We start from the raw sequence: 72,089 nt of genomic DNA, 5'->3' as shown, positions 1-72,089 counted from the left end.
AAAATGAGCAATCTTAAGTGACCAAACTAAAAATGACTAACATAAATGACTAATTTAGTCCTGGGTTAAAATATACAACTAGATAATAAGTAATGCAACTAAAATGACTAAGGTGAATAACTAATTTAGTTTAGTAACAAAAATACAACTACTTAAAAAGTACTACAATAATACAAATTAGTAATTTATGTTAGTCATTTTAATTATGTCACTTCAATAATATGAACTTACAAGTGATAGGGGATTCAAAGGATATTATAAATTCACTAAAAGGTTATACTTCCTTGAAAATTTCTTTATTGGATCAATAGATGATTAGAGTTATGGAGTTGATTAGAACCTTCATATTTATATCCTTTGATTACATTCACAAGTAATTAAATTCAAAGGCTTACAACTAAGTCAAATACATTATGAATAATACCTACAAAGAGAAGAATACATTATGGAGAATAGTAAAACAAACCATCTTCCTCAATATTAGATTAACACCTAATTTAACATTGCAAAAAAAAACAACAACAGAAACATCACTTATACATATATTTATACCTTCTTTACTTTTTAATAATTATGAAGAATTTAAAATAAATATATAAATTTACCTATAATTGTTTCCATACATTAACTGTGATGACCAATTTTGACTCCTAAAGCCCAAAAAAAACCTTTTCTAAAAAGTCCTTTACTCCAACTAACCATAAAATTGTATCAGTAAAGTTGCTAATCAACTATTAATTCAAGAGATATACCTTAGTTTTCAAGGGTAATACCTTATTTGTGTGGAAAATGTAAAAATTACTCTTTATCTTCTTTAAAAACCAAACCTATGAAGAGCCCTCAACTATTAATTCAAGAGATATACCTTAGTTTTCAAGGGTAATACCTTATTTGTGTGGAAAATATAAAAATTACTCTTTATCTTCTTTAAGAACCAAACCTATGAAGAGCCCTTTACCTCAACTACCCATAAAAGTGAACCGATAAAGCTAGTAATCAACTATCAATTCAAGAGTACTACATCCTTAATTGTGTGGAAAATTTGAAAATTACTCTTTATCTTCTTCAAGCACAAAAACAAAGTGCAATGCCCTACTTTGAAGATATAGTAATTTACTTTGCCGCCAAGCAAAATATATGCCTAAACTACATTCAAGATTGTGTGGTGTTCCTATTCATATTTTATCGCATTGGTTCTTTTCACTAGTTCGCCAACATGGCACACAAGTAGGCTTCATTTGCAAAGGAATTGATATTATACACCAACAATGTTGCCATAAGTTTTCTAGTTCTAGTTGTAGGGCTCAAGCATCTCGATCCTAATAAGAATGCCTCAAAAAAGGTGGCAAAACAAAACAAGGACACAGACACTCTATGATCGTTTTCATAGATGCCCAACCTATAACAATGAGTTGCATTCTATTTCCAAAGCCTGTAAGAAATGAAAGGATTATATTCAATCCTATTATGACATGTTGTACTCACATGCTTATTTGAGTGTTGAGAATCATACGTTCTTCACAATTTGTTTGGTCCTCTCCTTAAATCATCACCTCAAAGGAAGGCTTTAATTATGTGTGTGAGGTGTGAGATTGATATCCTTCTGCAAAATACCAAAGACATATTTTATATACTAGTTAGATTTATATTTTGCCTCATTTTTCTCATTTCCTTTTGTTGTATGTATGTGTGGATATGTGAATACTTTTATTATATTTTATAGGAGGATCATGACATTGTAGGTGAGTAAGGAGGCCTAAATTGTTTATTTGTTTCCATATTATTTGATCTCTTTTGGAATATTCTAGTGACATGGCTCATCATTAATGTCACATAATCATGGTCTCTTGTGCTCCTAGGAGGTTAATCATTCTTCATTCTATCATTTTAACTTGAACAGTAAACACAATTAACAATATTATTCAAATGCATGAACATTAAACAATATTGACAATATACTCCATCCAAGGGCCACTTTCATTTTCTTGATAAATATTAAAAATATTTTTAATTTAAAAACATAATCTAAAATGATTTTTAATTGATTCAATATTTTTAATATAAAAAAATAAATTAAAATTAAATTCCTTATAACAGCGAAGCAACTTTTAACCAAACCCAACCCAGAACAAATAAAAAAAAATAGGGTTTGGGCTAAACAGTTAAAGCAACTTTTAACCCAAAACAAATAAAAATGGAAAATTAAAATTAAATTCCTTATAACTGCCAAGAAACTTTTAAGGAAGCCCAACCCAAAACAAATAAAAAAAATTAGGGTTTCAGCTAAAAAGTTAAAAAAGCATTTTTAATTTAAAAAACATAATCTAAAATGACTTTTAATTGAATCAATATTTTTAATATAAAAATTTAAATTCCTTATACCCCAAGCAACTTTTAACCAAACCTGACCCAAAACAAATTAAAAAAAAATAGGATTTGGGCTAAAACATTAAAGCAACTTTTAACCAAATCCAACCCAAAACAAATAAAAATAGAAAATTAAAATTAAATTCCTTATAACTACAAAACAACTTTTAACCCATCCCAACCCAAAGCAAATAAAAAAAACTAGCAAATAAAAAAAACTAGGGTTTGGGCTCAAAAGTAAAAGCCCAACTTAACTAGATTCAAGCCTAGAGGGGTTTACAAAAACCCCTTTTTTATGTTTGCTTATTTTGATGTTTAGCTCTGATAATACACCTCATTAGTTCCAAGAATGAGAAAGAGGTGTTATTGCCAGGAGAAGCACCTAGATGCTCTGGCCGTGAAGCTCATTCACTTCCTACAGTGACATGTGTAGGTGGAAATCCCATCCATGGCTGTGATTCTCATGAGGAAGAAGATCACATAGGACAATACATTTTTATGGCCACGATTGGCACAACCTACACAGACCGTCATCAAGGCCAACGTACACTTCCGGATTTCTTCAGCAGTTTGTCTCGATTTCAGCGTATAATTTCAAAGATTTTGAAAAGGATGTGAAGCAAACCCTCACCGCAAACAACTATATTTAAAAACCAACGCCCAACAAATGATTAACCCAAATATCTCTGATAAGAAGAGGTGGTGTTAATAAAACATCGTTTCTTTTTAATTAATTCGAAGAGCTAAGGGTGACGAACTTTTCACTCTTGGGGTACTTTGGCGCAGAATCCTTCTCTGATTTCTCAGTGGTCTTCTTGGAGAGGAGAACATGATGAATTCTTGGTAGAACTCTGCCACTGGGGATGGTCACTTTGCCCAAAATCTTCACCAAATCGTCGTCGTTTCTCACCGCCAGCTGAATGTGGCGGGGGATGATTCTATTCTTCTTATTGTCACAGGCAACATTGCCGGCCAATTCCAACACTTCGGCGGCCAGATATTTGAGGACAGCGGAAACGTAGATTTCTGTTCCGCCTCAACCCACTTGGCATTACGTCCCTTCTTGAGATATATCTTCTCCGCTGAAAACTGCAGTCCGACCTTCACAGTTTTTCTGGCCGACTTTTTCCTAGAGCCTGCTCCTTTCCTCGCTCCCTTTCCACTGCCCTTTCCTAAACTCTCCATTTTCTAAATACCGCTCTTTACTCTAGTTTAATTATACCAGATAGACGAAAACATGACCACGCAGATGAGAATACTATGTATTGGATTGAATGGTGAGACTTTTCGTTAAACAGTTTCATCTCGCGTGTATCATGATATTCATGCATGTTACCTTAGAGAATGTGTTAGAATTCAATGCTTACAGATTTAGTTGGTGGAAGACTGAAACTTCAGTCCATTAACGTGAGGCCTGTCTTGGAGGCCTTTTAACTGGTTATTTTTAATTGTGAAGTTAAGAGATTGATGTTGTTTATGAATCTTTTGTTCCAGGATGACAACATGGAAGAGGTCAGTGATTATTATCGGAAGAGGGGCTACTTTTATGAACTAAATTATCTTATGGAAGAAGGCTTGAGATTGGAGCGTTGGCATATGAGTCTTCTTAAAGAGCTGTGTATCCTATATGTTGAATATCGTCCAGACAAGTTAAGGAGCATATTGCGTTGTTCTAGGTACGAAGAGTATGCCTATTAAATTTCTTGGCTCCCTTCTAACATAATATTTGATAGGCTATACATATTAAAAGAGGTTGCAGGATTGAAACGATCTTAGAAGAAGAAAAAAAATTGAATATTTCCCACCTCAGTAAAATTCAGCTTTGTTATTTTTCCCACTTTTATAAGTGGATAATTGAATATTTTCCACCTCAATAACAATCACCTTTATATTTTCCACTTTTATAAGTCAATATTGAGTCTTGATCGTTCCTCTAGATTGGCCAAATACAACTCACACGCCACTACCGCTTCATTTTACATGCGCAGAATTCTATCCTGATAACCCTCTCCATCCCTAAAAAAATGTTCTTAAAAATTGGAAAATAATATATTAAAGAAAAATGGCTAAATTTAATTGCTTTAAGGTTTTGTTACCCTAGAAAAATTCTTTGGACACACTGTTTACAAATTTACAATTCAAATCTTCCATTCTAATATTTTTTAACGATATTGTAACAAAACTTAAAATATAGAAAATGAAAATAAAAAGCAAGACTTCGCTAGAAAAAACAAAGTAACCGTATGTTGGGATCCATGTTCACTGTTTGCATATCTGTGGAATTTTACCTCAAGGATTTTCACATATATCAGAATTTGCATATGTGATTATGATCTCTATTATAGTAATCAATATGCACTCTATAACAATCTATTTAATGAGGTTGGAATATAGAGAATAAGTATGAAATTACTTTAAATCTTATAATTTAAATATAGATCCTAACAAGGACAACATTTCATGCTAGATGCATAATGTTTTTCCAAATTGTCTCATGAGCTAATGTTATGTTCTTGTTTTCACACACATGAAATATCAATAATTTTAATTTTTGGAGACACTTGTCATCTATTTTATATTGATTTTTGAAGGAGATCTAATCTGTTCCCCTCATCTTCATTGGTTTCGATTCTCTATCCTAAAACTACAGACTACATTCGCCTCTTCCATTTGCCTTGCATCTCTTATTAATTTCAGAATCTAAAAAAATTCTAAACTTAACCACTCTATTCAATACTCATTCCATTTATTTACTCTTAGCAAGTTTATTTATTATTGCCTAGCTTCCATCCATACTAATCGATAATGGATATGAATACTGCAAAGAAACCATTAATATTTGAGTCTCCAAAAATGATAAAGTTAGCTAATATGCTAAATATTTGTTCCATTTCCTCAATCTTCCGCAATTTTATATATTATGGGCTCGCTACCATCCATAGTAATCTATAATGTATAATGGATATGATTAACAATTGCTCCAAAAGTTGCAAAGAGATGCCAATAGCATTTTTAAATTGAATAAGTTGTACTTTGTTTTCCATGTAATTTAAGTTTTTTATAATATATTCCTGTGATATTTTTAAAATTATATATTTGAGAATTTTTGTTTTAGCTAATGCCAAAGGGTTTGATTATAAAATTAATTTTAATTCATTAAGTCTATGAAAAAATTGACAAAGGACGTTCATTTTACATTACAATTTTGAATGTTGTATATAACATATGAGTTCTTTTAAACTATATATAATAGACCCAAGCTTAGATATTAACCCACATAGATCACAGTACCATATTTTGAAATAAATGTAACCTATATAGCATATGACTAATTTCAAGTATTTCTAGGGTCACTTTGTTAAGGTAAAATTTGATCAAGTTTTTCACTTTGGTCAAGTTTTCCACATATTAAAGCATTTGGTAAACTCAATTAGTTATTTGTCTATATATAAATACTTACATTATTCTGCTACATCAACTTGTAATAGTAAAAAAACTCTTAATGTAATTCCCTTATGATCCATGTAACAATAAAAAAACTCTTAATTTAATTCCCTTCTAATCTATCAAAAATGAGGTGCTTTGGAAAATCCTATTTCAAAAAATAAAAATGTTACAGAAATAATATGTTGTCCTAAACTCTTGCCTTTATGTCCTATGTTATCACAACAATTAAAATGACAAAACAAACGGCGTATAGCATACAACATGATAGTTTTCCAAAATCTTGAATTACATCATGGAAATGCTCCATGGAAGTTGTTAAAAGAGAAAATAGAAGAGTCTAGTGTGCAAGAAAATGGTACTTGGATTGATTTCTAGATTGATGCCAGAGTTCTCATTTATTATTAAAAAAGGGTTGGGTTTGCTCGAGGAATTTTGAAACAAATTCGTGAGTATTTAAAGAATCCTTTGTATTCAAAGTCTTTAATTCTAACAAAGGGATCCAGGGACCACAAAAGGAATCCAAGACAAAACTTTCTTTTGAAAGGAAAAATATTACATACATGTACTCTGTTAATAATGGTGTTGAGTAATGCTTGACATTTGGAAATCAATCAACACACTTGTTGAATCTAATGATCCATACGTTATATGGCAGTATGTTTCTTCTATGACCAAATCAAATTTCCAAAACCTGTTTTTTGTACAAATATCTCTGCACTATGCGTCTTGTGGCCCAGATCTATCATCTTAAATTCAAATTTCCTAAACCTAAGTTTTGTAGGAATATCTCTCCATTATGGGTCTTGTGGCCTAGATCTATCATTTTAAACATAATTTAAGGGTGAGGATTCAGATCAAGGAGATCAGATCTGTGATTCTCACTGCATATCGATGATTGGTTAATGGTTCTTGGTTCTCGGACAGTTTATTTGATCTAGAAAATCTGTGACTGATTTCTTCTAGTACAACCACACGGTTGCTCCAACTCTTTAGCCATGTCATTACTATCATAAGAATTGAGTCCGTCAAATTTGGCCACGAATCTGAGATGCAACACTAGACTTGGACACCAATCGAAAGCTCAACCTTTTTATATTTGAAGACTCACAACTCTTACTGCAGGTGGATCTACTACATGATTGTGTGTCAATAATCTATAGAGAAAATTCACCTTGGATATCCTAGAATTTGTTATTTGAAACTATGATCAATTTTCAGATCCTTGTTTCGCTATGAACACGTTTTGTTGCATGAGGTATTCTCATGGCTTATGACTTTGTTGCAGGTGACAAGTGCATTTGAAGGTGAGGTAGAGGTGGCCTAAGCATAGTAACATCAAAATAATTGTATTGAATTTATGTTGATCGCAGATTCCAAAAATATCTAGAAATTTTAGTATCATGAGATCAAGTAGTTGACCCCTCTCTTATTCTTCTGATTTAAGGATATTCTTGGAATTTGTAATAAGCATAAGGATGCCCAAAATTTTACATGTAGTTCAACCATATATTAATTATTAATTTAAAATATTCTTGTACAAAGTTTGGATTAATGAAATTGTTATATTTTATTCCCAGTTTTATGATTTCAATGTCTTTGCGTTAATGTGCCAACCTATGGTGTCAATTGCATAATACATATTATCCATTCAACCTGTCAATCATAAGAAAAATAGGGTTGAATTGCATCGAAATGGAAGTGCAACATTAAAGTATTGTGCTTTATGGAATATGGAAAAGGAAGTATGTTGGAGGTTGAGTTTGGGGGAACTTTTCTCTGTATAGCGAGCTATTCATCTAAATTGATGATATAAATTCTAGCTAGTTCATTTTTTATATGGAACCATTGGTGAAGGATCTATCCAACACATCAGTCATTTAAAATTAAGTTCAACATTGATGCATATCGAATTGATTAATCGAAACAAAAGTAGAAATTAGTATCCATTGAGTATATACAATTGTAATTTAGGATGAAGTCTATATAGTAATTTGTGTTGATTGGAATTGATCGTAAAATCATCTTAGTAGGTTATAGACACAAAACCATGGTTGTAGCATGTGTGCATCAAATCTTGATCGTATAGCTATAGAAAGTGGTTGCAGAGACAAATGATTACTGATTTGAAGGTTATAAAAAAATTGCAAGCCAAACACCGAATATCTCTGTCACAAAGACAATTTGGCTCTCAATTCTTGTGGTCATGGGCTTGAAATTTTATTCCTCATGGAATGAGATATAAAACCCTCTTGCCATAGGTTATAAATAATACATAACCTATCAAATTTGGAATTGGCCTTCTATCCTTTATCCAGAAATAACGAATCAAAGATTGATCTTTACAATGTAGATGGTTTTGAGAAGTAGAGTGTAATCAATTACCTTAAGACTAATCTAGTGTGGTTTTGGAACCTGAACTCAATCTTCAAAGAAGACAAAATTTTGGGTGACTTCTAGAATTTATTGAAACTATTACTAATGTGTAATGGTTTTCATTGAATGAACTCATCAGAGCATTTTTAAGGCTCCACATTCTTGCATTGAAATAAATCTGATCGCACTCTCTAAACCAAATTCTCAACGACTGGATCTATATCTCTGTTCATTACTTCATTGTGCAATCATATGGGTTGGGGTGCGTTGAAATCTCATGGATATGTCTAGATATCGATGGCATATTGACTTCCTAATATGAAAGAGCTCAATATAGATGCAAATCAATGTGATACTAATTGGCCCAACACCAAACATTTGCATAGTGTTTGAATTATTTTAATGCTTGGTTGTAATTGGGAAAGTATATAATGCATTCAAGAAATTGTGCTACCACAAATGTTTGAACTCTGGCATATAACATCTATAGCCATCCAATCTGTCTAGTAAGATAAATCCACCCTCATGGTTTGAAGTCGTTTTGATTTTCATGGCTCAAAAGTAACTCCAGGTTTCTTAGGCATCCAAGTTCTGGTTGGCACTTGGGAGGGTACCTACTATTGATAATGTTTTATCCGTGTGGTTTATTCATTGTGCATAATGGGTGATTTTGTAATCACTTATTAATCCCTAAATGTCCACTTGGCTTTGAATATTCACTAATAAATAATGGGTTGACAGTGAATTAATTTGGCGTTTGACCAAAAATTAAGATGCATTTACATTAAAAAAAAATATATATTTACTTTTTGAAATTACTTTAATTTTATTGTTCGAAATGGCTTGAATATTATTTTATAATCACCGAAATCCTAATAAAGTCACAAATTGCAGTTACCACACTTTCCATGGATCATTTGAATCCTATTGATTTATATATTTTATTTATTTGTATATTTATTATGAAGTTTGATTTTATTAAGTGTGGGGGTGTTTTAATTGACGTTGTGAAAACCCTGTATGAAAGTTGGTCAAATTATAGATATTTTTGTTGAAATTCATGGGACTTATGATTTATTGCTCATAAGGGGGATTGCTCTCAAAAGCTACGGGCCCCACCAATCATTGTCATTTGCGGTTACCATGGAAGGAATAGTCAAATAAAATAAGAATTAATTACGAAGCCTACACAAAAGACATGTTTATTGAACTTGAGGGATAAAATGAACCCATAGAGTTCACATAAGAAATTCTAGAGAATTACTCTCTTGAGATTGGTTTCAAGAATTATACATCAAAAGAATCAAATACAAAGTTTGAACTCTTTCATTGCATTTGTACTGAAGATGAAAATTGTATGATAGTGGATATAGATAGTGCTAGAAATTCTAACCTATATTTAGAAATTGAAGATGAAAATTGTATGATAGTGGATATAGATAGTGTTAGATCTTCTAGCCTAATTAGAAACTAACTTCTAGACATTGTTTTATGATGGTTCTATGTTACATGAGGGGTGCAGGGGAAGACTTTACATTGATTGATCCCTAAAAAAAGTATACTCTTATTTCCTATTGGCCTTGAAAAAGTTCTTCATTGTAAGGAGAAAAATTTAAAAGTTTTGGTTTGAAAATAATATTATCAAAAGTAAAGAACTCCATCCATTTTCTTTTTCTTCATTTGAAGAATTTCCAATGTGAGGTATGAAGCTTGATTACTGAATTTTATTCCTTTAGTATTGTGTCCATTCCTCAATGTAAGACTGTAGTTGTGAACACTCTAGATAAAGTTTCTTCTAGGGTAGTCCCATTAGATGATATTCTACCAGCAGATTTCTATTGAAATCCTTTTTAAGCATTTAATCCCAAACAATGTCACTAACTTGTGGGTGTTCAATGACGATCAATATATTATCCAATTCTTTGATTAGTGAGGGAATGTTTAAGCATGTAGTAATAGATGATGAAGAGAATTCAAAAGATATGGAGATTTGTCAAGATGGTATGGGAAATTTAAGGCATAATTCAATTCCCAAAGGAGTAAATCTAGAAAATCTGTAAATGTCAAAATAAATAATTCTACTATGAATTATGAGCTGATTAATTTGGGCATAGAAAAAAAGATATTTAGAACATCAACCTTGGAACTTGTTGTTAAGAAGCAGAAAAACAAGCTTAGATGCAATTGTTCAAACAATATAGGGGTGTCTTCACTTGGATCTATGAAGCTTTAAGAGAATATGATACAAGGATAATCTGGAATGTCATTCCCCTCCAAGAAGATGTCAAAGGTACATCCCTCATCAGAGCCATCAATTTAGAAAGAATTGAAAAAACTTTGGGTGTGAATATCATCTTAAAGTTTTTCATTCTTCCGAGATTTCCAATTTAGTGCCAGTCAAGAAGAAACCAAGAGAAATCAAACTATGTTGATTTTCATAATTTAGAAAAATATTCGCAATGTTAATGTTGTTGATGCATGAAGGGAGTTTAGGTTGTTGGAGTAGAGTTGGCTATTTCAAAGGAGGATATTAAGCCCTAGATAGCACGCGGTTGCTTGGTTTCTTGCATGGAGGTTTACACTTGATATGTGGGCTCTTGGGTTGAGGGGGTGGATATGTAGTTGTGGGAGTCCTTAAGGTGACACATGACTTTGGATATGCATTGCCCTTAAAAAGACACATGACCATGGAGATGCATTGGAGCTTTGGACCTTTGGAGGATTTTTGGACCTTGCGGAGTAGCGCTCATGCCATGGAGGCGTTGCTTGTTAATCATTGTCACCTTTGAGCCTCACACATGTCACCTAGAGTAGAGTGCTTCACATGGGTGGACCTACTTCTGTCTTGCAATTTTTCTTGTAGTGGACTAGGTCCACTTGTTATTGTAAAGTCCCTTTACCTCTCATATAGATAGATGAAGGAGTGAGTCATTATTACAGTCGGTCATGCACTTGTTCATATTCATTTTCATACTTGGGTTAGAGATGTAAGAGTAGTGCTACTTTCTCTCTCTTTCGTTCAATCTTCTTTGTAATTTATTTGTTTTGGTCTTAAAGTGTTAGTGTTTCTTGGAGCATTCACTTGAAAACTTCATATATATAAAGAAGAAATGAAACCCGTGACCATGATCACAACCTATCATATAGTTCTCCATGCTTTCAAAATCCCTAGATAGGGAAAACTAAGGGAAACCCTAGATCCTCCAAAGATACTCCAACAATCAATCTTTTTGAATATATTTTTGAAATATATTTGGTGGAGCTAAGGTTTCTATTGGTTTTCTCTATCTAGGGTTTTCGAGAACTTAGAGCATTATATGATGAGTTGTGATTGTGTTCATGGATATCAGTTCTTACACACACATATGAAGTTCTCAACTGTCCAAACTTGTGTTATTTTATATTTTACTTCCAGCTTACCATTTCCTATCATACCTTGTCACTCCTATAAATTGTGTTATTTCAAATATTTGACTTCCATATTTTCATAAATACAATGTCCTCAAAAATATAGTTGAACACGTCCATATTCATAGTTAGATCATATTCCAATAATATATGCATTTGTTGTACGAATTAGAAATTGTCTCGAACATCAATCACATCACAAGTGGCAATTGAACTTGCTTGTGGAGGATATTAATTTATCCTCTCAAGTTCCTGAGTTCTTTCTGTTGTCAAATTGAATCAGAATGAGATAAAAACCGGATAAAAAAACTCGCTGACCAAGAAATACATAAATTATTCAAATTTAGGGAAAAAAACATATATATTAATGTGCACCCATATGAATCACAACCATTATACAAAAATATTTCCATTTAACTTGATTTTTCCTGGAAACAGATTTTAAGGTTTTCCAACATGAAATCCCTAAAGAATATGTTGTCTTGAAGCCAAGTGTGGACCATATCATAGTTAAAATTTAAAGTCTTTGGTACCCTTAAACCTAGCACTAGTCTGAGAAGCATATACCATACTAAGAGCATATTTGTGATAAGAGAGTTCACCATGCATTTACAGCCACATTTTTTCTTAAGGTTGAAAGTGGTCTTGTGCCACATAACTCTGTTTCAAGGAAAAATATCCATACCTTAAAATAGAGGAAAGCTTGTAATGCTTGTTCTATAGCTAGAAGTATTGCTATGACATTGTTCACAACTTTTAAGTACTTTATTAAAGGACTTCAAAATGATGTAAAAGTGATTTAGTGGGTCAAAATGTTCAATGATGGGTATTATTGTGAGATTATTTTCCTAGCATGCTCCTCCTAAATTGAAAATCAACTTTTCTATTTATTGTTTGGGCCAAATATTGTAACAACGACACTATTGCATTAAATATGCTAAAAGGTCACTTTCTTGTTAATTTGACCATGAATATATCTTTTACAAAGCAATATTTCTTAGCTTTGTTTATTTTAGTGGTTTGATAAGAACATTTCTAGAGTCTCTTCGTTGAATTTCTTAAATTTTTTACATTTATGTTTTTTGACAAAAAAGGGCTAACATTTTACTCTGGCTAAGTAAGGATTCTTTAAATAACCTTCTAGATTGGTTCCTTTTTGTTCCGTATAATCTTGGAAAAGTGTCATGAATTTACATTAAACAATGTAAGAATCTAGTATTCTCCAGAAACAATCAAGCCAACCGTTTCATTTTCCAAATTACCTACCAATTCTGGACATATTCTTTGAAATTTCTATGCTAAAGATGTTGGATTTAGGTAAGTGATGCAGAATGCACACCTACAGTTCTATTATTCACCTATTAAACCAGTGCAAATTATAGGCAATCTTGGAATGGTTGGACGTGATTTTTCCAACTATACTCTTATTGGACCACAATACATATATTCATAACGCATACCTAGAATACTATTGTTCACCTATTTGGCTAGTGCATATTGTAGGCAAACTATTAAGTGTTGGACTTCATTGTCTCAAGTTCACACACCAGCACTAAAGATGCAATGTATTGTGTGCATTCTTAGATATGTTTGAGATTGCAACGTAACAATTAAAATAAATGCATGTATAAAACTTCTATATTAGCAAAATAACCATCAATATTTTTTTCTAGCATTTTGGGTTCAATTCACAATAGTATGTTAAAAAGTGTCATTTCAATGTCTGGAAATTAGGATATATAAATGTGATATATATACTCTACATCTTTGGGTTATCTCCTTTTCAAATCTGAGGTTTTTTAGGCTACATGTTGATTGTTTAAACTTTGAACTTTGAAGAAAATCTTGAATGGACTTCCTAAATACTAGAATGAATGGACTTCGTAAGGCAGTGGTACCATAAATTGCATTCTTTCAAAGAGTTGACTTCCATATTTTCACAAAATACAATGTACTCAATAAATAGTTATATTTATAGATAATTATGTTTAGGATTATATATGTGTTGGAGCGATTCCTTTATGTTTTACTATAATCCTGATGTTGACAAGCTTTAGCTAACTTTTTTCATCAATTTTTCATAGAATATGCAAAAGAAAATGATTGTCAAAATGTGGCAAAAAATACATTTCTCCTGATTTAGTTTTTTATTGTTCATGAGATAATCATGTTACAGGAATGAGGTATCCTACAGTCTGTTTCAATTTGTAGATTTTTTTTCCTCCCATTTTTTTACAAGGATGTAGATTTCATTTTCATGTTGATGGTTTTTCCATGTATCTTATCTAGCCCCAAGTGTTGGTAATGGAGCGGACCTTGAGAAGAAGTCGTGGACACAAACTATTAGAGGTTAATGTTACACTACCACTTCCACCTAGTATCAAAAAAAATTTAATGGTCTGTGACATAAAGAAGAGTTATTTAATGCCAAGGTTGAAAGGGAAATCTCATGTCTTAGTTCTAAGTCATCTATTTCTGTTTCTTAGTTGTAAGTCATCTGTTAGATTTTGAGCTTTATCAAATCAATTATTTCACTAATCCAATATGCATGGCCTGTATTTCTCACCCGATGTTAGTTACTTGACATGGTTGATATAACATTCAATTCTAGGTCACTTTTATTTTAAGTCAGAGATTTTATTGATTAAAAGGATGCTCATATTTTTATTTGTTTACTTGGAGCTTGATTGAAAAAAAATTGTAAATTCCACGTGGATGTTAATTTTTCAGGGTGAGATCTTTGCACCAATAAGGTTAGATGAGTCCTAGAACATAAGTATACAACAAGAACATCTTTGGCCTTTGTTGTGTATCTGTTATTCTTTATATCATTGATGGATGGTTATTGATGATATAAAATAGAGGATGGGAAGGTCCTACCTATTCCCTTGACAAAACAAAATACAATGGAGTGGTAGAATTGTGTTTTAAAGGATGAGCTGGAAATCAGCACTTGAAAGGTAGAACATGAGAATAGAAAGCTATCTGATCTAGGTATAGAGACACAACAGACCGTGGAAAAAAAATGATGGCATTGACGAGTATTCCTAGAAAATAATCTATAACTGTTAGACCACTACCCAAATTTTAGTTATCTACAATGGCAATAGTGACTCTAGCTTTATTTGTATGAATAGAGACTTTGGCCATTGTCTTGTTCGTTTCCTATGAATGATTTTGATCTCCAAACTCCAACTAGTTTGTTGTTAAACTAATTAATGCTTTGATGACAAACTTATAGTTTTCAAAGCTCATTTCTAAATCTATTTTCTTGAGAAAATTTGTCTATTTACTTTAGGTATTGTACATTGCTACTGTGTGACATATGCTATGATATAATTACCTAGATAAATAGACAAAAGTGTTGTACAACATAGTCTTTTTTAACTCTAAAGAAACAGAATTTCCAAAGACAAAGTTTATTAATTAAGAACATCTTTTAGACTTCTTAGCTAAGTTATGATTATATTTTGGTAGGGGATTTTGTGTACGCTGATATTTTGTTGTCTCTTTAGATTCTATCATGTAACAACAGTTAATAAGGAATGTGTTCTTGAGCAGAAGGCACACATCTTATTCTAATATCAATAGGAAACTCCATGGTTTTCAAGCATGGAAACAAAAACGCAAATGTTGGTGGGATATCCAACGTCTGTGTTGGATGAATTTAATACTAGCGATGATTTTGATTCCTTGTCAGATAAAGAATGTCACAAGTCAAATTCAAATAAACAAAAGGAACTCCAGAATGAAGGGGAAGCTATTTCTTTCTATCCAAGTCAATTTTTTTTATTTGTCGGTTGCTGTCATGATTTGAGTGCAGACTTGTGAAATTCCAAATTGCATGTTGGCTTATATGAAGGGGATATACATATAATGTTTTTTATCATATGTCATTCATGGTTTCCAGAGATCCATGTTACATTTGCACAGAATTTTAGATATCATTCAGATATCTAAACACCAAACAACAACAACATTTAGATTTTTCTTTCACTCAACCTACAACATATTGCATCTGTCTTCATCAATTCTCTGCTTCCATATGCTATCCACTGATGACATTTCCTTTGCAATATTTGGTGCATTTGCTAGTTATAGGTCACTTATAGGTCATAAATGTCTTGAGAGTTTCACTTCTAATTGAGTATTCAACTAAACATATTGATTCTCTTATATATAACTATTTTTCCCTCCACCCACTTTTCATATCTTCCATAACCATTACGTATGGACCTAAAGCTTCGCTGATTCTTTTCTTGTTTAGTAAAATATTGTCGCGACTTTAATTTATTGAAAGTTATAAAATTTACAATTTATGAATTTTCAAGACCTAATTTTCAAAATTCTAGTGCTTTAAAGGGTGCTAGCTCAATGGAAGAGCACCTGCATTACAAGCAGGAGGTTGGTGGTTTGATTTCATGATGCCCAGACATCCATATGGAATGGTGACAATAAATTTTTGGTGACGGTGGCTCTTTTGACAATCACCAATGAGCTTTGGTGACATTTTCGACCCTCACCAAAATATGAAATGTGACGGTCAATGAATGCCACCATATATATGCATCAATAGTGACGAGCTCCAAACGCCCGTAACCATAAATTGTTGTTGTTGATATGAAATGATGATGGTTGATGTCCATCATTATAGTCATTATTCGTGATGGACCTTAAATGTCACCACAACATCTATACTTCTAGCAATGCGGCTTTTGGTGACGGTCAACGAACATCCATATATATGCACCAATAGTGACATCCATGAAAGATCCATCACAATAAATCATTGTTGTTCATATGAAATGGTGACGGTCATTATCTGTCATTATAATCAATATTCATGAAGGACATTGAATGTCACCATAACACCTATACTTTTGGCGACACCACCTTTGGTGATGTTCATTTTTTGGTGACAGAGGCTATGGTCTGTCACCATTTATCATATGAAATGGTGACGGTCTCTATCAGTCATTATAAATGATTATTGATGATGAACTTTGAATGTCACCACAACACCTATACTTTTCGCGATGCCACCTTTGGTGACGTTCAGTTTTTGGTGACGAAGGATCTTCTGACCATCACCAATGAGCTTATGGTGACATTTTTTGCCCCTCGCCAATCTCCTTTTTTCTTGTAGTTTCATTTGTGCACCGGGGGGGGAGGCGTCAAACAGAGGCCAAGAAGACAGAGAAGGTTGAATGCACAGAACCCAGAGCATGCACGGATATCAAGGCAACAGAACCATGGCCAACATGAATTTCAAGACAAATTCTTTGAGAATATTTGTAGGAATATTCTTTGATGCTTGAGGAATCTAAAAGATTCCCTAGAGGGTGATTTTTCACATTGTCAGATTCATGTCGATTTTATACTCAAAAGAACTAGAAATTCGCAAGGGGCGTGATGGTATGGTACATTTCCCCATCTGAGAAACATAATTTTACGTAGTCAGCAGTGAGGAATCTTTGCAGAATCTTGAGGAATCTAAAATATTCCCTTGGAGGCTGATTTTTTATAGAGGTAGAATGATGTCAACTTTATAGTCATTTTTCTCATAATTTCACAAGGAGTGCAATGGTGTGCTCAAAATTTTCATCCAAGCGGTGGATTTTTTTCCCATCTCAAAGAAGGAATCTTTGGGGGAATCTTCGAGATTCTCGATGGTCCAGATTTTGATGATGTCAGAAAGGGGCAAAGTTTATAGTTGTTTGTCATGATTTCACGCCACAAATTCAACAGTGCAGTCCATTTCATTTGAAGAGCTTCACATTTTTAGGCCATCCCCAAAAGTGGAGGTATATGAAGGAGTGATGCGATATCTTTCTTTTGTTTTGCTGAGATGATGTTTTTGTTATTAAGATCCTTGTTACCATTATGTTGAAGGATACTTGTATGCCACATCATGCGAGACTTTATTATCTTGTCACGGTGAAGGAGGGCCTATATGAGTGAGAGTTCCTATAGGAGAACGCCTCATGGAGAGACATGCCACTCTAGTTGAGGGAGCTTATCCTTGTAATGATAAAGAACGTACTATGTCATCATCATCATCTTGTAGCATTTAATGAAGCAATCTCCCCACACTTGACACCAAGCCGAGAGACGTAAACCACACTAGGTGAACTCCATTATTAATGTGTTTTTGTTCTTTCATTTAATGTTTGTCATTATGTTGCCTTTTATTTACAATATGAACATGTGGATTTTAATACTCTTTCATTAGTAATTTTGCTAACATCACAAAAGTAAAAGATCTTGTTTAATTCTAGTAGTTGAAGAGATCCGGATCATGTGACCATGAACCAATATTGAAAAAAAAGTAACCTTTTTTTTCGTTTTCTAATACGTTTTAAATTTATTAATGTGAAAATAATAATTCGAGAGAAAGTAACCAATTTCATGCTCTTTGTTGCTTGACATGGTACCTTTGTATATTTCCTCTACAATGGAAAGAAGAGTTCCCACTAAGGTTTTAAGACTTCAATTTTTGAGAACATAAGTTCTTGAGAAGTAATTGAGAAGGCCATTGTTCCCTTTACCATGGAAATAAAATCACTCACAATTTGCAATTAAATTCTCAAGAGTTAATCGAGAAAACAAAGGCATGAAAATCCAAGAACATGGATAAAGATAATTGCAACAAAGCAGAGGAAAGAAAATAAAAACACAAAGAAAACCTAATGGATCCCAACCTTATTCAACTCTACTATGTGACCTAGAATTACACTGAATGGAATTTGGTTCTGGCTCTCCTCTAGGATCAAATAGTCCAAGATCAAAGAACCAACCTTGTGCAACTCTACTATGTGACCTAGAGTTACACTGAATGAAATGTGGTTCTAGATCTCCTCCAGGATCAAAGAGCCAAATGCTAGCTTCCAAACTCTCAAGCATGGACTCACACAATACAATGTAGTGACAATGATCAACATGCCTAAAACAAATACAATGAAGAATTCAAGCACTCTTTTAGGGTAGATCCACTCATTTGATAAAAATGAGGATAATACACAAGAAGTTCAAGTATAAGCTATGTTTAACAAAGTGAAACTAAATAGTTAGTTTCCCAGAAAAAATTGAAGTCCTAATCTGCATTAAGGTTATAAGAAGTACTACCCATTTGAATAATGTGTTAAACATAAGATAGTACTATAAATATATCTTGCAATTACAGACATTGCATATGTACCAATTCATGCATTCTCTAAAATATACAGAGTTGACACCACATCTAAATTTCATTCTTATTCCTCACTGAATATAAGCATTCTACTCCATACGTTCAAAACAATACAAATTAGCCAATCCATTAGGTTGTGATAGCATGTGCTTAGCCTACAGTGTATGAAAAACGTAAACACAAAGCTTCACTAGAGAAGAAGAATAAGTTGTCTAAATCTCATATCTAGTAGTGGTACTATAAATACATATGTCGAATAAGCTCCCAGTGGTTCTATTAATACATGTGTCGATTAAGTTTAAATCACATTTTGGATAAACTAGTAGAATTCCTCAATTTGACAAAATCATTTGTAAGAACATCATCTCAACTACCAAATGATTCAGATAATGAGTATTATAGTCAGTCCACTATTTTGGAAAAAGGATTGGCTTTTACAATCATTGATATCCAAGAGGAAGGGATAAGATTGAGTTAGTGAAAGCACATTTCCAGTTTTATTTGATTCTTATCTTAAGAATAGTGACATGATTCATAGCCTAAACCAAAATAGCACGAGATATATCCAGTTAGACTCTCATTTTTATAGTTTATATTGAAAATTTTAGTGACCTTCAATCTGGTATCTTCATGGCAATTTTGGTTTAAGAATTTGACCTATACATTATCAGAGTGATTATAGTGCATAAATTGGAATATAGAAGGATAATTCCATGTCCAATGCCCAATCTATGGAAATTTGATGTATTGAATCAGATTAAATGTAAAGCACGGAAACAAATAATGCATTATATGCTTCAAGTAGCCAAAAAAAAGGAAAAAGTAAAGGAAACATTCCCTAGAAGAGAAATTGAGTGGAAGAATCCTTACTTGGATCAATAAATGTGACTAGACCAGTGCCTTTCAAAGCAAAATTCTAGTAGTTTCTGTCATGAATCTGATAGTAACTATTCATTTCATATGAATCATGGGCATGAAAAGTATTTGGATTATAGCCAGGTCCACCCTGACGAATTGAAGCACAATTTGTATCAACAAACCCACAAGAAAAATCCAAAGACTCTTGAAGAACAGATGGATCAAAACTTGGTTTGGAAATGCAATAAAAATAACTGCCAAGGCCTCCCCTTGAACCTTTTTTTGGTCTTGAGAATGAACAAATCAAGCCAAGTGGTGGGCTTGCAGAAGGTGAATATGGTGAAGGAGGAGATGCACACCAACCAAAACTCAAATCTACATAATATCCATCTAGGTTTAGTAGCCCAAAGTTCCTCTCAGTGGTTGGCCCTGGATTATGGTTCTCATTAAAAATTTCAAAAATAATAAGGTTCTCTATGACTCTATTAGGACTCATTGGAGTTCCTGCATTGGAAGTAACATGTTTGATGACTCTAGTGTTATAGTTTCTAGCATTCTCAAGATTCACTCCTATATCATTTGTGTCTCCTTTGTAAGGCCAATCGGTCTCAAAGATAATTACAGGGATAATCTCATTACAACCCAAAGCAACCATAGAAAAGTAAATGGAATCAATTTGAGCATCTAACATATTTTTGTAGGTGAACCATTTTGGATCTAAAACCCCTCAAGACTATCCAAATAGCACATAGTCCAATGAAACTTATTTTGGATTCTCTATATATGAAAGATAAGGATATGTATTCACCATGAATGGAGCACCTGTATCATCCAAGAATTTGAGGAGAGACTTCTCAATTGGTACTAGAACAATAGAAAATGTGGAGGTCGAAGGAAAGGAACTTTAAAGGATAACCATGCTATGTGGAGTAAATACCTTAATCTTATCGTCCAAGCCTAATGGAACCAAACCAAAATGAATGTTCTATATTGCATGCACTATAGTAGAGTGTAACGACCCATCAATATTTGTAAGGACCTCATTCCCTATCGTGATAACAATTATTAGGGTTAAAGGGTAGTAAGGAGAAATCCTTTGAGCCACCCAATCTTGGACTACAGTTGGGCTTTTACTTATCCTCTGGACTTTCTCATTCTCAAGACCCAGAATAACAACAATGCCTGTGTTGGAAAATACTTGTATATAGAGGGGTTTGATTTGTAGATCTTGACTCTATTGACAATGGTGTTTCAAAGCATCTTGGCTACCTGCTTCAGTGATGGAAAATTGTGCCCTATTGTTCCATAGTTTACACCAATTCCATGGTTTCACTATGGTGATGCCTCCAGCTCATTTTCCCCTACAATGTGCAATACCAAACAACATACAACCATAACCCACATTAACCAATATTTCAGCCTTAATGGATGCAGGAACCCTTCAAATTTTGAACACCCACATTAACACAACATGCAGCCCCTGATGCTTCAAAAGAAAAAGTATCTCTCTCTCTCTCTCTCTCTCTCTCTCTCTCTCTCTCTCTCTCTCTCTCTATATATATATATATATATATATATATATATATATATATATATATATATATATATATATATATATATATATATATATATATATATATATATATATATATATATAATGAATAATGAGGTTCTTAAATCGAGTTCTTACTTGTTGAAATCTAAAGAACCGAATTATAGACAACAACCAATAGAGTTTTACATGAATGCAGTCTCTGAACAAAGATATAGTCCTAAGACCTTTAATGTACCTAGACTACTACCCTTATTGGCTTAGAATGATCAATTCTTTCAATCTCTATGCATTACACCCATACCAACTTCCTTTTCTAAAATTTTCTTCTAAATCTGAGAACAATATACTGTCTAATCTAATCCACTCATAGGGGTGACTATAGTCCCAAACACCTTCCTATAGAACAAGCCTATGGTCTAAATCAACTAGGTGTATATTCTCTAATAACATGAACCCTACTAAGTCTCTACAAACATGCTACAACACCATACGCACCACATGGCTATCTAACATGACTTGTTCTTTTACCTCTAACGTGATGCACAACCATTGTATATAGATATTCAACCACAATTCTGCATGATTTTGATATATTTCTCCAAAATGCGAAGCTTATTGAAACTCTATGAGATTTCCTCATGTTCCAACACAGTAGGTTGAATATTTTTTTCGTTGCAGGCCTCAACACCAAAGCTCCCAAGGCTCCTATACTACTTGCATCCTCTCTCGTTCAAACATCAAATACCTGAACTTCATAGTGATGGGTAAACTTTAGCATACAAGTTGCTCTGCTCCAACCTCTCCCCTCATCCAATATTTTAACCCTAAACATATGGAATTTGTATATGAATGGAAATATGTATATGATTTGAAGCCAAACAACTTGTAATCATTAGCTACATAACTTGGTGGACTAGGGTGTCTTATCTTTTAACATTACCCTGGAAGACTAGCTATGTTAATGTACTATACTAGACAACCCTTAGCTATTGGGCTGCATTTTTTCATTATCCATGTTTCTTATAATGGATGGAACTGATACCTCTGGCTATGGTGATGTGATGTAATCAAAAGAGGAGCCAACTCCTATATATTGCAACTCAACATGCAGTTGTTGTCAAACATATATTTTGTTCTCAATTACTCCTACGAGGTAACCAAAAAGAGAAATTGTCATGAATGTTTTAATAAAACTATAAGCATGTCCAAGAAGTACCTTATTGTTGCTTTACCAAATGGGGCACAACCAATTGCATAAAGCTTTCCTTGCAAGATTGCTGATGAGGCACCCAAAATTACTTGCCCTCCAGTCATAGCTCGATCATAGGGTATTGGAGGAAGCGCATACCACCTATATTTCTACGGATCTAGTGCATGCCACTAGCTATCACTACCAATAAGTTGTCATCATTTTCTTATAGCTTGGCTCCTCTCAAAGTGCATGAAGTTCCAGTACTAAAATAAAGCCAGTCCTCAGAGCAACCAAACAACTTATGTTGTTCCAAGGACTCGTAGCTATCATCATGGGATCTTGCATTCCCCCATTCATCTAACCGCTAAAGCTTTGCAGTCCTACTTTCCTAATCTAGGAAGTGTTAGCAAGTGTAGCTAATAGAATCTGACATCTCTGTGAGAAATTCATTCGATATTAAACATTTTCTCAAGTTCCCTAATGAGATCAACATACTTAGGCATAGTTTCTACTAGGTTTTTCTTTGTATGTAAAATGAAGGTTTTGTACTGATACTCGGAGTAGAATTAAACAGATTTTCTGAGCTCTCCTGGTAGGCATGATATACCTAGATTGGCCCTTTTCCAAGGGTTTATCCAATAAACTTGTTTCTTCCATTAAAATTCATGTTTAAGATACCCCATCAATGATGATTATGAAAAAGCACCTCATATAATCCATCTTCTAGGCAATATCTTCAATCTGTGGACTATTTTCAAAAAGACAAAATAAAGCTTCATAGTGATGGGTAAACTTCACCATACAAGACTAGTAATGCGGCACCCAAAATTACTTGCACTCTAGTCAGAGCTCAATCATAGGGTATTGGAGGATGTGTGTACCACCTGTATTTCTATCGATCTTGGGCATGCCAGTAGCTATAACTACAAATAAGTTTTCATCCTTTTCTTTTAGCTTGGCTCCTCTCATCCAAGTGAAGTGACGTTCCAATATTAAAATAAAGCTAGACCTTAGAGAAGCTAGGCAACTTTCGTTACTCGAAGAAGTCGCAGCTATAAATTGATTGGTGTCGTGCTCTGCATACAACACAAAGACTATAGTGATAGAAACAAGGAACCCTTGCTAGACATTGTAACCCTAAATCACTTGGCAATCTTGGAAAAATACTTAAGCCATTTCCTTCAAATATGAGTTCTACGGATTACAAAATTTGGTGCTCTTTGCTGGGGGATCTTTCAAGTTCACAATGTGGCCACCAATTAAGAAATGGACCTGAAAAATGATGAAAGTGTAAGGTTAGTAAGAATTATAAGGAAGAAGAAATTATATATAGCACTTACAGTATGAGTCGACCCAAATTGTTATCTGTGCCTCGAAATCGAAGGTGGTTGCAACCCTCTAAAATGTTATGTGTAAAACTTAAAGAAAATAAGTATTACCACTATGCAACAAATTCCTAAGATACATTACAAAATTCACAAAGAAATCTTGATTATTACCTGGCCAGAGAATTCAACCCACAGAGCTCAAGTGAGACTAGCGCCCGAGCTAAAGTGTGACCAACGATGAGCCAAAAGAAAAAAACACTATTGTGGTGAGGGTTTAATAACCTTCCTTCCAACTATCTTCTCATGATTGAAGAGTTGATCATCTCCTAATCATCTAACATATAATCTTCTCATGATTGAAGAGTTGATCATCTCCTAATCATCTAACATATAATCTAATGGCGCAGAGTGAAGAGGGGAATTCTTCTTAGAGAGAATGCCTTACAAAGTAATTAATATTTTCAATTTTTTCTAAATTAGATATTTTTTCCAATTTTTTTAATAATATTAAACTTAAACTCAAACCTATCAATGATGATGTAAAATTTATCATATTTACATTTTTAAATTATGATTACAAACCAAGGAACTAACCTTTCCTAACTTATATTTTAGTGAATTTTTTAAAAATATCCTTATATACTTAAAAAAAAATATATTATAAATAAATGAATATTTCAATTATTCAACATTGATGTCTCCGAAGTGATTTAGAAAATGCCCTAAATCAACAACATTGCTGTCATTCTAATTTAACTTCATACTTAAGTTAAATAAATAATATTATATATATATATATAGATTATAATTAATTTAACTTAATTTTATTAATTAAGTTGTATAAATATTATCGTAAAATAAAAATAAAAAAAATTATTTTAAATATATATTTATTGATATATAAAAAACTTGTATATTGAAAATTTCACATTTTTCCTTGATATCAATATTTATTTTTTAATAATATAAACATATTTTTTAATATTTTTTTTTATAATAATATTGTATTCATATATATATATTTCAAAGTATATTTAAAAATTATTAAAAAGGAAAATTGTTTAGCTAAAAGTTTAATTTTATAAAAAAATACTTTATCCAGAGAAAAAACATACTTCCGAATACTTCCTAAAAAAAACAAGAGCTGATTATAATATGGTTTTTTTTTTATAATAATAAGTCAAACTAAACTTAATAGTCAATAAGAGTTATCCCACCGATAGTTTCACAATTTAGTTACTATAATTTTTTTGAGTGTATTATATATATATACTTCATTCGACTCCGTTGCGGCATATTATATTTTCATTGTGTTCCCAACTTACTTATTAAGCGATCTGCCAGGAATATTCTAGTTTGGATTAAAATGCAGGCTTAAGAGGAGTGAATCAATAATAAGACGTTGAGATGCAGTTAAAGTTTTAAAGGTGAATATGACAGATATGAAGTGTCGACCTATTTTTCAATGTAATGTTTATCACAATATTATAACATTAAAGGAGCATCATAGAACACAATGAAGCATGTCCTTTTATAAACGATACAAATAAAAAATCTGTTACTAAGCACACAAAAATTTCAAATTGATTCAAGAGATGGAAGCAGCTATGTAACTTTGTTGCAGGAAGAAAAACACTCTTTCACAGGAAAGCTCGAGCTATTGATCATAGTTGCAGCTGATTAAAGTTTCTAGCAGTATGGAGGATATGGAGAGCGTACTCTGTTCAGACCATGGTTCGAACTACAATGTAGCATAAATTTTCCCAATAACTAAGGAAATGGCAAGCTTCCAGCGGGTTAACACACACTCGATGGGAAGCTTCCAGCGGGTTAACTCAAACTCTAGACTTCTGGTGGCAGGGACGCTGTTGGCAGGGAGATCCATTCCTGCCGGAAAGTACGCCTGATGGAAATCGAAGTGCACGCAGGGACGCTGTTGGAACTAGGGCTGAACTACTCGGTGCCAAACTGTATGTGGTTGCATATGCGGAAGACTCCCGTGATCCCGATTCTACGAAATATGCACCATTGAGCATGAGATCATCTTCAGAGATCCAGTTCCAACTCTTCCTTGCATTGTTGTTCAAGCTGATGGTCTTCCGCCTGGTAACCTCTTTTTTGTATGGATCTGCCAAAGCGCGGAATCTGTTGCCTTGACTCAAGATGGTAGGGTTTGAACTTCCACCGATGGCATAATCTTCCCACTCCGTGTAGTCATTGTTTACCACATGGAAGTGTCCATATCGACACCTACATTTACGCACATCTTTCATTCATAATTAGTTTGTAATTAAATAACACTAACAAGATCCTACTGTTCCTTCTTGACCCCAAACTGGAACGAGACCTAAAAACAATTAGGGTTTTAAAAATGATAAGTAATTATTATATACCTTGGCATTCTTTCGTTGAGACCTTTGCCAAAATGGTTAAAGGCAACAGTTACTTTCAGGACAGTGTCGTCTGTGTAGCTATCATTATGACCCAACAACATTACCTAGAGATCAAAGCAGAACGAGGAAGATAAGTTTTCATTTGCAGATCTACAGGGATTGAGAATATGCTAATGAAGTAATGAATGTAAGGTCACCTCGTTGTGATCAGTGAAGTGGTTGTCTGAAATGGTGACATTGGTGGATGCCTCCACTACGTCAATAAGACCATCGGCACAGTTAGACATGGAGCAATGGTCCACCCAGATGTTCCGTCCTGTGATGAAGATGGTAATCCCGTCTCCCTCACAAAGACCTCTAAGCCCGTAATGCGTTGGAGAATCTCTTACCATAGCGTATCCAGCAGGCCTACAATCACTTATGTGGAGGCCATGAATGTCACATTCTGAACCGTGAAGCAGGGCCCACCCTGACCAATGTGAACGTTGGCGCCACGTCCATCGATCGTCTTGAAACTGTTGAAGATCAGCTCTTCCTACAACCTAATGACCAGGTCTCTTTCGAAGATGATCCACAAAGGCTCCGTCTGAATCACGCCATAACGTAGAGTGCCTGGCAATGGATTCACCGGATCATCACCTGGATCCGTAACCACATAAAACTCACCATTTTTGCCTCCAATGGCGTCCTTGCCAAATCCAATGCCACAATCTGCTAGTCGTTCCGTGTTAAGCCGCCAACTGGGGTCACAGCGCCAGTAGTCATCAATGGGATTACCAGTTGCGCATGAAAAAATGCCGCCCAGTCCTCGTCCTCGTTTTTCGCTCCTCCTGCTGGTTCAATACATATATAAAACATTAGATAAATAGATTAAACAAAAAGATTAACAAACTGAACATAATGTTGCAGTGGGCAACAGTTTGTTTACTTGTTAACAGTTTTCACTACTCCGGCTGGAGCTGGAATTTTTCCCACAGGAAACTCAGAGTTAGATATATTGGTTGGTATTATTACAGTTTGTCCCATAATCGTCTCGAGCCCTCGTCCATGTTCCCGTCCACGTTTTGTGCCCCTCCTGTTGGAATACATACATGAAACATTAGATAATAAATTAAACGAAGAGGTTAACAAACGGAACATAATGTTGCAGTGGGCCATAGTTTATTTACTTATGAACATTTTGTGATACTCCTGCTGGAGCTGGAACTTTTCCTACCGGAAAACTCAGAGCTAGATATATTGGTCGGTGTTATTACAGTCTGTCGCATAATCGTCTCGCCATGGACGCAGCAGAGTATTCCAAGCAACAACATGCAACACAAAATACCATTGTCATTGCTCATTTTCGCTGTTAGTACTCACTCAGTATTCACAATTCACAAACGCAACCAGCTTGATCTCACGTCTACCTTGTCAAGTAAACAATAACAAATACGACTGCTGCTTGCCTCCACAAATCTTTTTTCCAGTCTTGCCAATGCCAAGCATTTCTTATAGTATCGATCATCAATCTTTGTATTATGTCATTCCTATTCCCTACATACATGGGAAATTTAAATCTGATTTGCATTTTGCTGGCCACATGTTTCCATCCGGATATAGGGTTCCGCTGAAATAAACATACATGAACGCACATGTTTTCATTCATATATGTTCATTCAAAACGTTATTTCTTGAAGTTTCTATTCATTTATTTGGTTTTTCTTGTTTCTTCAAGAATCTTCTGTGATTTTAAAAATACCTAAATTTCGAAATTTGGTGTTGGAACTTCGATTTCCATCAATTTTTTATCAAATTTGAATAACAACGATACGAAAAAAATTATAAAAGGTTTTAATGCCCCTTATCTGGTCCTGGAAAAGAGGGGGGATTTGAATACTTCTTCCTAGTAATATGATCACCGTGAAAGGGGACTCTTACGCATATTATGTGCATCTGTAAACTCTAATTTTTATTATGTGCATGTGGTTCAGGTTTGCAAACTTAAGCATCCATGTTCTCACGGTTGATGACAAGTATATGTCCATTCTCCATCTCCCATGTTCCGAGGTTTGCAAAGGTAAGCATCCATGTTTTTGCTATCACTTCATGACAAATAGACACTCTAGGTAACAAAAGTTTGAATATTTACATGGTCAATGCTGCCAGGGAACCATGAAGAGAATTTTGAGATTGTCTCTTTATTTATTATATTCCGGTGTCCTTTTCATCATCCCATGTTCCTAGGTTTGTAAACGTAAGCATCCATGTTCTCGCTATCACTTCATGACCATCCATGTCCTTGCTATCACTTCATGACAAATAAAGACTGTTAGTAACCAAAGTTTGAATATTTACATGGTCAATGTTACTTTGGGAAGCCAGGAAGGGACTTTTGACCATTGTCTCTTTATTTATTATATTCTCGTGTCTTTTTTTCATCACCCGTGATTTAATTAAAATTCAAATATAATGAATGGCTAGCTCTAAAATTAAAAATGTATATATATTTGTAATTTTATTATTATTTTGTTAAAAATAATTAAATTATATTTATTATATTTTTGAAATATATATTTTCTTTATTATATTGATAAATGTTTGACTATTATAAATTTATTAATAAAATTTTGTTTTTTGGGTCTAGTTGTCTTGTTCATAAAGTTTAAAGTTTGGTGTGAAAAACCCTTACCGAAGGGCATTGAAGCCATTAAAATCACCTATAGATTACATCGGTTAACATGACCACGGAGTTGGTTAACATAACTACAGAGTTTTAAACAAGTGGCCTTCACATTAGAAAGTAACTTAAAAGTACACCCCATCACCGTTTATTCTACTCCAATGAATTAAATGTATTAATAAAACTATTATTTTAAATTTAAAAAATAAAGACAAAAGCAAAAACAAACAAACAAACAAACACTAAATTTCATTAACAATATTTTGATTATATTTATAAACTAAATTACTATTTAAAAAAAAAAAAAAAATTAATAACTAATCCTAAATTTTAAATTTTAAATAAAAATAATTAAGTTCTAGTCCTAGAGTTACACTGACAATGGCCTTCATCACCCTCGTCTCATTTCCAACCCAGTAAAATAAAATAATTCATATTTTAATAAAATATTATTTTATGAACAAAAATATTTTTTAATACAATATTTTTTATGAACAAAAATTTTTGAATGTTAATTTTGCTAGTTATTTTTATGGAAAGTGAGAAAGAAAAATAAAATAGGGTAGCATACTATGCAATTCTCTCTCTCTCTCTCTCTATATATATATATATATTTCGGGTTTTGGATAGATGGTGATCGGATGTGATGTTAAGGTCTTGTTAGATGCTAAATCATTAGTGATGCTAAGTCACTAGTGTTATATGAGCATCTTACCACGGTTGAACTTAATATGTATTAGTTTTTAAAATAAAATCTTTCGATCATAAGTTTGATGTAAAATTAATAACTCCTAGATACTAAGTCATGTGTTTAATTCTCCACCCTATTCCAGTGTTATTAGTGGATATGACCATGATGTAGCCTCACCATTGCCGAAGTTACAAAAAATAATAATAATAACATATATTAATTTTTAAAATGAAATATTTCAATATAAAGTTTGATGTAGAATTAAGATGGAAATTGAATTATTAGTATCTCTCAACATAATAAATTTGAATAAGATTTCATAAATGGAATAACTTAACTCTATAACCACTCCTAACCTAAATATATACTTACATGTTGTTTTCTAATTATAAATACATAAAAGTAATGGAAGTTTATAAGTTATATAAGTTAAATATGTTAAGAATATTTTTACTAAAAAATGGAAGACAAATCAAACCATATATATCTTATACAAGTGTGTTTAGTTAGGGACATAAACAACCTCCTAAGAAGTAGGATCTAGTTCCTAATTACAACCAAGAATTAAAATAACCTAACTAATCATTTCTCCATTATTTTCAAGTTCCCCCCTTAATGGATAAATGATTTATTTCCACACCTAATATCTCCCTAAATAACTCAAACTTTATCTTCCCAATGGGCTTAGTGGAAATATAAACAACATTTTCACAAGTATTACAATATTCAATAAAAATTTCTTTGGATTGTATCTTCTCTCTAATAAAGTGAAATTTAGCATCAACATGCTTTATTCTTGCATGATAAATTGGATTGTTTGCCAACTTGATCGAGCTCTAGTTGTCACATTTGATCACTGTAACCTTCTTTTGTTCTTCTCCAACATCTTAAAGAATTATCCTCAACCAAAAAACTTCACAAGTTGCTACACACAAAGCTTTATATTATGTCTCAGTAGATGACAATGATACAGTTGTCTACTTCTTGCTACTCCATGAAATGATCCTGGATCCAATGTTAAAATAATATCTTGTAGTATATATCCTATCATCTGGATTACTAGTCAAATATGAATCTGAGTAACTTTTCAGCTCAACATTAAATGAATTGGTATACTTAAGACCAAAATCAATTGTTCCTTTAAGATACTTGAGTACATATTTTTCTACCCTCCAATGGATTTCTAGAGGTCTCGCCATAAACTGACTTAACATACTAATAGAGTATGCTATGTTAGGTCTATTTGTAGGAAGATAATTCAAGCTTCCAACTAGTTGTCTATATAGTGTACCATCTACCTCCTTTGATCCATCATCAAAGTGAAGTTTAACATTTTTTGCATCAGAACAAAATAAGCTTTACATTGATCCATCTAAAACTTTTTAAGCAATTCTATAACATAATTACCCTAAGAGACAAAAAGTCTGATCAACATCTCTCCAAATTTCAAGACCTAGATAACAATGTCTCTCACCAAGATCTTTCATCTCAAATACTTGTGACATTTTCACCTTGATTCCATCAATTATTTTTTCAAAATTCCTTGTAATTAAATCATCAACATACAATGAAATCAGTACTACATGCCCATTTGCATCAAATTTGGTATACAAATTTAGATCACTTTGACTTCTCATAAAACCCTGCTAAAGAAAGAAAGAATGTATCTTCTCATACCATGACCTAGGTTTCTTCTTTAGCCCATACAAAGATTTCTTAATCTGCAAACTATATGTTGCTGCCCATTTTTTACAAACCCTTCAGATTGTTTCAAATACACCTACTCCTTTAAATAACCATTTAGAAAAGAAGATTTTTCATCTAATTGGTGCAAGTTCCAATGGTACTTTGTAGCTAATGCAATTAATAGTCTAATATTATTTAATTTAGCTATAGGTGCAAATGTTTTTGCGTAATGAATGCCCCCCTTTTGTGAGTACCCTTTTTCTACCAATATAGCTTTATATTTATCTATACTGCAATTTTCTTTAAACTTGGGTTTGTATAACCATTTACATCCTATGGTCTCTTTACCTTTAGGCAATTCAGTCAATTCCCGAGATTTTTTTTAAATTATAGATTCATATTTTTCCTTCATTGCTTTTCTCCACTCTTCATGTTCATCATATTCATTAAAAATCATGGGTTCTATGACATTCAAAACAATACTCATTAGGGCATAGTCCTTATACCTTTTAGGTAGTTAAATCTGTTGAGTAGATCCCTTTCACACTTCACTCTCTTCACCCCTGTTTTCTTAAGGTACTTCTCCACCACTAGTTTAATTTTGATTGCTAGTGATGTCCATATCACTGGATTCTTCCTCAAGTTTCTATTTCTCATTGTCTTTTGCTTATGCTTTATTTTCTTCAACTTTAGGAAGTATGTGCCACCTTTCATAGTTGTTGTCCTTGTTTCCTTCATCTTCTTTCTCATGGAAAATTACATCTCTACTTGCAAACACTTTGTGAGTAGAGGGATCAAACATTTTATAAGCTTTAAAATATGAACATTATCCTACAAAAATATATTTGATACCTTTAGCATCAAGTTTCCTTTTTTTCTCCTCCAGAATATGTGCAGAGTATTTACACCCAAACACTCTCAAATGATGAACTGTTAGCTTAAAACCATACAAGGCTTCGAATGGGGTCTTGAGATCAAGATACCTTGTTAGACATATGTTCGTTAAATAAACAAAAATACTAATGGCCTCTGCCCAAAAATAATTTGAGAGATTCTTATCTTTGATCATACTATGTACACACTCCACCAACGTTATGTTTTTCCTTTCTACAACACTGTTCTGTTGTGGAGTGTAGTGTACTATAAATTGATGCACTATTCCATGATCCTTGCAGTACTTTACGAAGTTCCCCAACCTGCATTCTCCTCCTTGATCTAAACGGAGGATCTTTATGAACTTCCTTGTTTGCTTCTCTGACATGTTTTTGAATTCCTTGAAATAGTCAAAGATATCAGTTTTTCCTAAGGAAATACACCCAAGGGTACCTTGTGCAATCATCAATAAACAACAAAAAATAATAAGCACCTCCTAGGGATCTAGTCTGCATGGGTCCACAAACATCAAAATGCACAAGTTCTAATACATCTCTTCTTCTCCTATCATAATTAGAGGGGAATTCATCTCTATGAATTTTTCCTAATGCACAACCTTCACAAGAAACATACTCATTCTTTAACATAGGGAGTCCTTCAACCATTCTTTGTTTCTGCAATAACAACAAATCATGATAATTGATATGACCATACCTCTAGTGCCAAATACTTTCAGTTGACATAGCAGTAGAAGTCAGTGCTTGGTGACTCTTACTGGTGGCACCAAGCTTATACATGGCTCCAACACTGACTCCTGAAGCAACAAGTTTTCATTGATCCAACAAGTCTTTTACTATGCAATGTGTTTTGAATAATTCAACCTTCATATTCTAATCTATAATTAGGCACATAGAAATCAAATTTTTCTTGATCTCAGGCACATATATAACATTATGAATGTGCCTAATACTTCCATTTGGAAATGTTACAGGGATGTCTCCATATCCCTTCATATGATGTGCACGATCATCTCCTAGATAAATGTTGGCACCATTTCCTGTTTCCTTGAAGTTCTCATACCATCCCCTATTTTATGTCACGTGAATCAAGGTTTTAGAGTCCGCAAACCAAGAATTCACATCATTTGTTTCAAGAGACAACTCAAAATTAGACACAAAAACTTAATATTTGGTAGATCAAAATTTAGAGGTTCTCCTGCAAAATGTCCTGAATGTATTTTGTGCTTATGCCTAGCTTAGTTAATTTTCTTCTAATAATAGGCTCTAGAAAGATGCCCACTTTGACCACAAAAAACAAAATTCAATCTAGAATCATTTATGACAGATGACATACCTTGATTTAGCTTTGGAATGGCCTTCTATGAGATGGAATTCCACCTTTACTTCCTCCTCCTTGTTTCCCTTTGAAGAATTTATTCTTTGCCACAAGTGCTAAATCTAGATTTTGAGGCTTCAATTTCCCGCGTCTCTCTTGTTCCTGCATCAATATACCTATCAATTCCTAAAAGGTGAGATATTTCTCCCTTGCTGCAAGATCTGTAATAAACATTTGATAGTCCTCTGACATTCCATTTAAAGTGATTGTCATAAGGTCATTACTAGGTATTGACTCTCCTATATATTCCATCTTATCTTTCAATTCTTTAATTCTTGAAACAAAAGCACTAACAGATTCATTTTCTTCCCTTTTAATATACATGCGCTTACTTTTCAGAAATAGGACTATATTTTTATTTTTTATTTCATACAATTCTTTAAGTTATTCCAAGTTTCACTAGATGTGTTGTAATCATGAATCTGAGGCATTATGTTATCTTTAACATAAATCTTTAATAATACCTTTTCTTTGTTCTCCCGCTTCTCTTGGTCTTCAATCAATGCAGTGGTCACACCTGCAACAGTGTTTGCTTCTTCTCCCTTTGTGATGTTCCAAACACCAAAGCCTTCAAATGGTGTTTTCAGCTTGAATTTCTAGTTAACCTAGTTTATGCCATCCAATTTATTGGCCTTGTTCATATATGTTTCTGCAAATTTTTCTGTAAGGGGATTCGTCATTTTCACTAAAAATATCCCAATCTTCAACAACATTCTACTTCTCCCTTCACAAACACCACTAATTGCTCCAAATATATATTTTCAAAGAAAATATAGAGAGGGACTCTAATAAAGAGCTCGTATCTCTCACCAACTTCAAAAATAATTAGAGCTCAATTGATTTTTAAAAAATTGCACATAAAAATGTGAAGCTAAGTTTTCATAAGAGGTGCAAATAATAAAATGAACATGTATCGAGCTTCTCAAAATAGAAGGCCTTCTCAAACACTCACAGTGGGAATTTTTTAGACTACGCACTAAAAAGAAAAGTCAATTGTCAATAACACACCTTTCGATTCTTACCAAAAGCCCTGCATTACAAGGTTTTTCAATTTCGTAAGGTTGCCTCAATCGGTGCACCTTCTCCTAGGAGATGGAAGTGTTGATCACATAAATAAAAAAAAAACAAAAAACAAACTCAGATGTGTCCATAGTCTGCTCCTTTGTTATAAGGCCGCTCCTTCTGCTTCTCAAAAACATCTTCAGGGTCATTCCAAATGACAACCAACATCAACAAAATAACGGAGCGAAAACAGTCTTCATGGCTTCACGACAACCAACGTCAACAGTTTACTTGGATCCATAATCTGAAGAAAATGATATTTACATAAGCCGCACTTCACACATAGCGTTCAAATCGGCTTTATGAAGTTTGGAGATAGATATACAAATCAAGCCACCTCCAGAGATATACAAATCATACCACCTCTAGAAATCTCACCAAAAATCAGGCCACCTCTAGATGAGCCACCTCCAGAAATTAGGACATTGTGTTCAATAGATGTGGTCAAACACCACGCTCGGACAGTTTTGTTGTGCTATACCATGGTCAAATGCCACACCATCTCTCATCTTTCTCCACCAGCTCTATGGCACCACACACAGGCAAATTGAGTAGGCAGATCAGACAATCTCCAATCAATGAACTCCACACTCAACTGGACACACACAGCCTCACCAATCACGATTACAAACCCAAGATGAGCCTTGTGCTCTGATACTAACTCAAAAATGGAAGACAAAACTAAATTGAATAAAACTCGCAGTCCTCAGGTGAGGAGCCTGAAGCTATCACAACGTTGGCTTTCATTAAATGAAAAGTAAAATAATACATATATCATACAAGTGTGTTTAGTTAGCGAGATAAACAATCTCATAAGAATTAGGATCTAGTTCCTAATTATAACCCAGAATTAAAACGACCTAACTCATAATTTCTCCATTATTTTCAGGTTTTTTAGGTTTAATTTTGCTTCAAAATTTTAAATTTTTAAATTTATATTTTATATGGTATTGCTATATATTATATATAAATGGAAAGAGACATTATATTTTATTATGTTGATAGGCGTGTTTATTTTTTTAAATTTTAATTTAATTGCCAATAATTATTAAGTAGAATCTAAGGATTTAACCTTTACAAAATATCCATATAATATTTTTATTAGTAATAACAAATAAATAATTAAGATTTATCTTAAGGCAAGTATGCTCTTGGTTTTCAATTTAATTAAAATAAGGTCATATTTACAAGTGTCAAATTCCATTTGAATACTAATTTTATTTATGCCATTGAATCCTTATTACTTAATATTGCTTTACTATGTTTTTCTTGTGACATGTTTTTTCAAATGTATATATGTTTAATTCATATATTAATTTATTTTATAATAATAATTTAAAATAAACTTATAATTTAGTTAATTTTTATGATTCCTTTTAATTTTTGGAATGTGTTATGTATCATGAGATAAGTGCTTTGATACCTACTATGAATTGATACCTATTGTAATAATAATAATTTAAGATAAAGTTATAATTGAGTTAATTTTTGGAATTTGCTATGTATCATGGGATAAGTGCCTTGGTACCTACTATGAATTGATACCTATTGGCATTTATTAGTCATTTAAGATATATGGATGTGCTAGTTTTAATTCAAAACTAATATTCATATAATGTGTATTGCAAACTAAATTGTAAATATTATATTCTATACAAAACAAGTCATATTTAGTTCTTGGGGCACTTTAATTAGTGATCATTGTGTTATGAAGTATTATGTAAACTTTGAGATTCATAGTTCCCATTAGCTTATATTTATGAAAAAAGTATATATAGAAAATAAATAATAATAATAATAATAATAATAATAATAATTAATTCCATATAACAATTCTACTATTTATAAAAAAATATTTTCATTTATAAAAAAAAATATTTTCATTGAAAATATATTATGATATTAGTTATATATATCTCTAGTGTTATTAGTCCCTACCATCTGGCAATGACATGGGATTATAATAATCAAAAATAGTTGCTTAAGCATTACTTCGCGTACTCTGTGTTACAATTAACCTAAATTTTTTAACACTGCATTGCATTGACCATACTGCATTTTATTTTATCATCTTATTTGGCCTCTTCCAGAGGAAAAGAGGCAAAAACTATATATTAGTTTGAATGTGTTTGGTTAATATTTTCAAGATGTAAATTAATGTGAGCATTAGTTTAGGAGTATTAAATTCTATGTTATTTAGTTCGCCATTCTTATGTTATCATATATGTTATGTTATGATAGAGCCAAGTGGTTGATTGCATGTTCAACCACAAGCTGTTCACATTGTTCTCTCCGAGTGGTTGATTGCAACTGCCCAACCGCCTTGCAACATTCTACCTGGGAAGCAGTCGCCCATGATGCAAGGACTTATGCAAGGTCTTTTACTAGGTAAGCATCAGTAGCACAGCTCCAGATTATCCCGTCGAACCAGCACTAGCAGTAGCTGTAGCTCCATATTATCCAATCGAACTAGCACTGTAATCTAGTCGAACCAGCACTAGAAGTAGCTGCAGCTCCAGATTATCCAATCCAACTAGCACTAGCAGTAGCTACGGGTCGAACCAACACTTGTAGTGGCAGTGCCAAATTATCCATACGATCCAACACTAGTAGCATCTCTCAATGATTCATCACTAGCAGCATCTGTCAACATCTCTCTGGCTAGCGTACACCATTCTAGCTTGTGTTTTAATAGCTCATATAGCTTGTATCTTGTTTCTTAGGCACGACCATGCATAAGGTTACAAGAAAATGTTACATAAAAATTGAAGAATTTTCAGATGAACAACAAAATCGAAAATGACAAATGACATTGTAACAATTTTGATAGCTTTCCTTATAGGTAAGAGAATGGATATAATTTTGCTAGGTAATGAGGAACTATAGTTGATGTCATAATTCCACTTCTTAAAATAGGTTATCTAGGAATTCCATTTCTTAAAACAAATACCAATACCGAAGTTCAAATTCTAGGATCACTTACTCTAGATATTGAATTATTAGTTTCCTTGCAGTAAATTGCATGATCCACCTTTGAAATTGAGTGGAGGTAGGCCAATTTCATATCGATACCCATCAGCGAAAGCACAAGAAATTTACCCCATCTACCTCGCAGCAATCGACAAGGGGCAATCAGTAAGCCTGAATCTATAGTCAGCAAGCGTGAATCTATTGCACTTAGAAAGCCATTTCTGTGTTCAGTAGCCTACCTGAATTTCCATTTACTTTGCAGCGATCATTACCTCACAGCAATTGACAAGGGGCAGTTAGTAAGCATGAAACTATTTCCCTACGAAAGCCAGTTCCACAGCCTGCCTACTTTTATTTATCAATAGTTGCTTGCACCTTTAGATTTTGCTTAATTAAGTTAACAAAAGAAAAAGAACAAAAAAAAAGGGATGTGATAACCTCAAGTCCACAGTCCCACCTACCTACTTCTCGATTTCTTCTTGCTCCTTGCTAGGAACAGGATAAATATAAGCCAAGCCATAAAGCCATAAGAAAGCAAGAAGAAAGCTAGCATGACTATAGGCTTGCAGACCCAAGCAAGAAGAAATCTAGCATGACTGTAGGCTTGCAGACCTTGTAATCCTAGACTCCTCTCAGGTCAGCTGCCCACCATAAAATGCACGCTCAACATTATACAAAGCATTCTCTGAAAATATTATACAAATCATTCTATGGCAATATTCTATGACAATATTGAGCTTGTCTTTATACATGTTAGGTATATTTAACATGTCGCATTCAGTATTTCCATAAACAGAGTAAAAGAATCACATATATATAAGAAATACAAGAACATATTTATAACAAATACAAGAACGGACTAAAAACTAATTTTTTTTTCGAGCTTACATGTCTATCACCATCAAACTCCATTGTTGTAGGCTCATTCCTTCATTCCATTATAATCCTTCACGAAAAAATACAGACAAATTGCATTGACACAATGCTTAGAAGTGGCTAGAAATAATGTCAATTAACCAAAAAGAATTCCAAAAAGAAGCTCATAGTTGATGCGCGACACTTCTTACTTCATGATCGAAGGTTATGCTTTGATGCAAGCTTTGTTGAAATTATAATTTCAACTGCAGTGAACAGAACAGCAGCAGCTACTTTATTCATTTGTCGTGATCCGGCGCCCCACATTTTTTCCCGATCTTTTAAGTCACCGCCATTACCATCTTTTCACTCTTTAATTATTTTTGAGTTCCCGAAGGATGAAGATCAGATACAACACTACATCATTACTTCTCAACAACCATATTAATGAGCAGAACGGATGAAAGAGAAAAGAACCAGCCTCGAGCCGACGTAGCATTTATCAGTCATAGATTTTATCACCACCGACTCAAGAAATACAGCAAAAGATCAAATCTTTTAATCATGAGCAACAGAGACTTCATCAGCAAGTTAAAGCGGTGAAGACCCTTTCCCGCACTATAAAATGCAGACACAGCAGTGTAGAAAAATATAGATAGATTGAAAGTCCTTTTGTAACACACAGCAGTGTAGAACAAGAGAGTTTTTTTTTGTATTGCACAGTAGTGCTGAAATTTTCTGAGATAGTTGTTTTGTGGAACTGAAGCGTTCCTGTTGTAATCCCTCTGTCAAGAGGAAGATGCTCTTTAGCATAATATTTTGTGAATATCCCTCTATGTGAGGAAGACTTATTTTATCAGTTAGTTTATCGTTCATAAATAGAAGTTTCTTTTTGCCTGTTTCTGTTACACCGTAACTCAAAAAATACTTGACGTCAAAAATTTACGTTGCTGCAACACAAGTTACAACAACTGAAAAAAAAACTATGTTGCTGCAACACCGTTTCCAGAGAACGAATTTTTCTGTTTTTCTGAGTTAAAAATAGAGTATTTTTCTGTGTCAAAAACAGAGTATTATTTTGATCAGTTCTTGATCCTGAGGCAAAGTAGAGTATTATTTTATGCTCTGTTCTTGTGTTTTAGAATTATCAGAAAACAGAGTATTACTCTCTGTTTATATTTTTGTTGTTTCAGAATTTATCAGAAAATTCTCAACTGTGGAAACAGAGGATTTTTCCACTGTATTGTTGGGTAGACAACCAAAGTCCCACATTGATTAGAAGTGGGGAGGATCATGGGTATATAAGGATGGAAAAATATCTCCATTGTTATGAGGCCTTTTGGGGTAAAGCCCAAGAACAAATCCATGAGGGCTAAGGTCCAAAGTGGACAATATCATACCATTGTGGAGATATGTGGTGTCCAGAGTCCTAACAAGTGGTATCAGAGCCATGCCCCGAAGTTAGCCAAGTGGATGAATCCTCGGAATGCCGAACGAAGGTGGTGGGCCCCGGTAATATCACCATGGGATCCGTGGATAAGCTCGGTTAGACAAGCGGTGTGCTCCGGATTCTTCATGGACGTGTCCTGGTCCTAACACGGTGAAGAGGAGTTGACCTGGGATAGAGCAAGCTCTCGAGGCAGGTGGTGCTTCCATGTAAGGCGTGTTCTTCCAATGCATTGGAGCGGAGAATCCTGGTTGGTAGAGAGTGGATGGATGGATAATCATTTGAGGGGAGGCTCGATGGTCCTTTGTTCGAGGGGAGGATTGTTGGGTAGACAACCAAAGTCCCACATTGATTAGAAGCGGGGAGGATCATGGGTATATAAGGATGGACAAATATCTCCATTATTATGAGGCCTTTTGGGGTAAATCCCAAGAACAAATCCATGAGGGCTAAGGTCCAAAGTGGACAATATCATACCATTGTGGAGATATGTGGTGTCCAGAGTCCTAACATGTATTTTGTTTGGAATAACCAGAAATTCCCGACATGGTATCAGAGCTTGTCCAGGCTCTTTGAAGACATCAAAGAAGCTGAAAGAAGATTTGTTGCTAAAGCAAATTATCCAGCAGAGCGAAAACGCTGTCAAGGTATTTTTCAGATTAGTTTTTGTATAGTTGCTGAAGACAATTAAGTGATTTTTTTTACAGTCAAGTATTGCAAGAATGGCCAGCACCAGCGTGGGTATGTTTAATACCCAGCTCCCACAGTTCAATGGGAAAAATTATGACTACTGGGCAATAACCATGAGAGCCGTGTTTGCCTCACAAGATTTATGGGAACTTGTTGAATATGGATTTGAAGAACCAGCAAATGAAGAAGAGTTTATTGGACTAACTCAGGCAGAGAAAGAGCTGTTGAAGAGCAATAAGAAGAAGGACTCAAAAGCCTTTGTACTTTTATATCAAGCAGTGCATAAGAGTGTGTTTCCGAGGATAGCAGCAGCCAAGACATCCAGAGAAGCATGGAAAACTCTCAAGACAACCTATCAAGGCATGTACAAAGTGAAGACAGCAAAACTACAGTTGCTGAGGAAAGATTTTGAGAACCTGCGTATGAAGGAGTCAGACAATATTGACTCATTCTTCACACAAGCAATTGGTTTGGTCACACAGATAAGGTCTCATGGAGAAACTCTTGAAGAAAGAAGGATTGTGGAGAAACTATTGAGGTGCCTACCCTCAAAATTTGATGTGATTGTTACCACCATAGAAGAGATAAAGGATCTCTCAAATTTTTCAGTTGATGAACTTCATGCATCACTGATAACACATGAGCAGAGGTTGAGTAGAAATGAAAACTCATCTCTAGAGCAAGCCTTCAAGACCCAGATGCCATTTGGAAGAGGAAGAGGTCAAGGCAGAGGAAACAAGAGAGGAAGAGGTAGAACCCAATACAGATGCGGAAGAAACAGTCCAGCAAATGTTCAAGGAAGAGACAGCAATCCAAATCAGAACCAAGGCCATGGCAGCAGTCAACAAAGTGGACAACATCATGCTCAAGGACAAAGGTATGAAAAATCCAACGTCCAATGTTATTATTGTAAAAAATATGGGCACTATGCAAATGAATGTAGGAAGAAGCAGCATGATATGAGTAATAGATCTAGTGCAAATATCACTAGAGAAAATATCAGTCAAGATAATGTGTTGTTAGTTTGTAATATGGCTGAAACAAACAGTGAAGATATATGGTTTCTAGATTCTGGTTGCAGCAATCATATGACAGGAAACATAGCCCTGTTTTCTGTTTTAGATCAGAGTGTGCAATCACAAGTCACACTTGGGACTGATAGTAAAATTTCTGTTATGGGAAAAAGTGAAGTTAAAATATTTACAAAGAAAGGTGAAAAGAAAACCATAGCAGATGTCTATTATGTTCCTGGAATGAAGTGTAATCTCTTGAGTATTGGACAGCTTGTTCAGAAGGGTTACAATGTTTTCTTTAAGAATGATGTATGCACCATCATGGACAGATTACCCAGCAAACATTGTATTGCTGAAGTGAAGATGACAAGGAACAGGATGTTCCCTCTCAGAATAAAGGCAGATTTGAAAAATAAAGAAGTAATTGCAGCAGTGACACAAGAGGCTCTCCAAAGCGTACCAAAGGATGAAAATTGGTTGTGGCATTTGAGATTTGGACATCTCAACTTTGGAGGTCTTAATTTGTTGAGTAGAAGAGGAATGGTAAGAGGATTACCATTGATAGAAAAGCTAGATAGCCTTTGTGAAGGTTGTATATTGGGAAAACAACACAGAGAAAGTTTTCCAACTGGGAAAAGCATAAGGGCAAAAGCACCTTTAGAAATTGTCCACTCAGATTTATGTGGACCGATGCAAGCTCCATCACTTGCAGGCAGCCAATATTTTCTAACATTTATTGATGACTTTACTAGAAAGACTTGGGTTTATTTTCTGAAGAATAAGAGTGAAGTGTTTGAAAAATTTCAAAATTTCAAAGCACTTGTAGAAAATCAAAGTGGGCTGCATATCAAGGTTTGAGAACTGACAGAGGAGGTGAGTATATCTCCAAAGAATTTTTACATTTTTGCAGAGAAAATGGAATTCATAAGCAATTTATAGCAAGGTACACCCCGCAGCAAAATGGAGTTGCTGAAAGGAAAAACAGAACAATCATGGATATGGCGAGGAGCATGTTGAAGGCAAAGCATTTGCCAAATGATTATTGGGCTGAAGCTATACACTGTGCAGTATATATTTTGAATAGATGTCCTACAAAAGCAGTGATGAACAAAGTGCTAGAAGAAGCATGGAATAGGAGAAAGCAAGGAGTCACCCACATGAAAGTTTTTGGTTGTGTGGCTTATGCACACATTCCATATCAGCTAAGGAAGAAATTGGACAGCAAAGGGGAGAAATGTATTTTCATTGGATACAGTGAAGAATCCAAAGCTTACAGGTTATATATCCCATCCACCAAGAAGTTTTTTGTGAGCAGAGATGTTCAATTTATTGAAGAGGAAGCTTGGGATGGAAGCATAGAGAAAACAGTTAATGTTAAAAACTGTTTGTCTCATAATGATGAAGATGAGGAGTTGGATGAAACACATCCCCAAACAACAGCATCAACACTAGAACATCAAGAGACACCCTTGAGGAGAAATGAGAGTGCTTCTCCAAGCACACCACAAGGAGAAAATTCAAGTGCATCTACAAGCACTTGCACACCGAATGAAAGAGGTAAGAAATTCAGAAATTTAAGTGATATTTATGATGAAGGAATGAATTCTTTGTTTGCCTTGTATTGCCATGTTGATGACCCTGTTCATTTCGAAGATGCAATTAAAGATAAGAAACGGATAGAAGCTATGGATGAGAAGATGAATGCAATAGAAAGAAATAAGACATGGGATTTAGTTGAGCTACCAAAAGGTAAAGAAGTCATTGGAGTTAAATGGGTCTACAAGACCAAGAGTAATGCTGAAGGCAAGATAGAAAGGCACAAGGCAAGACTTGTTGTCAATGGATACAAGCAACAGTATGGGAGAGATTATGAAGAGACTTTCGCACCGGTTGCAAGAATGGAAACAGTAAGAGAAGTGCTGTCCATAGCAGCACAAAACAAATGGAAAGTTTACCAAATGGGCGTGAAGTCAACATTCTTGAATGGAGTATTAATGGAAGAAGTTTACATTGAGCAACCTCTAGGTTATGAGAAGAAAGGCCAAGAGCACAAAGTGTGCAAATTGAAGAAAGCTCTTTATGGGCTGAATCAAGGGCCAAGAGCGTGGTACAGTAGGATAGATTCCTATCTACTGGAGAACGGATTTGAGAAGTGTGAGGGAGAACCCACTGTTTACATCAAAGAAAAAAACTGTAAAATTTTAATTGTTGTGTTATATGTTGATGATGTGATTTTTACATGTAATGATGACTACCTCATTGAAAATTTCAAATCAGTCATGAAAGAATAATTTGAGATGACTGACATGGGTTTGCTGAGATACTTCTTAGGAATAGAAGTAGATCAAAATGAAAATGGAATTTTTATTTCATAGGCAAAATATGTAAATGAAGCGTTGAGAAGATTTAACATGCAGGATAGCAAGGCAGCAATCACTCCCACAGTGATGGGATTAAAACTCAGCAAAGAGGACAGCAGCAAAGATTTTGACCCTAGTGTGTACAAGAGCATAGTTGGCAGCCTTATGTATTTAACTACAACTAGGCCAGACATAATGTATGCTGTTAGTTTAATTTCCAGATTCATGGAGAAGCCAAAAGAAACACATTGGCAGGCAGCAAAGAGAATTCTGAGATATGTTAAAGGTACAAACAGGTATGGCATATTTTATACTGTTTCAGAATGTTCAGATTTAGTTGGATACACAGATAGTGATTGGGCTGGAAGTGTAGATGACCGGAAAAGCACATCTGGTTACATTTTTCACATAGGTTCAGGAGCCATTTCATGGGCTTACAAGAAACAGCCAATTGTGGCATTGTCTACAACAGAAGCAGAGTATGTGGCAGCTACAGCAGCAGCATGTCAAGCGGTTTGGATGAGGAGAATGTTGAGAAGTCTATGCCAGGAGTAGGCAACAACAACAGTTATTTTTTGTGACAGTAGCTCAGCTATTGCATTATCCAAGAACTCTGTATTCCACAAGAGAACAAAACACATAGACACAAAGTTTCACTACATCAGAGAATTGGTGAACAATGGAGAAATCATTTTACAACATTGCAGGACTCAGGAACAAGTTGCGGATATTCTGACAAAGCCATTGGATTAGAAAAGTTTTGAGTTTTAAGGAAACTTCTGGGTATGACTGATAACCCAACAGTTGAAATTAAAGGGCAGTGTTGAAATTATAATTTCAACTGCAGTGAACAGAACAGCAACAACTACTTTATTCATTTGTCGTGATCCGGCGCCCCACATTTTTTCCCGATCTTTTAAGTCATCGCCATTACCATCTTTTCACTCTTTAATTATTTTTGAGTTCCCGAAGGATGAAGATCAGATACAGCACTACATGATTACTTCTCAACAACCATATTAATGAGCAGAACGGATGAAAGAGAAAAGAACCAGCCTCGAGCTGACGTAGCATTTATCAGTCATAGATTTTATCACCACCGACTCAAGAAATACAACAAAAGATCAAATCTGTTAATCATGAGCAAGAGAGACTTCATCAGCAAGTTAAATCGGTGAAGACCATTTCCCGCACTATAAAATGCAGACACAGCAGTATAGAAAAGTATAGATAGATTGAAAGTCCTTTTGTAACACACAGCAGTGTAGAACAAGAGAGTTTTTTTTTGTATTGCACAGCAGTGCTGAAATTTTCTGAGATAGTTGTTTTGTGGAACTGAAGCGTTCCTGTTGTAATCCCTCTGTCAAGAGGAAGATGCTCTTTAGCATAATATTTTGTGAAGATCCCTCTATGTGAGGAAGACTTATTTTATCAGTTAGTTTATCGTTCATAAATAGAAGTTTTTTTTTGTCTGTTGCTGTTACACCGTAAGTCGAAAAATACTTGACGTCAAAAATCCCTGTTGTTGTTACACCGTAACTCAAAAAATACTTGACGTCAAAAATTTACGTTGCTGCAACACCATGAACAGCGTTGCTGCAACACAAGTTACAGCAACTGAAAAAAAAAACTGTGTTGCTGCAACACCGTTTCCAGAGAACGAATTTTTCTGTTTTTCTGAGTTAAAAACAGAGTATTTTTCTGTGTCAAAAACAGAGTATTTTTCTATGTCAAAAACAGAGTATTATTTTGATCAGTTTTTGATCCTGAGGCAAAGTAGAGTATTATTTTATGCTCTGTTCTTGTGTTTTTGAATTATCAGAAAATAGAGTATTACTCTCTGTTCATATTTTTGTTGTTTCGGAATTTATCAGAAAATTCTCAACAGTGGAAACAGAGGATTTTTCCACTGTATTTTGTTTGGAATAACCAGAAATTCCTGACAAGCTTATCTGATTGTGCAATTGATGATATATCATGCGAGTCACGGTGAAAATCGACCAAAAACCCTCCCTACCATAGAAACCACATGAAAATGGTTATTAGGTTTCAGGTACTAGGTCACGATTAGTCTATCCAGCCAAGTAGCCAAGCCTCTTTCTTAGCCTCTTGACCCAGTAGAGTAGCCGAGTCAATCCTCTAATCAAAGGCTTTATTTGATTCTTTTTATTAGTTCCGTAAGGACGTAGGTCTACAACCCGACTATAAACACTTGACATCCAAATGTTTCATCTGGTTTTGTCTTCACATACCCGCAACCACCACGAACTGTCATCTTTGGATCAATGGAAACTGCCTTGACTCCTGGCTTTGGGTCAATGGGATCAACAACTAGCACTACATAATCCATCTATCGGCAGGTAACACTAGGCTGACTGGTCAAATGGGGTAACATAATCCATCTATCTCGTTTAGTGTTTTATTCGTAAAGCCTGTAAACCCTCGAAAGTCCTGACCAATCCCACCTCCTGCTATTACCCGCGAATTCCACCATGAATTCATTAGCCTGCCTACTAGGAGTCATGTTCAATAGAAGTCAGTACAGCATGTAATATCCTTACCTTATGATTTTCTCCAGATATATGGGAGCGTCGGGCGAGGGCTTAAATGGGCTATGCTTAGACAGACCGATCACATCATTCACCATTAAGATATTACCTGTATCACCATAGTTAAGGCCATTCTCCTCGGGAAGCACCGCCTTTCTTTCCTAGCGGGACATAATATCATCTCTCGGATCTCAGGAAGCGAAAGTGGAAGCATACCTCCAAATGCATAGCAAGGAAGCATACCTTCTAATGCCCAAGTAAGCATGGTAACCTATGGTGCAATTGAGTGAGAAAAGGTATCTTATCTGCTGGGGTTCTTAAGCTACTGACCTATATATTATGATGTCTGCGAAGGTGGTGTCTGCTCGATCCCGAGACAAATACAGATACAAAGCCCGAACCCACTATGTTATAGACATTTTTGTGCCTCGCGACATGGAGCATGAAATGTCAATAATTACAGGGATCCTCAGTCCCTAAACATGTTGTTCTTACCCCTAAAAGAACAAGGTCATCAAACAACAGCACTTCCAATCAGTTCTCCACCTGAAAACACTTCAAAACAGGCTAATTTTGGATCATGTCAGCTGCTCCACTGAGCATCTGTGCTGGAATGCAACTGCTCCTCCTTGTACCTGCGTTGGAAGTCAAATCTAATGAAGGCTACCTGCGCTGGGCGAGATTGGCCAAGTGGCACAGTCACTCTGCAAGGTGTCAACTGCCCAGGAAGCTTCCAAACTGACACTTGGTTCATGAGATTCGCCCTGTGATGAGTAAGAGGTACTTGATCACCATGTGTAAGCAAGGATCTCCAAGTGGACTCAAGAACTGAAGATTAACTGAAGAGGGAGAGGACACAAGGCAGCTTCATGTCAGTCTCAAGCTGACTCATCCTCTCTTCTTCTCTCCTATATATAGAGCTCTTCTATGAGGTCTAAGGAGGCTGGAATTTTGTGTAAAGCAAGGAGGTGCTGTTGGTTTACAGTTAGAGCTATTGGGTGATTGTTTTACTAGAGGTGAAGAGGAGAGTTCTTGCTGCTGGGGAGGTGCTGCTGGATTGGAGCCATCAATGGTTGTAACCTTCTCAGAACCCTGTTACTTGTATCAATAAAGTTTTGCATGTTCTCCTATATACTTGTATTGCATTGATGTATTGTATTTACTTGTATATTTGATTCACTCTAATCCATGCATCAGTTATGAGTACATGTATCTTGTAGTTTCCTCTCTTGTTTTGTGCAGGATCTGTGTGTAGCTGGACCGGCAAAGAGAGCAAGGAGCTAGGAACAAGAGACAAAGAGAGAGGATAAGGATCGACTAAGCGAAAGACACCGGGTTGGTTAATCTTTTCTTCCTTCTCTCTGTACTTTCATAAGGGAAAATATCAAAGCTTTACTTTCAGTTGTTGCTAAAGACTGTCACCTTTAGAGTAGGGATAGGGTCATCCGAGTCGGATACTTTTCCCCACAACAAACTGGCGACTCCGCTGGGGATCCTAGTATCTTGTTCGTGTTTGTAGTATTTTTCTATTCATTTCTTGAAGAAAAGAGTACCAAATCGAAAAGCTTTTGACTATATCAAAAGCGAAGTAGAGGGACTGTTACTCTTGCTCATTTGCTGAGCAAATTCAAGATTTGAAGAGCTTATCTACAAAAGACTCTTTACTCTTTGTGATAGCTTTTCATCCTCTTGATCATCCCTTAGCCTGTACTTGACCTATAGCTTTTTATTTCAGCAAAAACAGTGCATTTTTGAGCTTTTTATGACCCGGAAATCTTTGTAAACGCAACTCTCGTGTCCCAGAGCAGGCTGTCCACAGGCAGTCTGCATTACAGCGTAGGTACTCCCTTCGAGAACTGCGCTGGAAGTCAATTTGACAGACCAGAGCCTGCGCTGGACCTGTTAGCCAGTGTCTTCTAGAGGTTTTCCATTGTGTCTTAACCCTGTTTTCACTGATTTTTTGCTGCTGATTGCTGGTCATTGTACTTGCTGTAAACCACTTTCCTTGACATTATTCCGCCTCAGTTTTGTGATGAAACTGTGATTGTTCTTTCAGTATTTCTTGTTTCAGTTACAGTTTCCCATTATGAAAAGCAAACCAGTATAGCTGTGACCTCTTAAATCCTGAACTGTAAAAGTGTCTTTGTGATCTTAAGAGCTAGTTTTATTACTGTTCATGGCTGTTTGAGTTTGTTTGTTTTTCATCTTATGGTTTGAATTCATATATTTTTAGTGTCGAAAAAAGTGCTTGTGAAGCGTCTTTTCATTTTAGACAAAACTTGTTTGTTTACGCTTCAAATTGAATTCGAAAATTATACAACAGTTTCCTTTTGTCTACATCAACATTAAAGGAAAAGAAAAGAAATACATGCATCTTGCATTTGCATTTTTGATAAGTTTGCGTGTCTGATCTAGGAGAAAGTGCATTAGTTTGTGCTTTGTGCTCTGTGTGGAAAGATATTGTTTTTCTCTCCCCTCAGTAGTTAGGATTTTCAAAGCTAAAAAGATTGTAAAAGCTTGCTTATCATTTTAGCTGCATTTAGGAATTTGTACCAATACATCTCGTGGTGATCCTGAAAGACAAACTGATAAACAAGATCAACTTAAAATATATTGAATGAATCTAAAAACGCATTGTAACATAACGCTCACAATAGAGGTCTAGGTAGAGACGTGTTCCGGCGTCGTTAAACGTAGTGACTGTCGATCTCTACGAAGGTGGGTGATTCCTCCTGAGGGACGATAGCACTAATACGGCCTTGAGCTCCCACGTACCGTCGCGTATATTGGGAGACCCCTATAGGCAATTATCCTTTATCCTTAGGAAGCCGTGTCGACCGCCCTACTGATCGCGATGCAGTGAACACAGCATTCACGAAGATCGACCACCCGTACCGTAAAACGTATTCTGTGGTTTCGCGAAAGGTTTGGCACACCCTCTGCCTAGATCTCCAGAGCAGTTTCTTTTGGCCCTTTTCAAACTCTATAACTGAAAAGGTCCAACCGAGCATTTGTCACTTCGGGCTCGTTAATACATCGAAGGCGACTAGAGTCATCTTTAGCTTTTTCTCGACTCTTAAAACATGAAAAAGCAAAGTTGTGTCTAAAAGCGTCTAATAAAATTTATTCAATACGGAAACATAATTCCCCTTTTTGTATTTTAGTTGATCAAGTAATCCGCAACCGTGGAGGAAAGTCAATTAAAACTCCGTCGTTCGGGGAGACTTGCGAGTCAACCGTCTTTGTCTCCGGAACCGAGAGTAGTACGGACGAAGCGAACTCGCTGGACCAGGTCAAAATCTCCTTTTAAAGTTAGAACGGAAGTTCCAACAACATCTGAGATTCTGGCCGCTCCTGATATTTCTGGAATCCCTGCCTCTATTGAAGAAGTTCAACAGCAACAGAAGGACAGTTGTACTGATCCTAGTCTGAATACAAGTACTTGCATAACTGAACCAGTTCCATCTGAAACCGGTCCACAGAGTCTTGTTGTTCAAACAACTGTCGCTGTCGAAGCAACGCCTTCTTCGGCACCAGAAATCTTTTACGGACCTGACGGTCTTCCTCTTCCTCCTGGTCTGATTGCAATAGAGGAAATCGTAGAGGACCAGCAAGCAAATACTCCAATTCATTTTGGAGTAGGTACCCCTCTTTTTCTTTCTGCATCAGAAGTTTGTCTATCGCCACCGGAAGTTCCTGAAGAATCGTTAGGAAGTTTATTGGATAGACTTAAAATGTCTGAACAACCGTCGACATCTAGGACTGTGCCAAATGACACAGCGATAGCAGAAGCTCCTGCTGTCACTCCAACGATGTTTGCCGGCATACCATCTGTCCCAACTAGTTCTCATCAACTAGAAGGAGTCCACCCAGGGACTATTATGACAACTTGGTCTGTTCCAGTTTGTTCTTCCGGTATAATACCCGGTAATTCTTATGTTGAAACTAGACAAATTGATCCCTTTGGGAATCAGTTTAGACCATCCAGTCCTCAAAGGCAATCTATACCCTTGAGCTCCAGATTGTTACCGTATGGGGGGCAATATGCCCTTTCACTTCCCCTTCCGGGGGGATACCCATACGGCAGTTTTCAACAACATTCAGGTTTGACTGAAGTAACGACGAGTGGTTGGGTACCTATGTTACCCCAACAACCAAGAGTTGTATATTCCATGCAACAGTGTGTACCTATGTCTAGTATCCCGACAACGCCAGCAATTGTAACCGTGTCGCAAGTTCAATCGATGCCTGTTGTATGTCAACCCCAAGTTGTAATGCAACAGCCTATTGACCCTGCAACACAACCACAATCGCCAACTGCCGAGACGACACAGATACAAACGGGAACTATAACCCCGCATCTTGGTCCGTCGGTTAGTGTCGCACAACAAAACATGGCTTCACAACCATGGATGGTGCAATACCAACAACCTCAGTTTCAACAGGTGTACCAGGGGTCTGAGCAACAGATATTTGCAAATAGTGGGAAACCCTATATTCAGAACGGGTTAAATCAACCACTTTACAGTGGCCAAGCCCACCAGCCATACCAGTCATATCAACATCAGTTGCATTATGCTGGTATGCAAAGGCCTACTGCTCAGGCGATTCCATCGTATCCTGGGTACGCCTCGCCAAACCTGAATCAGCAGTTGCCATTCGTGGCAACTCTAGAATTACCAGATTTACATCGATTGATGAACGATCCAATCGCCTATGCCCATTGGTGGCCAGCGATTCCTCACAAACTTCCTTCGGACATTCCTAAATTCAATGGAAATCCTGGCGAAGACCCGTCGAATCATGTGATGACATTCCATCTGTGGTGTTCGTCGAATACCTTGAATGATGATTTGATAAGGCTTCGCCTTTTCCAGAGGACATTGACTGGTCCAGCGGCTAAATGGTATATTGAATTACCTAGAGCCTCTTTCGACAATTTTAGTTCCCTAGCCACGACTTTCTTAACACACTTTCAGTTACCTATAAGGTACGAAACTGGAATAGAGATCTTGACCAATTTCAAGCAGACAACAGCCACACATATATCAGATCATATACATGAGTGGCGTCGTCGCCGCAGAATGGTAAAGACCTACGTTCCAGATCAGCTATTAGCTGAGTGGTTTATAAAGTCGCTTCTTCCTGCTATAACAGAAGATGTGGCCAAGGGAGGTGTCGTAACAGAGGAGCAAGTTATTGCTCGTGCTCAATATTTGGACTTAGTATATACTCAGTCGGGCACGCTCTATGATAAGATACCTGACGCCCCCAGACCAGAATTTTCAATCCCTCCTCCTCCCGGATCGAATAGTGACTCTCATGCCGGTGATGGCGTGATTGGAATTGCAAACGCTAAGTCGACAAGGGATTCGAATAAGAAAGCCCGTAAGACTTCGAATCAAAAAGCAAATCAAGAGATTCTTGCTTCGGAGGTAAATGCTGTATCTACGGATAAAGGCAAAAACTCCAATCAACCAGGAAGCAAGAAGAAACAAAACAAAGGGAAGAAGAATAAACAAGGTGAGTCATCTCCTCGAAGAACTTCTTCAAGCCCTCCTCGAGATAGGAAACCACCTTATGGGTGTCAGATATGTGATGAGGATCACTGGACGAGAGAATGTCCATACAAAGCTGATCTAAAAAGATTCTTAAAGAGTTCGCAAACTCCAGCTGTGTTAACTGATCCGTTTCCCGATTGAGGAAAAAACCTGGTTGGTAGTGGAAATGCTTCCCCGTCGCAAGTGCTTATGTTATCAATATCGAAGCAACAGAATGATGCTTTGATTTCGACTAGGAACAAAGATTACGGGAATCCACAGGTGTCGAACGATAAAGGTAAAGATCAACCTAGCAGTTCGACAACAACTTCGGCAGAAGTTGTACCCCCCATCACACATGAATTAACAATAAAACCGCCGAAGGGAGTAGTACACAAGTCGACATTTAATCCTCGTGCCAGAGCGGCATAGCATTATAACATAGTGGAAGATTTGGCACAATCGTCGTCCGCTATGTCGACTCTTGAAGTACTACAAAATTGCCCATCCGAAAGGCAGGCATTGTTATCAGCAATTGGTGGAGTGGATCCTAAAGATTCTAATCTTGTATCCTTTGATCACAAAGGATATGATCCTCAGTTACCAGCTCAACTAGCTTTCCTCGTCCAAGTGAAAGCCCTCAACAAAACTGTTCATCGAACAATTATTGATGAGGGGGCATCGACATGTATTATGTCGATGAGTTGCTGGAAAACCTTAGGATCTCCAACCTTGTCGCGATCATTGACGACATTAAAAGCATTCGACGGAAGGACATATACCCCTTACGGTATCCTTAGTAACTTGAAAGTTGAACTAGGGGGCAAAACAGTAGAAATAGATGTTGAAGTCATCGATGGCAATCTTGACTATAACATCCTACTGGGAAGACCATGGATTTATGCCATGGAAGCTGTTGTGTCAACCTATTTTAGGAAAATCGCATTCCCCTTTCAAGGAGGGATTACAATCATTGACCAACAAAATTTCCTCCCTAATGGTTCACAAGTTACAGGAAGCGTTCCTATGATCCATGGAAGCGACCATTCATTTCAAAATATCGGAGTAGGCCTACTAAAAGATCCTACATTAATGGGAACTTTCGCCCTTCCGCCACCATTCATTGTGGGAGAAGTGGCGACGGTAGGGGCCTGCAATATGATATCTTCCGTACGAAAGATGTCAAAAAACGATATCAACATGGATCATGTAAAGGTTTTGTCCCCAAGCCCAATGGAAGTATTGTAGCAATCAATTTTCTTGGCCTGGGGGGCAACCCCAAATCAACGCTCATCAAGCGTTTGGATAGATAGGTCTAGAGAATATGGCACCCCTTCATGTCCTTGGTCGCGAGTGCATGGAACCGACAAAGGAATAGTCCAATCAATGGTAATTGACAGGGCACCATGGAATGATTCCCACCATTGTTCCCTTCTCCCGGGTTGTGGAGAAGATACTCAAGATGACCTTTATCATCCTTCAGTTTTCGATTTTCTATCAAATACTGTAAATACAGTGGGCTATGAGGATAGTTCTTTTACTATGTCAACCTCATTAAAAAATGAAACGATCCCCTTTCCAAAATTCAAAGGTAAACCTTCATTCCAATCACCAAGTTGAATGCAATGAAGCTTGGGGGGCACCCTCCTTCGACATGCGTTATTATGATGCTGGGGGCATGCAAGATTCGAGTAGTTTTAGCACATAGTTCATGCTCGTTAAAAAATAAACGCAAGATCCGAGCAGTTTTAGCGCATAGTTCATGCTCGTTAAAAAATAAACATAAGTTTATGAGCAGGCTTTCCTTTAGAGTTCAAGCTCATTCAGAAAAAATGAACCGGTAAATACCCTTTTGAGATCGTAAATTCATCAGCCATAGAAGCCTTGGTCGTGTTTGTGCACCGTCACCTCCACCGTCATTTGGCTGATCATTCACTTCCATTTGTGTGTTTACCCATTTTGAGGAACAGCTGCGAAGAGTGATTTCACCTAGCCATCCTTGTGACACTGCCGTGATTGGAAAATTCCAATTTGTACCTGGAATCAGTTGCTATCCCTGTTTATCACTCGTTCCTCAAAAGACGAGTCTTCTTTGAGCTCTTTTCACTGACTAGTAAAATATGAAAAGTTTGCCGAGTTTTGGCCTTCCAGCTCGTTAAACGACCGAAACGTTATCCCTCCTCTAGATTTTAATCTTTTTGGACCTCAGGGATCATTACACAAAAAGATCGAGCGCTTGTTTTGTTCGGCTCGTTAAAGCAATCGAAAACTCATCCCTTCTGTATTGTTTTATACTTTTTCGGACTTAAGGGATTAGATGACGAAAAAGGGATTATGGAGTTAACTTTCTGTACCTTTTCAGACTCTCTAAAAATGAAAAGGACCGAGTTTTCTTTGTCGTTAGACTCGTTAAAATGATTAAATAGCGACAAACTTGTCTTTAGACGAGAACGAGTTTCCCTATCGCTAAGCTCGTTAAATCATAGTGATGGGCTTGCCCGAAGGGCAGGTTATAGAACAAGCATATGTTATCGTCCTCAAGCTTGACAAAAATAAAGAGGTACTGGTCAGAAATGACTGGGGAAAAATTGGGAGAACATCAAAGTTTAATGGTAGCAAGTCACTCTTGAACATGACACTTTTCCTTCGTACCACATCGGGTTGGGTTGTTTCATTCACCGGTCTCATCACCATGGTCCTCGCCAAACCATCCACATTTGGGGTAATGCTACCGATCCATCGCATCAGTGTCGTTATATGTTCAAGAGGGGTCATTCTAAAAGTGTCAACCGTGTCCCATCCACTGCCATACATTATCCTTCATCCATTCATGATCGCCACCCTGAATCATATATCACAGTTTGTTTTCACCTCCACTAAAATCATTAGCTCCGTTCCGTGTCATTGATGTGGGATTCATTAAGGCCCTCCTTTGACGGATCGCTTCTTGTCGACTTCAGCTCATTATCCAAGAAGTTGATCTAGGAACACCCCCATCAGTACTTTGAAGCTTGCATGCCTCAATGGCAAGTTTCTCACTTCCGGCGACAGGTATACATCAATGACCTTCGACCAGAAGATTTTGCGTGGTGTTCGACGCCAAGTCCTTTATTCACGCCACGTGAATTGTACTGCAGTACCTTGAGGGTCATCATCATTATTGGTGATTCCTCTCGCGCTTGTTAACGGTTTTTATTATTGACCGGTAATCAAGCGATGTCTTTCCATGTTCGACTTCAGCGAAATTCTCACATGGATCGACTTGTACTTAGAGTGAAGATCGAACGAGCTTGAAGACCCCGGATCTAGTTTCATCCATCCGGGCTGTGACATATATTCAGGAAATATAAAAGCATTTGCCATGTACATCATTGCAGCAGATGATCATCCTATTCAAAGGATGATAATTTCAGCAGAAAATTATCAGTCTACCTTCAGACGATCGTCTGTCATATGTACCAAAATGTATTTATAAAAGCTGAGCATGGGAATGCCCGCCTCAGCTAGATCATGAAAACAGAATGAAAAATAATGTATTGTATTGTATTGTATTACAGGGCGCCTCCTCAGCACTGGAATGAACTTCGGACCCTCTAGATAAAGCATCTCACCCGATAAATGGCCTCATACTTTAGGGGGCAACTGTTATAGACATTTTTGTGCCTCGCGACATGGAGCATGAAATGTCAATAATTACAGGGATCCTCAGTCCCTAAACATGTTGTTCTTACCCCTAAAAGAACAAGGTCATCAAACAACAGCACTTCCAATCAGTTCTCCACCTGAAAACACTTCAAAACAGGCTAATTTTGGATCATGTCAGCTGCTCCACTGAGCATCTGCGCTGGAATGCAACTGCTCCTCCTTTTACCTGCGCTGGAAGTCAAATCTAATGAAGGCTACCTGCGCTGGGCGAGATTGGCCAAGTGGCACAGTCACTCTGCAAGGTGTCAACTGCCCAGGAAGCTTCCAAACTGACACTTGGTTCATGAGATTCGCCCTGTGATGAGTAAGAGGTACTTGATCACCATGTGTAAGCAAGGATCTCCAAGTGGACTCAAGAACTGAAGATTAACTGAAGAGGGAGAGGACACAAGGCAGCTTCATGTCAGTCTCAAGCTGACTCATCCTCTCTTCTTCTCTCCTATATATAGAGCTCTTCTATGAGGTCTAAGGAGGCTGGAATTTTGTGTAAAGCAAGGAGGTGCTGTTGGTTTACAGTTAGAGCTATTGGGTGATTGTTTTACTAGAGGTGAAGAGGAGAGTTCTTGCTGCTGGGGAGGTGCTGCTGGATTGGAGCCATCAATGGTTGTAACCTTCTCAGAACCCTGTTACTTGTATCAATAAAGTTTTGCATGTTCTCCTATATACTTGTATTGCATTGATGTATTGTATTTACTTGTATATTTGATTCACTCTAATCCATGCATCAGTTATGAGTACATGTATCTTGTAGTTTCCTCTCTTGTTTTGTGCAGGATCTGTGTGTAGCTGGACCGGCAAAGAGAGCAAGGAGCTAGGAACAAGAGACAAAGAGAGAGGATAAGGATCGACTAAGCGAAAGACACCAGGTTGGTTGATCTTTTCTTCCTTCTCTCTGTACTTTCATAAAGGAAAACATCAAATCTTTACTTTCAGTTGTTGCTAAAGACTGTCACCTTTAGAGTAGGGATAGGGTCATCCGAGTCGGATACTTTTCCCCACAACACACTACCCTACACTCCCCACACCCCACAGCTTTTGCCGCTATTGCATCTTCTGATTCTGATTCTGTTGTATGAAGGCCACTCTCCCGGCCCTTCTCATGTTCAGATGGATAAGCAGAGGTGAAATAAAGAAATTTTCAAATAGATAAAACTGGAATGGTTACTAGCTGCTCAGTAAAAGTGTTTTCTGCCTAATTTTCTCCATCTCTTTGACTTCAAACTTCAATGGTGAGGGCACATACAATACATGCAGTAGATTTTAATAAGTGTTATTCTCCATGCGTTTAAAACCATATGCCATCTCATGTACCTACCCTTCGAGCAAGCTCATTTGGAATTATAGGGGCTCATACAATAATCGAATGACAACAAATGATACTCATAGGGTAAAGATCCTATAGACTGGAAACAAAACTTTGTCATAAAGCAAGCGAGGAATCCAAGGCCTTCTCCACTTTACTCTAATTTTCTATGTTTCCTGACTTCTTATGGACAAAATGATGGCATGTGGTGTGTTTATAGAAAACGCTAAACATTATGGGTTTATGTTTATGTTTGAAGTTTACATGTCCATTGACAGCACTCATTTCTACAATGACGATTGGTTTGGTTATCGTAGATTAGGGTGAAAATCAAAATGTAACAAGTTTATATGCTGTGAGATCATAAAATTACAAGTGAAAATCTAATTTACAACAAAACAAAACGACAAATAAAATCGAATCTCTAAATTATATTTAATAAATAATATAACTTTGGCGATGAGCTAAATTATATTTAGTAAAGAATATACCTCTGTCGATATGCGTGAGCTCAACTGAATCATAAATCACAATGCTTTTATCCATTTTGTTTTGTAAATAACATTGCATCATAAAAGAGTACAGTAATGCTCTTGAAAACGGAAGATACAGGCCAGATGATTTTAGAGGCAAATACTTATTCTGTGGGTAAAGAATGGACTTAGGTGGACTCTGAAATCTTCTTCCTTTCAGGGATATATTGGTACCTTGAATAAAAATTTTCTTTTGCAAGAAAAAGGTTTTGATACAAGCCAGATGATTTTAACGGCAAATACATATTCTAGGTGTACAGAATGGACTCAGATGGACTTAGGAATCACGTTCCTTTTAGGGTTTATTGACACCTTCAACAAAATTGATTTTACCGAAAGAAAAATAATACACGTGAGATTACTTTAAAGGAAAATACTTATTATGTGCGTAAACTGACTAGCCGCTATAGAGACAAAGGCTTCAGCAGCAGGCAACAGTAGATCTCATTTACCGATCTCAGAAGCACCCCGTAAGGTATCCCTTGAAGTTTGAGTACCAAAGCTCATTGATCCACCAGCGTCAGTATAAGCTATAGAGGTAGCACCTAAGCCAGTTCGAGGCACAGATTCCAAGGGACTTGATATCAAACTAGAAATCCCAGAAAGGCGGGACATAAACTGAAATGGGCACTCGATCTCGCTCTATATCTGTAATTGGTGGTTATAGGTCAACGGGTTCTGAGTCAACAGAGTCAACTGCTGTATGGATTGATCGATAGTTCCAAATCCATAGCTAGAAAGCGATTGATCCAGTTCTAGGACCATAGCCCGCAGCTTGTGCCTATCTCTTTACCCTTGCTTAGCTCAACTTTCTCTCTTACTTAATAACAAGGCTCACAAGAGCAATCAAACAGATCAAAAAGTGACTAGCACATGCTCGTATAATAATAGTTGTGTGCACAAGCGGCCAAGCAGCAAGCAGGACTCTCTACAGCAATAAGGGCTCTCTTCAGGAACACTCTATGGCTTTTGCTATAGTAGTGTCAGGAAGTCACCCATTAAGGAATTCTTAAATCAAGGAATACAATGGAGTTTCACCAGGATGTTCACAGATTGTATATGTAGCAACTGGCTGGCCCTAAGGAATTCTTAAATCAAGGAATACAATGGAGTTTCACCAGGATGTTCACAGATTGTATATGTAGCAACTCGCCGGCCTAACTGAAGATTGAATTCTTGACTCAGAATCGAAGTATCATTTCATAGTAATAAACCACCAATATGATAAAGCATTAGATCTTGACATCTTCATATTAACCCAACTTCGTTCAGTGCAAGGACTAGCTGCCATACAACCAATCTTGTTTTACTATAAATCCATTCACCTTTTTCAATCTATATAAAACAAGGGAGGCTGCAAAGCAGCAAGTCCCTGCCGCTCACTAAAGAGAAAACAAAAGCAATTAAAAAAGAAGCAGCTGAATCTGGTGGGAATGAAAGGTACGCCATGCATAGTACATGATCCACCTGCACAGTCTGAAGTGTAACAAAAGTTGCACAATAAGAAAATGATCTATTTTGAAGCTCGACTGGTGCAAGATTGGAGACCGAGAGCAAAGGTCTACATGATCCACCTGCATAGTCTGAAGTGTAACAGAAGTTGCGAAATAAGAAAATGATCTATTTTGAAGCTCAACTGGTGCAAGATTGGAGACCGAGAGAAAAATTGGGTTTACAAAAGAAATTTCGAGGTCTTAAGATGGAGTATTAGCCTTTTGTAGCAGAATCGAGTGGTGAGGCTTCTTTTCCTTTCCATGCGTCATCTCTGTGAAGCGAGATTTGTGAAGAATTGAATGACCTAGATACTCCTGCGATGTCAAGACTAACGTGGTGCACCATTGGAGGAGGGAATTAATGCTTTAACGTGTTAAAAATTCACGAAATCCGCGTGTATCCAAATGTCGTTGACTTTTAACGCACCACTAGCAGGAGAGCGTTAATGTTTTAACATGGTATTTCGTTGAGCTTTTGTGCGTTACAACACTCTGTGTACAAGCGTAGGGTGGGTTAATGATCATTGAGCTTTGGTGTGTTATAGCATTTTGTGTAAATCTGTTATTATTCGCTTTATATAACTTGAGTTTCGATATTAACGGTAAATGTGTAGTTTAAAGTAAAGTCAGTTTAACAAAGCGATCAGGTTTATGTACAAGATAGTTAAGGTTTGTTAGCCTACACTCGTGTCCATAGTTGGTTTGAGCTTAATATATTCTATGTGGACTTAATGTGGTGGGGCCCATTACGCCATTAACTTTTATACATTGGAACTATCTTTCTATTATTGAATGTTTATTGCTCTTAACTATAGTATAAAAAGGACTTAGCATTGTTTTCATTGAACTGCATTTTTAATGATTTTTGTTTTCGGTTACGTTGAATTGAATTCTTTTATTATAAGAGGAAGATATATCTTCTAAGTCTTCATATTTGATTCCTGGTTAAAAATTTTCAAATTCTTGACGTTTAATTTATTAACATTGAGTTGAATTCTTTTATTATAAGAGAAAGATATATCTTCTAAATCGGGAAGCTCATTCCAAAATTTCTAGACACGCGATTTGAAAAAATTAAGCTGAATTTTCAGCCAACGATAATACCTTATCATGAACTTAGGTTGGATGACCCTGATTACTTATGAACGGACCCGGACCTGGACGCGACGCGATAGAGGGGATGAACGGACCCAGACCTGGACGTGACGTGATAGAGGGGTTGATAATATTATGGACCCACGTGCAACTTGCGGTTTTCAGCCAGGCGTGAATCCACGTGGTCAGTGAAAGAACATGCCCATAGAAAATGAAACCTGTAAACATGCGTAAGGAAAATGAAACATGTCACACGAAAATAAAACTTGTCTTCACGTCTCTGAAGAAGACCAGCACGTGGTAAGAGAAAATTAAAATCCTAAAAACACCAGCTCATGAAAATCGCAACAACAACGCTTGTTTAAGCTTGCCTGCCCTGCGTTTTTGCGTCTGGCTATTCAAGATTTGCCCTTCATCGTACTGGTGCTACTCCATCTGTTACTCGTGCATCTCGGGCTCCATATCGAAGGTATCCTACTCTTGCATCTAATATTGTCCTCTCTGTAATTTTCAAAGGAGCTTAAAGGGGATACATTCTTACCATTGTTTCTTGTTTTCCTCCTTCCTGGTAACATGTTGATAGGACTCATGTTCTTTCACGGACTCCTGCTTCTATGAAATACACATCTCAGAGCCCGAGTTTTTGTACTCTTTGTGCCAACATAGTGAAACCTGAAAGCTGTTTCTGCCTCCAGGTCACTGGTTGAACTTGCACAGCTTTCATTTCTATCAGAATGTAAAGATTTGCATCTCTGTTTGTCATATAGTACTGCCTTTCTCCAGGTTTGGTTGATGAATTTTTCTTTCCTTGACTGCTTCAGCATTTGTGTGCTCATGTGTTGTGGGATCCTCTTCGTCTCCATGTCATCTTATTTGATCTATAGTCGCACAAGAAATAAACATGCAGAGATTATTTTTCTGCTTTGAGACTAAATTATCTGCTGATATGTATAGATAGACTAAATCCTCTCGGTAATATTCTGATATGATATTGATCTTGTACTTGCTGCTAGTACCATTACAAGATTTTAATTTATGTTGGTCTGTACAGCAAAAAAAATCTACATGAAGAAATATCAAAGTCGTTAGCAATGTAGGCTGAGAAAACACTGGCGATAAGGTTTGTGCGATCTCTTAGTTTTTCGAGATAGTCGGTCGAAAGGCTGAAACTGATTAATTAACATGGACGATGGAGATGACAATGTACCAGGGAGGTGTGCGCTTTATTTAGAAATTAAAACCTGTCTGAGTTTTAAAAAATTAATGCAAATTCATTTTAATTATATTAGATGCAGATTTATCTTTCTGATTTCAGTCAAACTATAAGATAGCTATAGAATTTTAAATGCCCTAGATGCCCTGATTTCTGTCAAGCTATAAGATAGCTATAGAATTTTAAATGCTCTAGCCTTTTTAAGATGCTCCCAGTTTTCTGAACCCTAGATGCCCTGATTCCTGTCAAACTATAAGATAACTATAGCATTTTAGATGCTCTACACGTTTTTTTTGGATGCCCTGAGTTTTCTGAAGTACAACACTGTACTATCATATGAATAATAACACACATACATATCAATGTTGTAAACATTATCTTCAAATTAAATTAAAGTAGAATAGGTAATTTTTTATAAAATCCAACCGTGAAATAATGATAAAGAAAAACTATCTTATCTTACAAATGAAATTGTGTATCCTAAGATAACTATCAAATAACTATTCCCAATATTAAAAATTAAAATTAGAGCAAAAATTGTATTTTTTTTTAATGTAGTTGTCAAATAATTATAAAGAGAAGCTCCATTTTATAGTTGTTAGTAGCATAATGAAAAAATTAGATCTATACTCATATTAAAATTTAAAATAGATCCACACTAGTTATTATTCATCCATGTACCATTTATAACAAAAATGTGAAGAAAAAAGCGAATGTGAAAAAAGAGGCTTATTACTGATATACCTCCAGTAACTCGCGGAGCTGTTCTCTGAAAATCGCCATGAGATCTCGAGTTTTTGATACCTCGCCATCGATGTCGCAGTCTTCTGCGAAAATGGAAGAACACTCTTCTGATTCATGTTGTCCAACGGTCCCTTGCCCATAGATTATGTCGATGGCGTGGTCGCTACCGCTGGTGCTGCAACGCGTGGCCATATTTTGCAACTTTATGCATAAGCTTGGAAAAATTTAACTAGGCAGTAGGTAGGATTACCAGCAGCAATATCGCATTCATGGCTATTTGACCACTTTTCAAGAAAATAAATTCTGAATGCTACTTCATTTCGCCGAAAAATATTCACGGTTTATAGAAAAAAGTTCAAATATACTAGGCTAGGCATATTTGATTCGTTTTAAATGCATCAGACAAAACACAGATTTACATACAAAAAATTATATAATGTGAAACTGCTATTCCAAATGTTTTATATTTTATCAATGAAAAATTACAGTCAGTTCTCCCTTTGAAATCCTCCCTTACAGATTTTTGGTGGCCTGAAACCGAGAGCTGTTGCAGAGAGTTGTTGTTGCATAGTTGTTGCAGAGAGTCGCTGTTGCAGAGAACGATTGATCGACTTTTGCATTATCGACGGCGAATCAAGCCCCTCAGCTCGGATATTAACCACAGAGACCTAGATCAAGCGAACAACAACTGTCAAGCATGCACCATTGGGTTCTCATGCAAGCTGCAAATTTGACACGGAAGCTGCAATGACATGTCTTGTTTCTCATACATGATATATAGTAACAGACATATCACTATAGACATTTAATGTTTACAAATTAATGTTAACATTAACATGAGACCGTTGACGGTCAGTGATAATGAACAGGACGTAAAAAGCAATTTAGGCTATGCTCCAAATAAGATGGCAAAGCTTCAGCTCCAAATAAGACTTTGGTTATCTCGACACATCCCCGCACAGCACATTTAGAAACTTTATAATAATCACCGAATAACAGCAGACTAAAACTGGAAACTAATGCTAAAGTAAGGTTGTTCGATTACTATAGTCCCTGCCCTGCCCATTGCCAGATGGCAGGGACTAAAAAAGGAAGTAATATTCCAATATACATACATTGAAGCATAAAATAAAAGAATTGTGAAAGAGCTATACTTCCACTTTATGTTACTTTATTAAATTAAAATTGATATGACTTTGAATTATAATTTTTGACCGATCATGTTTTTAATTATTTTTCTTAAATATTTTTCAATAATGATTTTTTTTTATAAAATTAAATTAATGTTTTATAAATTTAATAAAAATTAGTTTTAGAATTATATTTTAAAGTCTGAAGAAATTCTTTATCCATTTTATATCAAACATAGATTTTCCAAATACCAAGAGCTTTTCCGCATTCATGAGAATAACCAATTTGAGGATTTTGCAGATATAATTCTACCCCATTGTCGTTAAATATTCCATATTCACTTTAAAATAAGCAAGAAGCAAGATACTTTGAGCTCCATTTGGTGTTGGGTTTCCTTAAAACGATACAATGAAAAGAATCCTAGATTTTGATTTATTAATCTGTCTTTCCAATCTAACGTGAAAGGTTTTTAATTTGGTTTATGTTGGATCCCTTTGTAGGAATACATATTTTTAAGAAGTACTTCCATACTAGAGATGTGCTTTAAAAATAATTTTTCCCCTTGTTTAAATTATTTATAAAAGAAAGGGATTTGGGGAGGGATTTATGATGTGTTAGTATCTTTTTCAACTATTTTTTGAAATTTTCATGGAGTAAACTTAACATGGTTATAAACTCAAATAAGTTTAGTTTGCAGTCATAGTTTTTAGAAACATGTTATTTGTGACAAATGGTTTTGATCTTATGAATTACATGTAATGAAGTTTTTAAACAAATCAGAATTCTCCACTATAAGGTGTTAAATGTGAGTAAGCGTTTGGCTTACTCAACCTCTAGTTTGGCTAGTTTTCGCCAAATGGAAATCAAAGATATCTTCATGATTATGTTTTCCCTAGTTGGATTTTTCTACGGCAAGGTGTTATGTTGTTATTTTTCTTTTATCTCTTGCATTTTAGTCCTAAAAATGGTATCGAACCTAGGGTTAATCTAGATTATCCAAGGGGAGTGGTCTAATGTTGATGTAGAAAAATATAGAGTGCCTTGTGATATAATTATAAAAGTATAAAGCTAAGGTTTCAATAGAAGAAATCCCATCATGAGAAGTTTTTGAAGCATGAGAGAGAAAATTTCTCACTATAAGTTTCAGGTATGAAAAGAACAGTCGTGGGAATCAAAACTAGCAATTGAGGTCAAGTTAGGGTTTTCTACGACCAAGGATTTTGGTGGCATAAGGAGAAAACTATGCATGAGAATGTGAAGGTAAGAGGATGGAGGATTCTATATTGTTGATTTCTCAAAATCACCATTATTTTGCATCCCTTTACCAACATTTTCCTTGACCTTTAATTATTTTCCACTTATTTGTAACCTTGGACTAAAACCATTTTAATATTTATATGTGGTATTAGGCTCCATATTTTCCAATATATTTAATTTATTTATTTAAGTGATTTCATAGCTAAATTTAAAAAAAATAACACATTTTTCACTTATCCTTGTAATTTGGATGAGATTGGTGATGGTTATATGTATATTTGGAGATTCCAGCAATGCACATTTTTAACACCTAGTCCCAAATCCGTATTTCATCTTTAACAATTGAATATTTTAAATGGATTTGGATCATCATCAACCTTGTTTGATGTGGAAAAATTTGTGTACCATATATAATATTACTTTGATTAGTTTTGAATTATTAACAAATTTCTTGCAATTATTTGCTAATTGGTGTTTAGTTTCTACTTGTTAGCAACCTCCTTCTCTACTTCACTCTCTCATATGCCCTAGGTGAATTATTATATAAGGGGGTAGCAATCACTAGCTTTGCTCACCCCCTACATTCCACACCAATTCCAATTTCTCCTCTATCTAATCTGGATGATAATTGAACTTATCCAATAACCAAATTAGAGATATGTGGATCTAAATTAGTTATTGTTTATCGTATTGCCAAAGCATGTTTATGTATAAGTAACAGTTCCTTCTCCATTTCAAAAGGGGACTCTTGGAGTAGAATATAATTCTAAATTGTGATAGAAAAGAAGAAATGTTATTGGTATTTCTCTTCACATCATTTTTCATTCTTTAGCTCTAATAATAATATGCCTTACTATAGTATAAAATGTTATAAAGCTAGTTGCTACCTTGTTCTTGGGAGAATTGAGCTCATTCTAAATAGATCATGATAGTCTTTTATTTCATATGTATTAATTTATTTTCTTTCTACAAGTGTATTTACTTTTATCAAATATTTCTAACAATAGGATCAAAAATTTGTGAAAAATCATATAAAGAGATAACCTAATTATGGCAAGATCCTTACTTAGTATCATGATCACGACAAATACATGATCATTACTATGGAAATTAAGATTGATTTTGATTTATGAAGTGTGTCATGGTTAATTTCCATATTTAGTTTCATTGAATTGTATTATAAAATATACAAAATAGAGTATTATCGAAGCAAAGTTCAACTCTTGAAGATTGAACACTTAACTACAATTCAATTTACAATCAATGGATAAAATAAAATATAATTCAATCATGAAATTTCTTTCATTCCATTTATTTCGTAAAATATATACTTTTTTAATATTCATTCATTGAAGTAAATTATAAAATAAACAAAAATAAAGTATTAATGTAAAAAGGTTCAAATCTCAAATATAGAACATTTAACTACAACCTAAATTGTAAGACTAGTGGGTATAGTAAGATATCGTTCAATGATGGATTTTCCTTTTGTTTTCATTCGGTTCATTTCACAAGTTTAACCATCAATAGACTAAGTATTGAAAATTTTAGGTAGATCAAATAGCGAATGATTTGGCTTTGCACGTATAGTGTATGGATCTCACAAGTTTACATACTCTGGATTATATATATATATATATATATTGTTGGGAAGACGTTAGAAGTATTAAAGCATAGATAGCTTGTTTTTCTTTTCAATTTTCTTTGATTTATATTTTTCATCAATAAACCCAAGGATAGAAAAATAGATTTTTCCATAAACATAATTTCAATCATTTCCATTCATGGTATAGTAGGCAACATTTAATCCACTAATGATTTTTAGGAATGTGCATCTGCAGGGAAGGAACAAGTATAGTTGAGGGAAGCACAGCATTCACCAAAGGAAAATTAAATACTTCACTATAAGACATCAAATTTGTAATATTAATCCTTACTTAATAGTTGATTCTAAGGGTATAAACACTTTAGGTTGTAAGTTCCATAATGTCTTATTTATCAAATTACTACAAGCTTTATAAATGCCATGTTGTAGGATAATTTACAAAATGCATATTATATATTTTTTGGGAAATGAAATTTTAATGTTATCATAAACATACTCACCAAAATTTCACATACCTATATGGAGAAAATGGTCAATTTTTAAATTTTTGTAGAAAACTGACTTCAAAACCCTGTTCAAAATAAATTTGGGATAGTCAAAATTTGAGGGACTAAATGAGGGAATTCTTAAATATTCCTGCAAAGGGAAATATCTCTATCAATCTAGTTTCCTACCTAACATGAATAACCTCATTTGGAAGTCATATTAAATTATTACACTTGAATTTGTGACTACCTATCCTAGGTATACATTGTTAAGATTTGCATTTAGTTATGTTCATAAGAAAATTTAAGATGAAAAAGCATCATATTTAAAAAAATAATAATAATGGGTATCAATATCAAATTTTATTTTCATATACAAATGGAATCTCGTCAATCCATCATTAAATGAAAAATCTAGGTTCAAAATACTAACTATTGGTCTAGGAAAGATATTCATAAACAAAGTAAAATATGAAAATTGCTATATAACATATTTGACATAGCAATTTTAATAATTTAAAGAAAAAATTACTTATACTATAAATATCCCTATGAATCCTCTTCAACCTATATTTTGAGTCACTTAAATTAGACACCAAATGAATATTTTATCAAGAAAATAACATTGAGATATCTTTGTTTTTTTTTTTTCCTTTGGATATGTTTCTTATGAACTATTTTCCAATTTTTCACGAGTCTTGTATGTAGGGAGACTACACACTTCTCTTCCTTCATCAACTCAAATTTCATTGCAAGTGTTATGTTTTTACAGGTTTCAAGAGGATTAAGAAGGTAAATTTAAATTCTTGAAGGAAAAAATCCATGCCAAAGGGGACATGTTCTTTGGAAATCCATCAAAGAAGACTCAACATCATGTTGATTCTTTGTAATTGATTTAACACTAGTGTATGTTAACACTGGTATCAAACCCTGTAAACCAATTTTGACCTTGTAACCCTTGCCATCAATTGACATACATGCTATGAGAAAATATACCATATGGGTTTTGTTTCTATATGTCCCAAGAGGTTTCTATGTTGATAAGATGAACTTCATGATAAATTAGGGTAGTGCCTTTTAATGGTCAAATTTCTATTTAATAATGTTCCAAAGATCATTCTCTTAATGTACCATTATTTAAAGCTTGAAATCCTTGGAGCTTGATATAGGAATATTTCAGTTGTTAACCAAAAACACCAATAGTACCAAATATTCTAGCATGGATTGAGATCAAGGAAAATGCATATGAAAACCAATATCAAAAGAGAAGTTGATTTCCATACCATGTCAAGTCACACCCACCACAACATTACGATCTTAATAACCCTTAATAAGTCTTACTGTTCATTACATCATGTTTTTTCCATATATTTCCTAAGCTTAAACATATATGCATACTTTTCTATTTGTTCAAACTTCAAAGTGCAATAGTTTTCATATGTTTTATGACTGCCACACTATGAATTTAACCTATATTTTCTTCATGAACATCCATACTTTCCTACTCCATCCATCTCTAACCCATGAATAAAGTCCTTGAACTTCCTTACAAAGTTATGTTACAATTCCATCCTATTCTTTTTAAATAAAATTTGATGGTGAAAATGTGTCTCCACCGCCATCAAACCATGGACTGCATGAAAACTAGCACGTTGATAGAATTCCATGTAAATAAAAAATCTAAATATCAAAACCTTTTTGTGAACAATCAAACAAATACTATTTTAAAACTAGCATTCTAACAAACAAGATTTTTAAATAATGAAAGAGAAATTAAAAATTCTACTTCAGTACTTGATCCATAAAATTCCATGAACTCACAATATATCTATTAAATTATACTTTAAAATCCAAAATCTACACTCTCAGAGTTTATTTCTCTCTATAGTTTTGGATCTATAAATTATTATTTATTTTGAACACATAAAAATTATAATGATTTAGAAAATAAAGAAAAGGGAAATAAAATCTCAAAGTCATGATTAACACAAGATATAACCTAGGAAACCCTTTCAAGAGAAAACCCAACTAGAAGTTAAGGCCCATTTTCTCTCTTTCTCTAAATAGAAAATGGTTGCAAGTATAAAGAAGTAAGGCATGTGGAATTTGGGTTAACACAATGCACAAAACCTTTTTGTGTGCTCTCTCCCTGTCCCTCTTAGGCACTCTTCTTTTTTATGGAGCAAATGCATTCGAAAGGAATGGAAACCCTTTTCCTCCTAATGGCCCAATTATAACACATCTTGATAGCCTACTAGTGCTTAGGTTTGACTTCCTCAACCATTAAGAAGAGTTACAATATAGAATCTTCTAGAGTATTCTTCATCATGACCAAATGGCTAGCCCATTTTCCTTGAATATTGGGGGTTGATGTGGCATCCTCTTGAACTATGGTGGACAAAACAAGAAGGTCAACTTCTAGGTGGCATAAATTTTGCATACAAACCATGATTGAGGTGATTCTTACACCTTGGAAAGATATTTGTGTGTATAATAGGAAAATAAGGTGTGGTGCGAAAGCAACAAATTTTTACCACCAAAAATCGTCATTTGATGCCTCAAAATTCTCTTGGAAGGTTTCATACCCCAATTTTCCAAACTCAGCCATGATGGTAAAATTTGTTCTATGAGATATTTCCCCCACCTTTTCCACTCTAAAGCATTTATATGGATGAAAAACAATATACTGATCCAATCTAGATCACAACTCCCCATTTTGGTAGGATTTTGGTCCCCAAAATCTTCTACTGAATGAGGTGAGGAAATTTGTCTTCCACCTTCTCTTGGGTCTACCATTTATATTTGTTTGGAAGTAGTCTCTCAAAGGTCATTCTACCCATGTATTATATTTTTTGACCTCTTCTGTATACAATTTTTTATTTTCAACTCTACTTGAGCATTCGCAGAAGGTAGAACATGTTCCTCTTCTTGATCTAGCATGAAAGGCCCATGGAGTTTCAAATTCTCTAGATTCACAACTGAGTAAATGTGCATGTATGGGGGTAGATTGAGCCTATAGACATTATCTACCAATTTTTTGAGTATATAAAAGGGACCATATCGTAGAGCCTTGATTTTTTTACCAAGACTGTATAACCTCTCCTCGTTCAACTATAATCATACATTGTCTCCTACCTTGAACAAATTATCTATTGTGTTGATAATGCATCACATTTTATTTTTCTAATGGGTTTTGTAGTGTCTCATGTACATGCATGTGGATTTTCTTGATCTTTTCTAAAAATAATTCATCCTTCAAGGCATCCCTTATAAGATCCTCCGTTGCTCCTCCTTGTTTACCACATGCAATATCCAAAGGTGAAGATGGAAAATACCCAAAACAAGCTTCAAATTAGGACTTTCCAGTAGAATTGTGGACTGGTCTATTTTAAAGTGTTGTATATTTACCAAATTTTCATTCCAAGTCTTTAGGTGCTTCTAATTATAACCCCTCAGAAGCTACACCAAGTCTTGTTGACTATTTATGTCTTCCCTATTAATTTTCTTTAGGGATAGATTGATCTTTGCTTAAGATAATCACATTACATCACATTCATATTGAATTCACCCCACAACATTATAGCATTATTATATAATATGAAATTATGTAGAAAAAACAACATCATCTAAAATGCAGCAGAATAGTAAAAGGAACATCAGAAGAAAAGAAAGCACACAAAGAGACACCGAGATTGGTTGGAGGCCAGAGAAAAACCCCAAAATGGGGGGAAACCCAGAATTCTTAATCTTCTTCTGTTATATTCCATCAATTGTTCATGCTAAGATACAACATACAATATCATGAGATATAATGAGGCATAATTCTTCACATTAGGCTACCTAAGGCCTAATCATATGTTGTTCACAACTTCATTTGTGAACAAGATTCAAATCGTGAAGAAGGATTAGAACAACATCAAAATCTAAGTTTATTTTATGTAGATAATGATTAGGGTTTATCTAGGTGACATGGTCATCACATACAACTCAAAGTTCTCACAAAATATCAAACATAGATACTTCTATTGTAATACATAATGATATAGAATCCAATTCATATAGATGTTAATGCTACAATATACTTAGGGTCATACATGTGCTATACCACTCTTCCAAACATGTTGCTCATATACATTGTTACACATACATATAAAAGCGTCAATATATTTCCATACTTCCAAATAGAATTGAGGCGTATCCATATAATAGTGATGGGACATATCAGAGATAGAGTTGAGACATATCTAGTGCCAACACCCATGTGATGCCAAAATTATGTATCAATGTGGTGCTAAAACAACAATCTAATGTGAGGACTGAGATGTCAAATTGATGCCATAAAAACGAGATGTCAAAGGTGAGAAAAATGAGTGTGTGTGTGTGTATATATATATATATATATATATATATTTAGGTAATAGAGTCGAGATTAATATATACCAAGACCAATCATGATGTTGAAGTCAATATATGCTAGGAGAAATTATACAGTAGATTTAAACCATAGTGTCGATATTAGAGATGTGATACTATCATTAAGTGACCAAAGAACATTCATTAGAACCATATTTCATTGCATACAATACAAAGAGAAAATTCATTACATTCATATGCCATTCTAACACAACCAAACCAGAGTGATGAGAGATCATAAAATGCAAGACAAGAGTGAGATTTTTTATATTGCAGAGATGTCATCCAACTAATAAATTATACTTTAAAAACCAAAATCTACACTATGAGAGTTTATTTCTCCTTATATTTATGGATCTATAAAATATTATTTATTGCATATGCATGAAAATTATAATCATAAAAGAAAAAGACAAGAATGAAAAAAAAAATCATGATTGACACAAGATATAGCCTAGGAAATGCATTCAGGAGAAAACAGAGTCGGAATGTGAGGCCCACTCTTCTATCCTTATCTGGATATAAAATGGTTGTGAGTATAAAGAGGTAAAGCTTGTGGCTTGTGGGCTACTATAGTTCACAAACCATCTATGTGTTCCCTCTCTATATTCCTCTCACCTACTCTGCTCATCTATGAAAAACATGCACTAAAGAATAATGGATCCCTTTTTCCTCCTAGTGATCTGGTTATAAAACAACCTGATAGCCTAACAGTTATTAGGTTTGACTTCCTCAAATCTTAAACAGAGATACAATATGGACTCTTCTAGAGTCATATTCATCATGGTCACATGGCTAGCCCATTTTCCTTGAGATATGGGGGCTGACATGGCATCCTCTCAAATTAAAGTGGAAAAATTAGGAAGCTCAACTTTTGAGGCATAATTTTTGCATACAAAACCTAATTGAGGTGATTCTTGCATTTTTGAAATTTTATTTATATGTATAATAGGTAAAAAGGTGTAGTGAAAAAGCGGAAAATTTACCCCCAAAAATGTCCTTTTATGCCTCAAAAAGCTCTTGAAAGGTTTCAAACCCTAATTTGACAAACTGGGTCCCACTAGTAAAAATGATCATGTGAGTTGCTTCCACCACTTTTTCCACTCTAAAAGTTTCAAGATGGATGATAAATAATATAATGATCCAATTTGGATCAATTGCATTGCTCCGCATTTACAAACTAATTAGTCTATTGAAATATTAATGAT

General features: G+C 35.2%; 1 pseudogene; it reads right to left on the bottom strand.

Moving 5' to 3' along the window:
- Positions 1-25,552: 25,552 nt before the first annotated feature.
- On the bottom strand, positions 25,553-62,181 carry LOC149159435 (putative pectate lyase 8; annotated as a pseudogene).
- Positions 62,182-72,089: the final 9,908 nt, after the last annotated feature.

This window comes from Pinus tabuliformis, chromosome 5_2 (assembly GCF_031772625.1).
Source record: "Pinus tabuliformis cultivar Carrire ecotype Pingquan chromosome 5_2, CPIR1, whole genome shotgun sequence".
Lineage (NCBI taxonomy): Eukaryota > Viridiplantae > Streptophyta > Pinopsida > Pinales > Pinaceae > Pinus > Pinus tabuliformis.
Note: the sequence above shows the minus strand (reverse complement) of the source record. Positions and strands in the feature narration are given on the sequence as shown.